This window comes from Bos indicus x Bos taurus, chromosome 7, assembly GCF_003369695.1.
Source record: "Bos indicus x Bos taurus breed Angus x Brahman F1 hybrid chromosome 7, Bos_hybrid_MaternalHap_v2.0, whole genome shotgun sequence".
In the NCBI taxonomy this organism is placed as follows: domain Eukaryota; kingdom Metazoa; phylum Chordata; class Mammalia; order Artiodactyla; family Bovidae; genus Bos; species Bos indicus x Bos taurus.
Window position 1 is genome coordinate 12,906,557 of NC_040082.1, and position 72,089 is coordinate 12,978,645.

The following is a 72,089-nucleotide window of genomic DNA, read 5'->3' on the forward strand; positions in this document are numbered from 1 at the left end:
AGGGCTAAGTGTGTCTGAAGTATACCACATGCTCTATAGAACATGCCACAAATCTCTCTTCCTAAAAGTGTTGGCAGCATCCTACAATCAGACATTTCTTATATATGTAGCCAATATGGAGGGACAACCATCACAACCATCTTCCAATTCTTTATTTGATGCCAGTGAATTTCTTTTTCCTAGCCCCTTCATTCACTTTTCAACCCAACCCTCTATTTGACTCCAGTCTAACCCTCTAGTTGGAAAACCTTGCTTCTTAGATCATCATGAAATCTCAAGATGAATTCTCAACCTCTTGCTGGCTCCATCTATGGCCTACAAGAGATATACACCCAACCTTCCCACCTATTTTTTTGTCTAATAGTATTAGAAGTTCTCCACTGAACCCCATTTCTTCCATCTGGTACCTCTTCTCCTGCCTAATTAGGGATTTATCCTGCCAGTTACTACCTCTTTCTACAACATTTTCTAGCCGTTCCATGTCAAGGCTTAAATACAACTGCCTGAGAGAGGACTTTCCTTATTGTAAACCCAGAGTAACCCAGCTGGCACTGTCTATAACAACACCCTGTTTTATTGTTTTTTATGGCAGTTATCATCACCTAGTATCTCTTATTTACCTGTTATTTGTTGACTTCTTGTGACTTCCTTGAAAGCAGCGACTTTGTCTCTTGTTTATTTCTAAAGTCTTAATACTTAGCATAATGCTTGGAACATAGTAAGAGTTCAGTAAATATTGTTAAATAAAACAATAAGTATATCCTCCAATATCTTCATTTCTACATACTCTTTCCTTCTAGCTTATAAATATGTGTATTACTTTCCCATCTTAAAAACAACAAAAGCAAACAAGTGAAAGACAAAAAAAACTTTTCTTAATTCTGACAGCAATTGCCTGACCCAGGGATTGGCAATATGTGGCTCACCAGCAGAACACTTTTTTTAAATAAAGCTTTATTAGGAAGAGCCATGAACATCCATGTATGTATTGGCTATGGCTGCTTTCTGCCCTACAATGGTAGAGCTGTATCTTTGCCATAGAGACCGTATGCCCACAAGCCTAAATTATCTGGCTTTTTCAGAAAACGTTTGCCTACCTCAGGACCTAGCACCTATTTTTATATTTAGCATTCTCCAAAGTAGTAGAGTGCCACAATTTCTTGCATTCTTGTAAGTCTCATTTCCTCTTTCTCTTTCTTTTAGTCTGATTCCATATTCATACTATACTACATTGCTTCTCTAAGATTAAAAATGGTGCCCTAATTGCAAAATCCAGTAGATGCTTTCCAGTCTTTATATTCTGGAGCTACTGCTCTTGGCTTCTGTGACACTCACCCACTTCTTTCTTTCCCCTCTTCTCTGACTGTATCTTTGCTCTTTCCTTTAGCCTGCCCCTTTAGAATCTGTGTATTGCCAGATTCGCTCCTTAGCTAAAAGTTCTCAATTTGCATACTTTTCCTGCTGCTGCTGCTAAGTCGCTTCAGTCGTGTCCACCAGGCTGCCCCGTCCCTGGGATTCTCCAGGCAAAAACACTGGAGTGGGTTGCCATTTCCTTCTCCAATGCATGAAAGTGAAAAGTCAAAGTGAAGTCACTCAGTCGTGTCCAACTCTTAGTGACCCCATGGACTGCAGCCCACCACCAGGCTCCTCTGGCATACTTTTCCTACATAAATTCATTCAATCTGATTGGTTTCAGTCCCACTGCTAAAGTTCAGTTCAGTTCAGTTCAGTCACTCAGTTATGTCCAAGTCTTTGCAACTCCATGGACCACTGCATGCCAGGCCTCCCTATCCATCACCAATACCTGGAGCATACTAAAACTCATGTCCATCAAGTTGGTGATGCCATCCAACCATCTCATCCTCTGTTGCCCCATTCTCCTCTCGCCTTCAATCTTTCCCAGCATCAGGGTCTTTTCAAATGAATCAGCTCTTTGCATCAGGTGGCCAAAGTATTGGAGTTTCAGCTTCAACATCAGTACTTCCATTGAACACCCAGGACTGATCTCCTTTAGGATGGACTGATTGTATCTCCTTGCAGTCCAAGGGACTCTCAAAAGTCTTCTCTAACACCACAGTTCAAAAGCATCAATTCTTCAGTGCTCAGCTTTCTTTACAGTCCAACTTTTGCATCCATACACGACCACTGGAAAAACCATAGCCTTGACTAGACGGACCTTTGTTGGCAAAGTAATGTCTCTGCTTTTTAATATGCTGTCTGGGTTGGTCATAACTTTCCTTCCAAGGAGTAAGCGTCTTTTAATTTCATTGCTGCAGTCACCATCTGCAGTGATTTTGGAGCCCCCCAAAATAAAGTCAGCCTCTGTTTCCACTGTTTCCCCATCTATTTGCCATGAAGTGATGGGGCCGGATGCCATGATCTTACTTTTCTGAATGTTGAGCTTTAAGCCAACTTTTTCACTCTCCTCTTTCCCTTTCATCAAGAGGCTCTTTAGTTCTTCTCTTTCTGCTGTAAGGTGGTGGCATCTGCATACACACATACCATTTCTTGACTTTGGCAGCAGCTTCCTGCCTAGTCTCCCTGCATTCAACCATACCTCATTAAAGCCACCTTCTACCCAGATGCCAAGTGTCGGTTTAAGGCAGTGCTTTCCAGACTTTATTGAGCATCAGATACAGACTGCTAAACCCCATTTCTGTAGTTTTCACCTAGTCAGTCTCCTGTGGGACGAGAGTATCTGCATTTCTTTCTTCCCAGGTGCTGCTGATACTGCTGTTGTAAACAGCATATTGAAAGGCACTGGCTTAAAAATGTTTCTATTGCCCCCCTTCTTCCTTGATACGATGCAGTGGTTTCCCACAACCTCCAGAGAAGACCTGACTTTCCTAGTATGTCACATTACGCTCGCCAAGATCTTACATTTTCTGCTTCACCAGGATTCCTTCTCTCATTCTTTGACTTCCACTTGATTCTCCTGAAACCTCAAACATTTGTGTATTTCAGCAAGTGTCCTGACATTTCAACCCTCTGAGCTCTGGCTCATACCTGTGATATCCATAGCCATTCTGCCCATCTTTCTTCTCACTCTTTAAAGAGGTATTTCAAGTGCTTGTTCCCTTTCCAAGCTTCTGCAATAGTCTGCACACGTTCCTCTCACCACACAGTTTCTCTGTCCACTCTGCATCCTCAGTAGTATCTTAACAACAGTTATTTGTGTTCATCTTGTCTCTCTCAAATTGTGAGCCCCTCACAGAGGGCTTAGAATGTATGATTCTTTCAATCCCTTTCTCTCCCTCTCTCATCACAAAAATGTAGGCTCGCTTTGATGTATCAACCTAGGAAATATATTTCACACTGAGGGTTAGAACATGGAAATTAGTGTTTCCATACATTACTGATCACACCATAAATTGACTGCATCCTTTCAGAAAGCAACTTGGCAGAAGCCATGGAGAGCCAAAAAAATAAGAAAAACGCTTCATGTTCTTGGACTTAGTCATTCCACTTCTGGGAATCTAGTCTAAGAAAATAATTCAAAATATGCATAGAGATGCAAGTCACACATCGCTTAAAAGAGCAAAACAATGGAAAACACAGAGTGTTTAACACTAGAGAATGATTAAGTAATATGATTCTGATGAAATATTGCACATTTAAATAATTTTTAAAGCACATATGGCAAGCATAAGATTATTTTTATTACAATGTTAAGTAAAACATAAAGATACCAAATGTTAATATAAATTATAATTCCAATTATGTAGCAAGATTTTTTTTTAAAGCCTTGAAGAAAATGCACTCTAAGTTAGGGTAATACACTTATGATATGACTGTATATAGTGGTTTTATTTTAGAATAAACAAAATTTGAAAACTTATTTTAAATATCCATGGTCTTTCACGTTATGCAGTTTTCTTTTTAAAATGAAAAAGATGTGTCAGTTTTAGTTATACAGAAAGGCTCAACTGGGATTTTAATACATATCTTTACTTGTATCTTTTGTCTAAATTACTGCAGGATACAATTTTAAAAACTGAAGAATATTAAGAGCCATAGTGTTGAACACTGACAAAATGTAGCCAAAGATTCATGCACCAATCAAAGGTAAAATGACTTTTGTGAGACGCTGAATATAACATGAAGACACCAAGTTGCACACCACAGCAGGAGCCACCAGGGCATTAGATGGATAAATGCACTCAAACATCATGTCCAACACGTGGAGTTAGTACAGCATGGTGGTTAGAGTTCTCACCGTAGCACTTTAATCTAGATTTCAGCCCTACATAGTCCCTTACTAATTAAGTAACTGTGGGAAAGCTTTTGGCTTCTTGAAGTCTGTTTTCCCGTCTGTATGGTAAGGATAGTAACACTTGCTTATGGTGGACACTGTGGATTGCTTGCCCACGGCCATCCTACTGCGTGTGGTCTGCCTCCCCCAACACTGCCGAGCTTACACGCTCCCTCTCTCTTTTACACACACATTCATTTTCCATCAGAGTCTGTCTCTTACTCTAGAGGCTCCCAATATCAGATCCTTACTTTCTCAGCCCTCCTTTAGCCAGATTAAGGTTTTATGATCCAGTTCTGGTCCCTCGAACTGAGGCAAATGTCATATTATCTTCTGGGAAAGAGTCCACCCCTCCCACCAAATATATTCATGGACAAAAACACTGCCTTTCTTTGCTTAGGGTGGTCAGTTTCAAGTGTGAGGTCTGCAATTGTCTCAGTCATCTGACAGTGAGAGAGGGAACACTGCACAGAGTATAACAGAACAAAAAGATGGACAACTTGAACCTCTGATAACATCACCACCCCGGAGAACTTTTTTATCTGGAATAACACATATAGTCAATGTTTAAATCAGTTTTAAATGTGGCTATTCTAGTATTTGCTTTTAAATCAGTTTTGGTTGGCTATTCTAAAACTTGCGGTTGGAACGACTACACAATTTTATATTAAATGAAATAAGGTGGGTGATGTGCTTAGTAAGGAAGCAAAGCACAGTGGTCAAGGGTAGAGGCTCTGAAGTCAGACTGAGTGTTTTCTGGTGCTAGTCATACAACACTGAAAAACTTCTTAAACTCTCTGTCACTCAATTTCCCTATCTGTAATATGGAGATATTAATAGCACCTACATCATAGGGTTTGAGTGGGGAATAAATGAAATATATACAGCACCTATGAAAATATCTGGCAACTATAAAAATTCCTATATTAGGAATTAAATGTAGTGAACCAGGGTCTCCCACATTGCAGGTGGATTCTTTACCAGCTGAGCTACCAGGGAAGCCCAGCAGTATAACAAGAGTTCAGTAAATAAAATATCACTCTTATAGATGATTGGTTATGAATGACCTTAAAGACCATGCAGACATTTCATAAACAAGCTGTAGTGACCAATCTCAGGTTAGATAATCAAGTCACCTAAGTTTTAATTCATGGCACTTTCTCTTATGCTGTACTGTCATTATCTTTTCAACAATCCTGAAACACTGTTTATTGTGTTTTAATTATCATAAATTTTATTGTTTTAATATGTGATGCAGAAGTAGATTCAATGGATAGATATTAAAATGCTTTTGCATTTAATTTGGGTAATTTAGACTCTTTTATTAGACAAGTTATATTCCTAACAAGTTTATGTAAGTAATATTTTTTAAAATAATGGGTTACTGAATGATATTTTTTTACTTTATAAAGGGTTCAGAATAAATTTAGTATAAACTTTTCAAGCAGGACATGATGCAAATTTTGGAAGAATTTTCTGAAGCTCTCTCTCCTTAGGTGTCATATGATATATGATTGCTTACCCACAGCCATCCTTTCATCCTCTCCGGTGCTATAAATATCTGCAGAATCTAGATTTGAAAAAAGTAACAAAACCATTATCATAACTCATGTGATAGCTTCTGCTCCTCTTTGGAAGTGTATATACCACTCAAAATGAAAGGGAAGCATTAGTTGTCAGTCCCTCTGACTGTGAGAGGGAGACTCCATCGTGTGAGTGTCTGGTAGGGAATCCACAGTTTACCTGAGTTCTTTCTGATGTAATCTACAGCTAGTTTCTAAAAATCAACAGTCTCTTACTCTTAGCATCTAAAAGAATGCGTGATAATATTCCATAAATGATTGGTAAATAAATGCATAAACCAATCACTTATTAAGCAAATTTATATATTGGGAAGGTAGAAAAAGTTCTTGATCTCACATTTTAATTGGTACAAGTCACGGTAAGTGCAACGAAGACAAACAAACAAACCAAAAAAAAACAACAATATGGAGGCATGTTCGAGAATTACTGAGTAGAGTAGCTGGCAACTTTAGATGGGGTAATCAGAGAAAAGTTCCTGATCAAATCAGGTAATCTGATCTGAGACCTAAAAGATGAGAGGGGCTACACTGCACTTTTCCAGTTGGGGGAGGCTCTGCGGTAATCTAGGAAACAATATGTTCGAAAGCCTGAAAGCAGAAGTTAAGTTGGCGTGGTCAAACACATAACAAAGCAAATCAAAATGGAAAGAAGACTGAAATGTTTGAAGTACCATTAATAAAGAGGGGAATAGTAGACAATGAGGTGGGTGAGGCTGGCAAGAGTCATGTCATACAGATCTTGATACAACATGGAAAGAACTTTGGACTTTAAGAAAAGTTGGAAAACGTTGGAATCTTATTCATGTAACCAATGAATAAAGATATACAAGGTGCTAAATCCTTATCATTTAGGCACTGTTCTCATATTTTACATTGATTAACCTACTTAATGCTGACAGCCGCCTTTTGAGAAAACTGGTGCACGAATATATTACATAATTTTCCCAAAGACATACAGTGAATGAAGCAGAGTGCCAGGATTTGAAGCTGGGAAGTCTGGCTTCATCGTTCTTGCTGACTCCCTTAAACTTACAGCGTCCTTTATATGTCAGTGTGAACGCAACACAATAAGGACGTTGGAGATCAGAATTTGTTTCTTCTCCCCAAAGGTAAAGTACTATCTTACCTTTAATTCAAGGTAAGATTTAATTCAATTCAGGCTAACGAAAGCTCACCGATGTCATACTCAGCACATGATGCTGGCTAAAGTTCTGGGGTGTATAAATGAAGAATATAATGGTTTTATCTCTCAAAGAACTCACAGTCTAACCAAAAACTGACAAATAGCATATGATATACATATACATATATGTATATATATATATATATGATATACGAATGACAAATGATATACATAAATATCTATAATGTTAGCAAGTTTCTGTGGTATTTAATATGAGTGTTCTTTAATATTCACTCACCTTCTCTATTTTAGGCCCACTTGCGTTAAGTTGGATCATACCACTAATTTTGCCCATGAGTTCTGAACATGTCACTTCTGGACTAAGGCATCAAGAGCCCTGTACAATCCACCAGTTTATTCTTCCCTGTTGTGGTGACTGGGGAAGTTTCATGTTGCTAGGGCAGGGACACAATTTGAAAGCAGCCTAGTCAGAAAAGAAATAACTACCCTAGGGAGTTAACCAGACTCACATCAGATTTTTTTTTTTTTTTTTGTAAGCAAGAAATAAACGTTGGGATAACTGCTGAGATTTCAGGCCCTGTTTATTACCACAGCAAGGCAGAGACTATCCTGTGTTTTCTGCTTTAAAAAAGTGTATGTGATAAATTCTGAGGCACAAGAGGAAAATAAGAAACAACAATTCTTACTGGTAAATTGAAGATGTTTCCATAGAAGAAGTAACATTTTAATTGTTTATAAAAGATGAAAAGGACGTCAGTGGCCAGAAAGATTAGGGGGGAGAGGAGGATATCATAGAAGCATAAACCAAAAGAATAATGAAAGTTAAAAAAACCTATGAAAGTAAAAAGAAATAATTTGAAAGATAGAAAATAAAGCCACATTTCTAAAATGTTCAGTAATTAGTAGTAAAATGGTGGGCAGTACAAGGCTAAACATAGAGAGATGTGATGAAAAGATTGATTAGGGCTTATTTTGACCATGCTAAAGATTTTGACTGTGTGGGTGACAACAAACTGGAAAATTTTTAAACAAATGGGAATCCCAGACCATCTTACCAGTCTCCTGAGAAGCCTGTATGCAGAACAAGAAGCGACATTTAGAACCAGACATAGAACAACAGACTAGTTCAAAACTGGGAAAGGAGTACATCAAGGCTGTATAACGTCATCCTGCTTATTTAACTTATATGCAGAGTACAATATGTGAAATGCTGGGCTGGATGAATCACAAGCTGGAATCAAGACTGCCAGGAGAAATATCAACAACCTCCGATATGAAGATGATACCACTTTAATGACACAGAGTGAAGAGGAACTAAAGAGTTTCCTGATGAGGGTAAAAGAAGAGACTAAAAAGCTGGCTTAAAATTCAACATTCAAAAAACCAAGATCACGGGATCTGGTCCCATCACTTCATGGCAAAGAGATGAGGAAAAAGTAGAAGCAGTGACAGACTTTATTTTCTTGGGCTCCAAAAGCACTGCTGACGGTGACTGCAGCCACAAAATTAAAAGACACTTGCTTCTTGGAAGAAAAGCTATGACAAACCTAGACAGCACATTAAAAAACAGAGACATCACTTTGCTGACAAACGTCCATCTAGTCAAAGCTATGGTTTTTCCAGTAGTCATGTGTGAATGTGAGAACTGGACCATAAAGAAGGCTGAGCACTTAAGAATTGATTCTTTCAAATTGTGGTGTTGGAGAAGACTCTTGAGAGTCCCTTGGACTTCAGTATCAAACTAGTCATTCCTAAAGGAAATCAGTCCAAAATATACATTGAAAGGACTCATGCTGAAGCTGAAACTCCAATACTTAGGCCACCTGATGCAAAGAGCTGACTCATTGGAAAAGACTTTAATGCTGGGAAAGATTGAGGGCAAGAGGAGAAGGGGTCAACAGGGGATGAGATCACTGGATGGCATCAATGACTCAATGGACATGAGTTTAAGCAAACTCCAGGATATAGCGAAGGACAGGGAAGCCTGGAGTGCTGCTGTTCACAGGGTCACAAAGAATTGGACAAAACTTAGCAACTGAATAACAATGTTGATAAATGTAAGCTCCTTAAACTTGATTTTGTACTATCTGAGAGAGCCATTGAAAACTTTTCATAGAGGAGACATTTTCTGACAACCAGTAAAAGACATGTTTTGAATAGATAACATTAATTTTGATATAGTCTCCACCCTGTGTTGGTGGCAAAGTACAATCAGAGACATTGCATTGTTTTGAAATGATTTGTTTAGGTGACCTTAAGTGTAAAGGTCACTTTACATTTAAGCAAATACTTTCAGAATATTTGTTTCATATCGAGGCAACCTCACAGTTGCATTTGCTCTAAATCTTCATTTTTTGTCCAGTAGCTAAGACTTGGAGAAGGTGTTGAGAAGGAAGAAATAGATGGGAAGGACTCATGGGAGTATGAGTTGGGCTCTGAGATTGCATTCAGCCTGTGCCTAGGAAGACAACTCAGGCAGCAATAAGTAAGTAAGTGTTAGTCACTCAGTTGTGCCCGACTCTTTGTGACCCCATGGACTGCAGCCCACCAGGCTCCTCTGTCCATGAGATTTTCCAGGCAAGGATACTGGAGTGGGTTGCCATTTCCTTCTCCAGGGGATCTTCCCAACCCAGGGATTGAATCTGGGTCTTCTGCACTGCAGGCAGATTCTTTTTTTTTTTTTTTTTAAGCATTTTTTAACAATAAAGCATTTTTAAAAAATATAAATTTATTTATTTTAATTGGAGGCTAATTACTTTACAAGATTGTATTGATTTTGCCATACATCAACATGAATCTGCCACGAGTGTATACACAGGCAGATTCTTTACCGACTGAGCTACAAGGGAAACTCCAATAATCGTCCAGGAGAGAAAATAGGGTATCTCTTGGGAGGCTTAACTTGGGGAGAGACTGAATGGGTCAAGAGACCTTAGATGTGTCCAGATGTCTATTCAGCTACTAAATGAATGATGCATATGTCATTTGGAAGATTGGAGAAGTAGCATTTTGAAGAGTCATAAAGGATCAGATGGCCTGCCTCAGCCTGGGTCTGTAGAATGCCTGATGGAGCCCCTGAAACTGAATGAGAAAACAGCTTTGTTGTTGACCATCATGCTTAATGTCTCCACTGAATTCTCTCCCGTCACATGAAAGATCCTAAGACAGAAATGAACCCTTTGAAAAATAGTATTGGTTCTGTTGACAATAGAATGGGAAGAGTAAAAGTAAGGAATAGATAGTTACTTGTTTTATAATACTTGCAAATTCTAATGTGAAAAATATCATTAAAATGGAATAAATATTATATTATTTTTCAAGTATATATAAGAGTTAGTATTATGAATAAACTATAAATCATTAAAATAATACTGGATATTTACTAACTTTTTGACATTATTGTAATTATCATTTGATGATAAAAATATAATGATCAGCATGATTAGAGCCTGAAAAATTTTTGATGTTAAAGTGAGAACCCTATCCATGGAAAAGTTGAGAACCATCTGTTCTGTTAAGAAATACTTACACCATAGGTGTAAGTATACATTCTTAACAAACAGTGTTAAGGATATGTCTGGGATAACCTGAAATTAATAGCAATTCATCAGCTGACTCTGAATGTAAGTGAAAGTCATGGAGATAGTCTTGCTTTGACATAGTCCATAATTTACATACCTAGATAAGACAAACTGCTACCAGAAATTTTGAGGAAGCTCCCAGAACATTGTTCTCATAATTTTTGAAGATTCCAGTGCTGTGTGTGTGTGTGAGCATGCACGCACACACACGCGTGCACACGTACTGGGAGCTTAGTGGTGGCAGGAGGAAGAGGAAGGATGGACAAATATTGCAATGCCCTTAGCACGTGACTCTCGGTGAAACTGGGGAGTTTGCCAGCTGTTTACATTATTTTCAGATAAGTTCTTCATCTGAGATGTATAGCTACTGTGCTTCATTTTGCTTGTGAAAGCAACTGTTACAAACCATATTGAAAATAAAATGGTTATTTTTACCCTACATAAGGACTTTGATCCTTTGTGAGAAATTTGTTTACTGAAAAAATAGAATAATTTTGTTGAAAGCATTTTGTTGAACTTAAGTAACAGAGGTGATACCTTTTATTGTTATTTCACTGAAAAGTCAAGGAGGGTTTAAGTAAATGTTTTCCTAATAAATTGTATGGGGAATCTGTAACTGCTCAGTGGAAAAATCTAAAATAAGCAATTAGCAAAGGCACTGTTTGTTACGAATGACATTTCCCTGGAAGCCAGCTGTTGCCATCAGCAAGAAGGTTTTCTTACTCTTTGTGTCCCCTTACTCCTGACTTGGAAATCAGTTAACACCAAGTAGCTGCTGATTTCATTTTGCAAAGCGTTTTTTGTTAACATCTCCAGATATTATATAAGGCTTTCCATTGGCATCAAAATTTAATTAAGTGTAGTCAGTTTGCCTTTGCTTTGACTTTGATTATTTGAATTTCAACTGCCTTTAGGGAGAAAAATACGGAAGTATATTACTCACCATTTCACATCTGTTGCAGTTTAAAAGACTCAGTTGCCAAGAATTTTATGAAGCATCACTTAGTAATGATTCAGGAAATGATTAGTCAATGCATCTTATGCTCAAAGTGGAGGGCACCCTCTGTTGTCCATCTTGGTGTGATATTTCCTTTGTGTTGCTTAAACCACAGAACCAAGCTATGAATTTGACATTTCTCCTTAAATGGACACTGACCCATATACATAAAAGAATCCTTCAATATTCTACTGAGAGTGTTAAAGTAGGGTGGTCTAAGAAAATTGGCTTCATTCTCATCTTCCATCAGTTAACTGGGATTTCCAAAGTCACTTGATATCTCTTTCCAAATGAGAAATATTAACAATTTAATGGTAATGGAAAATGAGAAAGTTGACAATTGCACAATGTACATTTGCAAAGGTTTAATATTGCAGTTGTTATTTAAATCTGAAGTACAAATGAAGTTTCCAACATCTTTGTCTGTGTGTTTTACAATTTTGAGATTCAATCATTATTAACATTTTATATAAGGCCATAGAGCCGAAAGCTATGTTTAGGATTTTGACTAAAAAAGACACCTCAAGAAGTCTGCTTCTTTAACTTTTTCCTTACACACTCTTATGACCTTATTACCTCTTCTAAGTATTTCTTTCTTGTTCTCTGAAATTTGCAATGGATCTTTCCTTTATTATTATTTATACATGGTTTGATTCTTGATTTCTAATGATTTGTACCTTCAGTTCAGTTCAGTTCAGTTCAGTCGCTCAGTCGTGTCCGACTCTTTGTGACCCCATGAATTGCAGCACGCCAGGCCTCCCTGTCCATCACCAACTCCCGGAGTTCACTCAGACTCAAGTCCATCGAGTCAGTGATGCCATCCAGCCATCTCATCCTCTTTTGTCCCCTTCTCCTCCTGCCCTCAACCCCTCCCAGCATCACAGTCTTTTCCAATGAGTCAACTCTTCACATGAGGTGGCCAAAGTACTAGAGTTTCAGCTTTAGCATCATTCCTTCCAAAGAAATCCCAGGGCTGATTTCCTTTAGGATGGACTGGTTGGATCTCCTTGCAGTCCAAGGGCCTCTCAAGAGTCTTCTCCAACACCACAGTTCAAAAGCATCAATTCTTTGGTGCTCAGCTTTCTTCACAGTCCAACTCTCATATCCATACATGACCACTGGAAAAACCATAGCCTTGACTAGATGGACCTTTGTTGGCAAAGTAATGTCTCTGCTTTTCAATATGCTATCTAGGTTGGTCATAACTTTCCTTCCAAGGAGTAAAGAAAGAAAGTGAAAGTGAAGTAGCACAGTCATGTGTGACTCTTTGCGACCCCGTGGACTCTAGCCTACCAGGCTCTTCTGTCCATGAGATTCTCCAGGCAAGAATACTGGAGTGGGTTGCCATTTCCTTCTCCGGGGAATCTTCCCGACCCAGGGATTGAACCCAGGTCTCCCACATTGGAGGCAGACGCTTTAACCTCTGATCCACCAGGGAAGCCAAGGAGTAATTGTCTCCAAGGAGTAAGTGTCTTTTTTAATTTGTACCTTGCTGCTGCTGCTTGGAGAAGGCAATGGCACCCCACTCCAGTGCTCTTGCCTGGAGGGTCCCATGGATGGAGGAGCCTGGTGGGCTGCAGTCCATGGGGTCTCGAAGAGTCGGGCATGACTGAGCGACTTCACTTTCACTTTTCACTTTCCTGCATTGGAGAAGGAAATGGCAACCCACTCCAGTGTTCTTGCCTGGAGAATCCCAGGGACGGGGGAGCCTGGTGGGCTGCCCTCTATGGGGTCGCACAGAGTCGTACATGACTGAAGCAACTTAGCACTTTTAGCAGTCGTTTCAGTCGTGAATAGTATAGTAATTATTTGAAAATATGATAGGGAATGTTTGTAAGACTAAAACAAAGATCTGATGACTGTTCTCATGGTGTGGTAGTTGAAACAATGAAAATAAATGAGTTGCATGCTAAGAGAATGGCACCCCACTCCAGTGCTCTTGCCTGGAGAATCCCAGGGACGGGGGAGCCTAGTGGGCTGCCCTCTAGGGATCGCACAGAGTCGAACACTACTGAAGCAACTGCTAAAACTGCTAAGTTGCTTCAGTCATGTACGACTCTTTTTGTGAGATCTTTTTCTGGTTTTGGTATTACGGTGATGGTAGCCTCAGAGGATGAATTAAGAAGGGTTCCTTCCTCTGCAATTTTTTGAATAATTTCAGAAGGGTAAATGTTAACTCTTTTATAAATGTTTGGTAGCATTCACCTGTGACGGCGTGTGGTCCCGGGCTTTTGTTTATCTGGAGTTTTTAAATTACTGATTCAATTTCAGCAGCAATGTTGGTCTGTTCATATTTCCTGTAGTTGTTGTTCAGCTGCTATCACGTGCAGCCTGGCAACTGCAGCACGCCTGGCTCCCCTATCCTTCACTATTTCCCGGGGTTTGCTCAGACTCACGTCCATTGTGTTGATGATTCCATCCAATCATCTCATATTCCGTTGCCCCCTTCTCCTTCTGCCCTTAATCTTTCCCAGCACCAGGGTTTGTTCTAACGAGTCAGCTTTTTGCATTAGCTGGCCAAAGTACTGGAACTTCTGCTTCAGCATCAGTCCTTCCAATGAATAGTCAGGGTTGATTTCCTTTAGGATTGACGGTTTGATCTCTACTCTTCCTGATTGAGTCTTGGGAGATTGTGCATTTCTAGGAATTTCTTCTAGGTTGTCCATTTTATTGGCATATAGTTTTTCATAGTAGTCTCTTATGATCCTTTGTATTTCTGTGGTGTGGGTTGTAATTTCTCCTTTTTCATATCTGATTTTAATGATTTGAATCCTCTCTCTTTATTGATGTGTCTGGATAAAGATTTATCAATTTCATCTCTTCAAAGAAACAGCTCTTCATTTTATTGATCTTATCTATTCTTTTTTTAGTCTCTATTTTATTTATTTCTGCTCTGATCTTTATGATTTCTTTCCTTCTACTAACTTTGAGTTTTATTTGTTCTTTTTCCCTAGTTGCTTTTTGTGTCAGGTTTAGGTATGAGGTTTTTTCCCCCCAATTTCTGAGGTAGAAAATTGGGAAATTATAAAGAAACGAGGTTATAAAAAATACAAAAATTTTGTATTGCTACTGTCTTTGTCTTTACCGATGAGCTTTTTTCCTCTTGTAATTTCCATGTTTCTCATTGTATCCTTTCTTTTCCACTTCAAGAGGTTTCTTTAACATTCTTGGAAAGCTAGTGCTAAATTCTGTTGGCTTTTGCTCGTCTGTGGAGCTTTTCACCTCTCCATCAAGTCTAAGAGCCTTGCTGCGTAGAGTATTCTTGGTTGTAGGTTCTTCTCTTTCAGCACTTGAAATACATTATGCCATTCCCTCCTAGCCTACATCATTTTTCTGAAAAGTCAGCTGATATCCTCATGAGAGCTTCCTTGTATATAGCTCATCACTTTCCTCAGTTTTTCGGTTTTGTTTTATTTTATTTATTTATTTATTTTGCCTCATCATGCAGTATGCTGGATATTAGTTTCCTGACCAGGGATCAAACCCAGGCTCCTGCTAGGGAGAGTGTGGAGTCTACAGACTCGACCACCAGGGAAGTCCCACCGCTTACTGCTTTTAATATTCTTTCCTTATCTTTAATTTTTGCCGTTTTAATTACAATGTGTATTTGTGTATTCCTCTCTGGGTTAATCCTGTTGGGGACTCTCTGATTCCTGGGCTTGGGTGTCTGATTCTTTTCCCAGGTTAGAGAAATTTTCAGCTATTATGTCTTTAAATATGTTCTTAGCCCCTTTCTCTCTTTTCCTCTGGAATCCCTAGAATGCACATATTTGTGCACTTGATGTCAGAATTCTGTTACACTATCCTCATTTCTTTTCCTTTTTTCTGTTCAGTGTCAATCATCTCCACTACTACATGTTTCAGCTCACGTTCCATTACTCTGCATCATTTAGTCCACTTTTGATTCCTTCTAGTCTAGTTTTCATTTCAGTTGTCGTATTCTTCATCTCTGTTTGGTTGCTCCTTATATTTTATGACGCCTGGTAAAAACCTTCAACTTCTCTCTTTCTGCATCTATTCTTCTCTTGAGTTCTTTGATCATTTTTGCAATCATTACCCTGATCTCTTTCTTGAGTATATTGCCTATCTCCACTTCACTTAGTTCTTCTGAGGTTTTATCTTGTGCCTCTGTTTGCAGCATATGCCTCTGTCACCTCCCTTTGCCTAAGTATTTTAATTTCTATATATGGTGGGTTAATACATTTCCCAACCTTGGAGAAGTGGCCTTTTGAAGGAGATGTCCAGTATATCCTGCAGCATACTCCAGGATATGTGGAGTGATATGCTCTAGGAGTTCCCCTTCCCTGCTTGTGTGTGCTACATAGGCCCTTCTATTGTGGTGGCCTGACTACTATGGGTGGTCTGGTAGGCTTGGTTGGCCCTAGGTCCACTTGACTGGTACACTTTGGCTTGTCTGGAGGCTGCTGGCTAATGGTTGGAAGGTCTAGACAGGAGGCGGCTGGCTGCAGAACCCCAGGGACTCCCAGGGATAGTGCTGGCTCACTGGTATGCAGAGTCAGGGTCCAGGAGACTCTGGGGCTGGTGCCTGCCTTTTGGTGAGTGAAACCAGGTTCCTGGGCCAGGGCTAGTTCACTGGAAGGCAGAAATGGGTTTTGGAGCCTGGTTTCAGGGCCCAGGGTCCCAGAGCTGGTCTTGGACTGTTGCTGGGCACAGACTCCTGGGTGTAGGGTGTCCAAAGCTTATATTGGCCTCCTAATGGGTGGGGTGAGAGTCCAGCCAGTGCCAGGGCTGGTACTAGCCTGCTTGTGGTGGGCTGTGTCTGAAGGCTGTGGGGCTGCAGTTGTCCTGCAGCTGGTGTCTCCTTACTGGTGAGTGAGACTGGTCTTGAAGCCAGCTCAGACTTGCTGGTGGGTGGGTCTAGGACCCAGCCAATACTGGACTGGTGCTGGCCTGCTGGTGGGTGGGCTGAGTCTGCAGGCTGCGGGTATTCTGGAATTTTTAATTTCCATCCTTCTATATCACATGCGTAATTATATTAGGGTAAAATTTTTAATGCTATCACCATCAGTATTATTTATAAAATTAATAAGGTTTTCATTTGCTCTTCTCATTTTCCTTATCCTTTTGAAAAGTAATTGGCCTATATCTACATTGTCAGAGCATATAGTACAGCACACTATAATCTCTCACTCTGAACCTCAGTCAGGGTTAGTATTAGTTCAACAATTAATTATGTATTTAAGTTCACCACCAGATCTAAGGAAAAAGCACATCTATTTTGTTAAGTGTTCCTCCTCATGTGTCAGTATGCTCATGAAACAATGCAAGAAGGGTGCTGGCTTCACCAGTTAGATATGCTTATGCTCCCAGGCATGGTTTGGGTGGACTCCCGAAGTTGGTGATGGACAGGGAGGCCTGGCGTGCTCTGGTTCATGGGGTCGCAAAGTCTGACATGACTGAGCAACTGAACTGAACTGATGCTCCCAGGATAAGAATTGGGGACAGATTGTCTACATCAAATGGGATAAATTCAAGAAAATCCTTTTCTCAATTTCTAGAAATGTGCCTCATTCCCTGGGGAAAAATACTGAATCATGTGTAGATCAGAAAATATCTGTTCATCTAGAGAGAACTAATCTTTAATCTATTTATTACTTAATTGCTCCTGTTTTACCTTTATGAAGCACTGAAACATTTTTAAAAGCCACTTTAAGTATTTGTGAAGAAAACAGAAAATCAAGCAGTGAGTGTATTTGCAATAGATAACTAGTGGGAAGTTGCTGTAACACAGGCAGCTCAACCTGGTTCTCTGTGACAACCTAGAGGGGGTGGGATGGGGTGAGGGTGTGGGAGGGAGTTTCAAGAGGGAGTGGAATATGTATACTTATGGCTGACTGTATACATTGTAAAGCAATTATCCTCCGATTAGAAATAAAAGAAGTGAATGTGTTAACAGTAAGCCCATCCTATCAATTTGTTAAAACATTTAACAATACTAGTCAACTAGTCTTATGTATTATGCAAAGTGGACATGTATATAAATGGCAGTTTTGGAGGTTTATTTAAGTAAAAATATTTTAAATTATTAGAATTAGCTTCCATATGTTCAGGTATGACTGAAAAGATCATTGGTAAACAATAAAGTACAATGCACCGAATATTGTTAGAGATGACATTGTAAAAAGCTCTGCTGGATTCTTTTGAATTTGCTTTTAAAACATCAGCATGTATAAAAATAAAACAAAAATGAAAGTGAAAATAATCATGTAAATAGAAATTTAGGATGTGAGCTTTGCTATCAAGTAGATTTGAGTTTCAATGATGCGAAAAGCAGATGTTTAGTAATAATTCTTCAATGAATGAGAGAATAAATCGATCATTCAGTCATTTAATAAATCCAAGTTCTATTACATATAGAGCATGCAACATTGGACATGTTATTCGTAATAAAAGCAGAAAAGCTTTTATATGACAGGGACTAGGTCACAGAACTGAAGACAACCGGCATGTTGTATGCAAACATCAAAAAAAAGAGTCTTAAACATAAGAATTGGTCAATAAATGTTTCTTTGTCTTTTTCTTAAAGACATTTGGGCTGATTTTAGCAATATACTGTCAAAAATCCTGTCAAAGAATACGCGATTTTAAATAAAGGTATTTATTTATGCATCACCACAGAATTGGGTTTTCAACCAGACAAAAGTATTAACTCTATTCAACACTTAACCTGGAAAATAGCTTGAAGTTTACCAGACCATAAAGTTGCTTGGATAATTTTAAAACTCTGAGTGGATATCTAGGAAGGCCATTTTTGAGTATCTTGAAATGAAAGATAACCTGGAACTTTTCAAGGAGACTTATCAGAAAATTCACCAGAGTAAAGAAAACTCTTTTTCATTAGATTGGTTTTCTCATTTGAAATGAACATATCGCTGAACCAATTTAATTAATGTGTTTTTCTGGAGCTCAGCATTTTTACTTTTTGTATTAAGTGAAATCAGGTCAGTAGAGAAGATTAGTAATGGCAAGTGAATTTTTGGATAGAAAGTGAAGAACATGTTCTAATGCCTTTTCACCACCCATCATAACCATCTTCTCATCTTGATCCACATCTCAATTAATGGGAATAGAAGCTATCCACTTAGCTCATCCTGAAACCTTGCATTCATTGCTTTCTCCTGTTACTCCTTTACCTGTTGCGTCAAATAACTTCTGAAATCACATAAGTTTTATTTGGGTAATGAGTCTTAAGTTTATCTTTACTGTCACTCATTTACATTCTTTTTCACTCATTCACAAATATTTATTGAGGGTTTACTATGTCTTGGACCAAGTGTGAGACATTCATTGTCCCTAATCAGAAAAATTGTGCTAACATCGTAGTTGGTTCTTCACTTCCCACTTCAGCCTATGATCATGAAAGGCTTACGTGCTAAGTCACTTCAGTTGTGTCTGACTCTTTGCGACCCCACGGACTGTAGCCTGCCAGGCCCCTCTGCCCTTGGGGATTCTCCAGGCAAGAATACTGGAGCGGGTATGATCATGAAATAGCTTTGTTCAAAACCCCCTTGTGGTTTCTTTCTTTTCATAAAGTATGATCATATGCTTCAGCTTATCTTTTTAGCTATTTAAAATGCATCCTGGGCTTCCTTGGTAGTCCAGTGGTTGTGAGTACAGCTGCCAGGGCAGGGTACATGAGTTTGATCCCTGCTTCAGGAGATTCCCACGTGCCATAGGGCAACTAAGCCTGTGTGCCACAACTTCTGAGCTTGTACTCTAGAGGTCATGTTCTGCAACAAGAGAAGCCCCTGCTCACCATAAATAGAGTGTCTATGTGCAGAAATGAAGAGGCAGTGCAGCTAAAAATAAATAAATCTTAAAAAATAAATACGTAAATAAATAAAATGCGCCCCTAATATCGTTTCTAAAACACTTCTCCTATCTCTTCCTATTCATTTAATTGAGATGGACAGCATGTGGTTGGTTTCCCAATTCCCAATCACGCCACACATATATTTTCAGATCTCCATGCATGTATAGCTTGCACACCCTTCCTAGAGCACTGTTTTAAGGATTCTTGTTCGTTTTCTTTTTCTTTTAAGCATGGGATTCTGAACTCATCTTCCAAATCTCAGCCAAAATTTTGCTTCTCTGGGAAGCCCTTCCTAAACATCCAGTCAAAATTTATTCCTCCTTCCATATTCTATTATTGATCTTCTAATTTGATTCTGAGCCCCTCTATATCAGGAGCCACATCTTTGTCATGATATTAAATTAATATCCAATATTTAAAAGCTATGAGTTGTATAAGCAAATGAGATAAGCTTCCTGCTTATATCACTGAGTGGCCAACTAAATTTTATTTTAGTTTACTGATTTGAATCTGTATACCTTAAAGTTGAGCACAGTGACATGGCTCCAAAATGTTGAATTTCAAATTTAAAAACATATGAGTAACTGCCCATTCTCTACCTCCTGCTAGGTCACTTCAGTCGTGTCCAACTCTGTGACCCCATAGACGGCAGCCCACCAGGCTCCTCTGTCCCTGGGATTCTCCAGGCAAGAACACTGGAGTGGGTTGCCATTTCCTTCTGCAATGCATGAAAGTGAAAAGTGAAAGTGAAGTCGCTCAGTTGTGTCCGACTCTTCGAGACCCCATGGACTGCAGCCTTCCAGGCTCCTCCGTCCATGGAATTTTCCAGGCAAGAGTACTGGAGTGGGGTGCCATTGCCTTCTCTACCTCCAGTTTACCCAATAAAATACAGCTTCACAGTCTAGGCACTGAGTTCTGCACATACACATCAGGGGGAAAATATGTAAATATGGTGTGTGTGTGTATAGAAAGAGAGAGAGAGAGAGAGAGAGAAGGTCATTAAAGACTTAAACTTTAAGTTCCATTAGGGCACAAACATATTTGCACATCACATCAAGTAAAATGTTTGCAGTATAATAGAAAATGAGTATTTGTTGATAAAAAAAAATTTCATCCAAAGACTGAATTTTTTTTTTCCAGTCTAACTCTGGAGCAACCCAATATTTTATCCTAAAAATTCTTTAATTGACATTCTTTTTGGTTATAGTTAGATAAATTCTTGAGTACTTGTTCTTTTGGGAGTAGGGTCACATTTAAGGCACATGTGATTAATCTCATTTGTGTGTAATCTTGCAACCCAAGGGTGTCTAAAGGTTGAAGCAATTCATAAGCATCTGGTACCTCTGGCATTGGTTGCCTTCTTGGTACTGCTCTAACATAGCAGCTTGCAAATCATCTAGACTCACCTATGTCCTCAAATGTTGCAATTATATTCTATCATTCTGACTTGATCTAAAGAAACGTTGCCTTTAGACTATGAGAGTAGTCTTCATGGTACATAAAAAGTTTATTTTTTTCTTCTAAACACTGCATAAAGGTAGAGAAATATTTTACTGTGAAAGTAAACTTTTGGTTTTAAATAGAGCTTGGTGAAAATAAGGTTCTTCCGACTCCTACATATTCTACTGGCCTGCTCTATTCATGAACATTTTCAAAATGTGCTGCTCTCAATTTTTAATTCATTGTGCTACATATTTAGTCTCTCATACAATGGAATTTAGGAGGGCTGCTTAACTGGAGTCTCAATAAAAAGTAACTGTATTCTTAATTTTTTCTACTTTTCTTCAGTTTATGTCCTTCACCAAGCTTGTGTGTATGTGAGATTATCTGTATAAATTTTACTTGTAAGCTGTTACCTTATTTTGGGGAAGATTTAAGATGTTTAAGGAGATTGTATTTTGGGTATAAACATGTATAGATACGCATTAATTTCATATCCATTTCACATTTATTTCAGTCCTTGTCATTGGCTAAATGGCTTACATAGAGATAAAAATACGTCAAATATATGAAGTTCCATATATGTGCAAGATTTCTCTTCCTTTTCTACCAGATAAAGCACAACTAGTCAATAAACCAAAACCCCTTTTTATTGATTGAGATCGGAAGATTAGCAGTAACCCTGAAGAGGGAATAAACTGTTCTCTGGTCTTGATAGCCTTGTAAGAATATCATTAACATGTCTTTTGTGTGGATAGTTTACTGACATATCAGTAGAGTCCTTCAGGGAGAAGATTAGCAAAATTAAGCTTTATTCTCCCATCACCATCTTAAAAATACATTTTGTTTTAATTAGTTGATGGAAATGGACTTAGATAATCAGAAGCTAAGAAACAAGCAAATAGTATCACAACTTCCAAAGGGCTAGCACTAAGTTAATGCTGAATTGACACATTTTCTTCAAAAATCTATTGTTAGAGTTTGTAAATATTTAGCTAGTCAAGAATCTCAGTTTCTTCTGGTGGGATGAATTTGATTTCATTCTTGAGATTGAACTAATCTTTGCAAGTAAAATTATAGCCAAAAGTCTTTGAGGGCTGAGGCTCTGGGCTATAATAATTATTTTTCTTATTTGATAGCAGAATCTCAACATGATGGCTATATTCAGTTTTAACACAGAAAGGATTTAAAGTTGACAACCAGTAAAAAAGTGAATTTGCTAGGGAACTCAGCCTGAAGCCACAATTTCTTAGAAAGACTACAACTTCTATTTAGATGGTTTGCTTACTTGATATGGCTTGTGAGGAGGCCCATCAGAATCACAGGGGTTATTTTTCTGTATCACTTTCCCACTGTCAAACCACTCCTTGTCACTAACCACTCCTTGTCAGTTGTGTTTGACTATTTGCAACCCCATGGTCTGTCCTGGTATTCTCCAGGAAAGAATACTGGAATGGGTTGCCACTTCCTTTTCTGGGGGATCTTCCCAACCGAGGGACTGAACTCCGGTCTCCTTCATTGCAGACAGATTCTTTACCATCTGAGCTACAGGGAGTTCCCAAGTCACTAATACTAGATCTCAATTAATGTGCATTGGATTGGTTGACTAAAGTCCACCACTATTCAACATTTTGCCTGGAATCAAATGCAAATGTATTCTTATAGTGTGTATTCCCTATTTTCCTTATTACAGAACTTATTACATACACTATATTAGTGTGTTAAAAGTGAAAGTCGCTCAAGCGTGTATGACTTTTTGTGAGCTGGTGGACTATACAGTGGAGAAGGCAATGGCACCCCACTCCAGTACTCTTGCCTGGAAAATCCCATGGATGGAGGAGCCTGGTGGGCTACAGTCCATGGGGTCGCTAAGAGTCGGACACGACTGAGCGACTTCACTTTCACTCTTCGCTTTCATGCACTGGAGAAGGAAATGGCAACCCACTCCAGTGTTCTTGCCTTGAGAATCCCAGGGACAGGGAAGCCTGGTTGGGCTGCTGTCTATGGGGTCGCACAGAGTTGGACACGACTGAAGCGACTTAGCAGCAGCAGCAGCAGGACTATACAGTCCATGGAATTCTCTAGGCCAGAACACTGGAGTGGGTTAGTTCCCTTCTCCAGGGGATCTTTCCAACCTGGAGATTGAACCCATGTAGCCTGCATTGCAGGCAGATTCTTGACCAGCTGATCCACAGAGAAGCCTGTATTAGTGTGTTAATGCCTGTAAATTTCTAGTTCCCCCTCACTTTGATAGTGTGAGTCAGGAACATGTATTTCAATCCTTATTACAGATTCAGAGCTATCCAAGTGCCTGTCACATGGAATAATGCTCCCAAATTTTGGTGAATAAAACAATGATCTTAGAGAACATGATCTTAGAGGTATTTTCCAAGGTCATTAGACTAAGAATGTATTTCAACTTATTTAACATTTCCTTACGTATCAATGGCATGTAGCATTTTCAGAACTGGAATTTCTCCTGGCTATAGTCATTTCTTTTAAATTAGGATTTGAAAGAAAGCTTTGAAGCTAGTCACTGACTGCTTTCCCTACCATGTTTGGTGTTAAGAAAGGCAACTGGGTCTTCTTTGTTTGTTTGATTTCTTTTGAGGTGTGCATGAAAGTTTGTGATGGAGCAATTTCTGAGTATGGTCTTAGTTACCAACTTTTAGCTTTTAAGTAGGTTGCACACATCCGAAAGCCACCGTTTGATCAAAATGTTGTGTTTAATTCCTTGAACTAGCTATGATGTTATCCACATATTTAGGTTGACATTTATGTGCAAAGAAATAAAGTATAGAGATATCTAGAAAATTACTGTGTGTGAACTCAAAGGAAAAGGAAACTTTTCTAAATCTTTGGAATAGAACATTCATTTAACAATGATAATAACAGTAGTTGCTATTTACTAAAAGTTCGTTATGTAGCAGCTGCTTCATATAGTTTATGTTACTTAATCCTCAGAAGAATGCAATAAATTTCATATTATTAATATCAATAATTTTAACAACGATAAAACTAGAGCTGAGAAAGGTTAAATAATGTTTCCAAGGCAACACAATTTATGAATCATGAGTGAAATTTAAAATCATATTTGATTCTCGAACTTGTATTTTCAATCACTATATTATCCTGCACTTAATTCCAGGGAATTAAATATTAACTTTTAAAAAGATGCTGAAATGAAATATAACAAATCAATTAAACCAAGGTTTAACTAGGGTTATCCAAGGGTTAACTAATAAAATTATATTTGTGCTATGGTTTCTTAAAAAAATTCCAAGCATTATATGAAATAAATAAATGATAAACATGGCCATCTTTAGCACCAGTTATACAGTTTCTCGTGGAAAATTAATTGCACACCTTTTTCTTCCCTACAATATTTAACTTTTTTTTTTTTTTTTAATCCATTTGCCAAGCTCTGGTTTGGAGCCTGGAATATTAAACTGTCATCTCGCAACCAAAAAAGGACAAGAGTAAAGTGAAAATGGATCTCATCCCAAATAACTAAAAGTTTTTTTGGCATTGTTTAATATTTGGAGGGAAATAAGTGAGCTGTAATATAACAAAGCAGAAAGCTCCTTGCTGTCATGTTTTAACTATTGCTTTTAATCTCAGAATTAAACATAACAGAACAAAGCACATTTCCTGCAATCCACAATGAAGAAATATTCAGCCTCACAGTACCATTTTTGGAATCAAGCACACTATCCTTAAGTCTACTCATTTTCCTTTCTAAGTCCCAAAGCAGGAGACCTCACATACACAGTTTTTTTTTCCCCCTCAGAGCAGTCATTTTGATTCTTAAAAGAACGTTTCCTTTGCTTTGGAGGGCTCTAGATGCCTTCGGTATTTGGCAAAACTAATACAATTATGTAAAGTTTAAAAATAAAATAAAATTAGGAAAAAAAATAAATAAATATTACAGAATGAAGAAGCTTATAAGGTCTATTATATTTTGGAGAGTAATGTTTTAAAAGATAGAATTTGGAGCAATGTTTCAAAAAGATGGGATTCAGAGAGTTGTAAATAAATATAATCTACATAGACTATGCTTTGCAACCTACTGTAAAGAGATTTTTTTCCCACTCCTTTAACTGAATTTTTTAAAAGAAATTGCTGCTGGATAGGAAACTCTGCTATTTTTGTTGTGTTTTCTTACTTTTTTCTCTTTAGTTTGTATTTCAAGGGACATTTGCATGAAAACAGCCCTATTCAACTGAAGTTTTATGTGCTCCTATTCCTGCTGGATTGACCACCAGTCATAATTAGTGATGAGAGAGCTTCAAAGGCTGTAATTCCCCATCCTTTATCTCAGGTTCCTTTCCCTTTATTTCATAAATTCCCTTCCCCCAAACTCAGTGACAGTCCTCCCTTTTACTGACCCTAGGAAAGCTTCAGCTCCCTTTCCCCTTCCTTTGACCTTTGGTCAATAAACTCCCACTCCAATTTTGTGAACTTTTCACTTGCAACTGCTAGACAGCCCTTACTGCCTGGTATCCCCGGTAGCTACCGTTTCTAAAGGTGCCTTACTGTAAAAACACATGCTCCCCAGAGTAATGGCAGTTCTGTTTTCATTTCACAACGGCACCAGTTAACTCCTAATCATCCTTGAAGAATCCATGTATCTCCTCTTCAAAAAGCTTTCTTGGCCTTTTTGATCTGACAGGTATCCTTGCCTTGTACTACCATAGCATCCTGTACTACCACTGTCCTAACACTCCTTGGATTGTTGTGATTGTTTAATTGTCTATAAACTCCATGGAAGTGGGGACATTCGTTTTGTCCATATCCTCTACCTCCTAATATAGTTTCACACTTAATAGGTGCTCATTAAACATTTATGAATGAGTGTTGCTCAGCTACTCTGTGTGTAACACTGTTGGGCTTTGTTGGGTGAGTCCACTACAGGCAGAGAAGGTGGTGCAATCTTTGCAAGGAGTTATTTGCATTTTTGGAGTGAATTAGTCTGGGATATCCATGTGCCCCACAACCAGTTGAGGAGGTGTGCAGGTGGAGAGGTGGGGGTGGGTATCTTTGAAGAATAAACATCAAGAATAAAGGCACAGAGGTAGGCAAATGAGAAAGAACATATGAGAGAGTCTGAGGTGGCTTCTAGGCCCAATCAATACCACACTATTTCCACCTTCCCTGCCAGTCCCAGGCTATGGGAGTCTTCAAGTTTTGTCTCAAATGACTTTTATTTTATAATGCTTTTCATGTTCCCTAGAAAGCTATATTCTTCAGGTCCCTTTAGAATTTTGTATTTTTAAAAATGAAACTATTTTGAATTGTAGTTATTTGTGTGCACATAATAATATCTCGGAGAAGGAAATGGCAACCCACTCCAGTACTCATGCCTAGAAAATCCCATGGATGGAGGAGACTGGTGTCCATGGAGTCATAAAGAGTTGGACATGACTGAGAGACTTCACTTCAATAATATCTCACCTGCTCAACCACATACTCTATGAGGGGAGGGTGTATTCTTTACTTATCCCTGAATCTTCTACCTAACATAGAAATTAACACATAGTAAGTACACAGTTTTATTATTTTTATCATTATTATTTAACTCTTTAGGGTGAAATTGAAAGTGAAAGTCGCTCAGTCATGTCTGACTCTTTGCAACCCCATGGATTGTATAGTCCATGGAATTCTCAGGCCAGAGTACTGGAGTGGATAGCCATTCCCTTTTCTAGGAGATCTTCCCAACCCAGGGATCAAACCCAGGCCTCCTCCATTGCAGGCAGATTCTTTACCATCTGACCCACCAGGAAAGCCCAAGAATACTGGAGTGGGTAGCCTATCCCTTCTCCAGGGGACCTTCCCAACCCAGGAAATGAACTGGAGTCTCCTGCATTGCAGGCAGATTCTTTATCAGCTGAGCTACCAGGGAAGCCCTCTTTAGGGTGAGTATCTTTATTAATGATACATGGCATACAAGAAATGAAGAAAGCTCCATTGTTTGAGTGCTGTCTACATAACATCCTAATCTTGAACTATTTGGTTTTACAGACTAACATATCTAGCTATTGGTGGTTTTTCTGTAGGGCTTGAAGGCTTGCATATGAAGTTTAGATATGGCAAAAAGCAAAGTGATATTTTTCATTACTTTAAAATCCACAACAAAATAGTTAAATTTTGACTATCAAGGTAGAGGGGAAAACTATCATTTAAATTAGAAATTAAAAACTTTAATCATAGACATAAATTTGTATTTCTTCTTGTTTTGCTATTTCTGCCAATTGGCAGGAGCTGAGGTAATCATGAAGTAGACTTGAAATATTGAAAGCACCAGTTCCAACCCACTGCTGGGCAAAAATCCAGACAAAATTATACTTTGAAAAGATACATGGATCCCTGTGTTCATAGCAGCACTATTTAAAATAGCCAAGATATGGAAACAACCTCAGTGTCCATCACCAGAAAAATGGATAAAGATGTGGTGCATATATACAAAGGAATATTATACTGCCATTAGATAGAATGAAAGAATGCCATTTGCAGCAACATGGATAGACCTAGAGATTATTCCATTAAGTGAAGCAAATCACGAAAAGAAAGACAAATACCATATGATATCACTTATGTGGGATCTAAAATGTGTTAGTCGCTCAGTCATATCCGAATCTTTGGGACTCCGTGGACTGTAGCCTGACAAGCTCTTCTGTCCATGGGATCCTCCAGGCAAGAATACTAGAGTGGGTTGCCATCCCCTTCTCCAGAGGATTTTCCCAGCCCAGGGATTGAACCCGGGTCTCCTGCACTGCAGGGGATTCTTTACTGTCTGAGCCACCAGAGAAGCCCAGAATCTAAAATATGACACAAATGAATTTATCTACAAAACAGAAAGAGAGACTCACAGACATAGAGAACAGACTTGTGGTTGCTAAGAGGGTAGCAGTGGAGGGATGCATTACGAGTTTAGGATTAGCAGATGCAAACTATTATATATAGAATAAACAACAAGATCCTATTATATAGCACAGGGAACTATACTCAGTATTCTATAATATAATATAATATGAAAAAGACAATACATATATAACTGAATCACTTTGCTCTACAATAGAAATCGACACAATCTTATAAATCAACTCTACTCCAATGAAATAAATTAAAATAAAAGAGAAAGCACCAGTTATTCTTGACATAGTATTTCTAACTGTGCCTTTGGCTCTATGCTGGCCAGTGTCCTACCCTGCAGATGAAAGAGAAGCTCAAGAATCCAGGAGATTTCTGTTTCTGTTTATTTGCTGTGTGACCTTGGGTAGGGCAGTGTTTTAAGCAGATATTACTTCCAAATTGTTTTAAACAATGCAGTTTAATTAAATGGCTAAGATCCCTTCTAATATCACATTTCTAGGATTTTCTGAAATTGTAAGAAAACCAAGGAAAGAGATCATTGACATACAGCTTATTTTTTTTCACATGCAGTTGAGCTAGTCTTACTGCAGAGACACCTATTATTGCTGAGCTTTCTACAACATCAAAAGCAAGAAAATTCATAGGCATTATTTGCCTCTAACCTTCTGTTTTATTCCACTAGGTAAGATTTTGCCAAAGTCTGGAGATTGCATATATTGCCCAGAAATGGCAATAGAGGTGAGAGTCAAAAGTCTCAGGAAGCTCTTTCAAAAAGCCAATAGATTCAGTTGTAATTTTCAGCATATTTTAAAAACTCGAAGTTAATCCCTTATTTAACTAATAATCATATCCTTTTACTAGAAGGAGAGTCTAAACGATTTGTTTGGATTTCTAATACTTTCATTTATTTCTTCATTTCTAAACTTGCTTACTGATATTAATTTGGGGGAGTGGAGTGGCAATATGAAATGATTTTGCTCTAAAACTTGTAAGACATCCTTTCAGATAACTGAAGACACCAAAGAAGGCTACAAGGCTATACAAATAGAAATAAAAATCCACTATGAATCTTCTGCTTAGAGAAAAACATTTAAGCACTGAAGCAGAGTGAACCAGTAGAGGGGCATATAAAGAAAGAAATGGCAGGAGAGACGGGTTAGTGGTTAGTATTCTTTTCCTAAAATTTTGAAAATCTACAGATTGAACTTTTATTTTGCAAAGTAGTTGATCTTATTGAGTTTTTAAAATAAAGTATCACATGTTAAATAATTTTAAAATTTAGAGATTTTTGAAAATTTCAAATTTGAATTTTGTTAAGTGGAACTGAATTTTAAATATATATTTAAAGCCATGTGTTATTACTGATACAGAAAGAATGTTAATTTTTTATATCAGAGATTAAATACTTAAATCACACTTACTAATTTAAATTCATATTTACATCAATTTGTATAGAACTCTTAACTCGTAAACTACTCTATTTCCATGTTTAAAAGAAAAACTTCCATCTAGTAACTCTTATCTATTGTTAATTTTCTCCATAAACTTCCAGAAAGTGTATTTTCCGACACCTACGTAAAACTATCCAGTTAATCACAATATGATTCTAATAGACAATTCTCCAAAGTTTAGCTTCATTTTTTTTTACATAAGAGTTTGCTCTATAAATATTTAACGCAAAATTAGTCAAAGTTGTTAAAATTTGTTATATAATTTTACTTAAATCCAAGAATGGCTTTTCTCTTATATAATTTTCTAGTATGTGTTGATAAAATAAGATATATACAAGAAGCAAAAAACAACTTTGGCATCAGAGTTCTTAATTCTGAACTTTGACTTAAGACATGATTAATCTTAACTCTTAGCTATCCATCCTGAAATGACTCAAAGTCACATCCTCGGAGAGTACATTTCTTCTTGAGAAACCTTGGGATAAAAAAGAATTTATGATATTACAGCAAGAAGTTACATATGCAAGAAATCAAGGTAAGATCAAGTGGAAGAGTGTACACCAGAGTCTGAGATGCATGAAAACTTCTAGAGAGTATCTTTTTGAGTAGAAATTTCTTTGGGGGCAGAAGACTTCAAGGCCTGAAAGACACAGGCTTCATTTCTACCAGGTCAAGAGAACTAATCACAGTTGGGAAAAAGACATTCTTATTTTCAACCACAAAATTGCTCTTCATTCCTGCAGAACAACAAGGAAAGTGAAGCTGGAAGCAAGCCAGATGCTTTTCTGGTTTTTCTTTGGGTGTGAATTTGTTCACATAGCTCTCAGTTCAGAACATAATGTTATGTTCTGGCAACACCACGGTGTATTGTTAGGGGATGTGATGTCACATGGAGGAACACATTTCACAAAAGGAATTTCAGTTGCTGAAGTGCAACTAGACACCATGTGTGTGCACAATAAACACACACACACACACATACACACAATTTATGTATATGCCATGAATTTCACATCTACTCAAAGAGTTGAAAAAACGTCATTTTCAAAAGCCATCAAAGCTAGAATGCTAAATAGCTTCACTTTTTATTTAGAGGTGGAATTTCTTTGAGACCTGATTACCTCTAGAATAGGAGAGAAGGGTATGGACATTCCTTCAAATGAGTAATCTGAATAATGGATTAGTCCCTGTAAATTTTTCTTCCTACTATATTATTCAGATTACTCATTTGAAGGAAAGTCTATATTTGCAACAAGGCTTGCATTTCTGAGCTCAGAGTATGACATACACTATTTTGTCAAAAGTAATTGAAACATGAAGCAAAGTCCTATTTTTTAATGCCTGTTGCATTTGTTCATGTTTTATTAATGTCTCCTGACTTACAGATAACAGAGACTCTGCAGCATACTTAACATGGTTGCCTGTGGGGCAATTTGCTCTTCTTGCACTTTCAGAGAGTTGAGGGCTGGAGGAAGTGAAGCTGAGTGCAAAGCAATAAAACTTAACACCCTGACATGAAGTGGCTGAACTCCTTTGTGGCATTCTGATGCATTTCATGCCTATTGGCTTATTCTTTCCAGCTGAGTTACAAATTATTGCCGGGATGGACATTTTTAAGTCTTTCATAATTTTTCATGGGCTAGTGGTAAAGAACCCACCTGCCAATGCAGGAGACAGAAGAGATGTGGGTTCAATCCCTGGGTCAGGAAGATCTCCTAGAGGAGGAAATGGCAACACACTCCAGTATTCTTGCCTGGAGAATCCCATGGACAGAGGAGCCTGGCAGGCTACAGACTGGACTCTTTTGTAGCATCCTGATGCCACTTCATGCCTATTGGCTTGTTCTTTCCAGCTGAGTTGCAAATTATTCCTGGGATGGACATTTGTATGTCTTTCATAGTTTTTCATAACACTCAGAATATGTATGCACATAGCAGGCATTAGAGTATATTCTTAATAATTAAGGGCATCACTTCAGTGTTGAAAATAGTATATGTTATATTCCAACAGGCATGGAAAGCTGGACATTCTTTTGGCTGTTTGACTGTCTCCTGCTAAGAAAGTTTCAGAGAATTCATGGGCCTGACGTACAGCCTATGGTTCTGAGCCATGAGGTGGGTTGAATTACCTTTGGACGGTCAGCTCTAAAACTCGGGTAGCATCCTAAGCAGTGCTAAGTAACAATCTGATCTTCTCAACCCCTAAAAAGTAAGAAATACAAAAAGGAAATGGCACTTTCATTTTGAAACACATTTTTAACAATACTTCATGAAATATCTTGAAGAAAATAAAAATCATGTTCCCATTTTGAAACCAAAGGGACTGCTGATTGACTTTGATAATTGGGCATGTCTTTAGCTCTGGGCATTTCCTCAAGTTATCTTCACTTTAGTCTCTCCCCTTTCTCTGACCTGGGTTAGCAGAGGTTACAACAGTGTAGGGAAGGCATTTACCTGGGCAACAGGCTGAATGGAGGAGAAAAGAAAAAAATGTAATTTCTACATGGGAATGTGGTGAGGGGCTTGAGAAGATTATTCATAAGTGGCATTGAGGAAATATTTTCAGTGAATCTTAACAATATCTTTGAGAAGCACAGCAAAAAAGTAGACAGTCTTCTGTTTTTTAATGTGAAAGTCACTCAGTCGTGTTCAACTCTTTGTGACCCCATGGACAATACAGTCCATGGAATTCTCCAGGCCAGAATACTGGAGTGGGTAGCCTTTCCCTTCTCCAGGGGATCTTCCCAACCCAGGGATTGAATCCAGGTCTCCCGCATTGCAGGCAGATTCTTCTTTATCAGCTGAGCCACAAGGGAAGCCTGATTTTTTAATGAAAGTTCAGGATATTTATTCTGAGGTGATTCATAAACTTCATCACTCCACAAAATCCCTTTTGATATTTTCTTTATGTTTGTAGTGTCACCAGTTTTTAGAATAAAATGTCATAAAATACTAACTTTGCAGTTCCTCAGTTGAATATTTTGGCTATTGTTCTTTTGGAATATAACCTGAAAAATCCCACAGAATCTCACTTGGTTGAATAGTACAGTTAAAGATAATTAAGGAATATAACAAATCAGTTGTTTTTATCCATCGGTATGGGCACCTCAACTGGTAGATATAATCGATTCATCAACTAACTGGAGTGCCTGTCTTCTGCACACCTGGAACTGTTATTCTGAACGGCTTTTATTTTGTATTTTAAATTTATTTTATTATTTATTTGGCTGTGTTGTGTCTCAGTTGCAGCATGAGAGGTCTTTTAGTTGCGGCATGTGAACGGTTAGTTGCTGCTTGTGGGATTTAGTCTCTGACCAGGCATCGAACCTGGGCCCCCTGCATTGGAAGCAAAGAGTCTTAGTGACAGGACCACCAGAGAAGTCCTTGTAAAGCTTTTAAATCTCCTTTTTGTCATATATTAGTGGAAAGGAAAATCAAAGGAGTGTCATTTCTAGAAGGCATTGGGGCTATAGCTTTGCTAATTTGTTATGTTGATTTAGGACAAATTAGTGCAAATTAATTTACTGCTCCCTCTTCCAAAAACTGATACCAGGTTGAATTTATATAGGATTCCTTTTATATCTTGGGGCCAGCATACTTTAGATGCTAAAAGAAGATCTAAGTTCCCTGGGGATATCTGGGGGACAGTTCTGAAAGTGATGGTTTGTGGACTTCCTAGAAGAAATTTTGGCATTGCTATATATACCAGTAACTTTTAAAATTTAGTGTGGATCATAATGAACTGAAGAACTTGTTAAAACACAGATCACCTCAATGCCAGAGTTTCTGATTCAGAAGATGAAATGCAAATAATTTGTATTTTAGCAGGTTCCCATGCAATACTGCTGGTTTGGGGACCCCACAGTGTAAGAACTTCTAGTCTAGAATATATCCTAGACCCACTAGAAATCCCCCAAACCTACTGGCAAAGCTGCAAAAGTTAAAGAATGATGGAGTTAAACAGGATGGAGAGAAACAGACATTTTGGGTTGATTGGTCAGGCCACACACAGAAACGGAGGAAACTACGAAATCTAGAGACGTTTTTCTTTGCTACTGGGATTTATCTCTGCTTAGCTCCATAAAAGAAGCAAATTGACATTTATATGATGGCAAACTGTAAGGTACCTGCTGCCAGCACGAGCAGTTCAGACTACCCACTGTTATTTTTAAATGTTTCAGACATCCTGGGAGCAAGTGCAAAAAAGCAGACTCATGATCTAAACAATATGAGGAACAGATAGTACACTTCAAACAAGACATTCCTTTCTACTAAAGCAGGTTCGAAGACACAGTACAAAGCAGAAGCAACTATTTTATAAAGAAAAAAAATACATAAAGGGCCTTTTTACAAATATTTCCAGACCTAAATATCCTTACCACTGTTTACCAGTGCAGTTGAAATGCGGGTTATTTCATTTAGGAACATTTCTTACTCATCAAGGAAAGGTAAGAAAAAGTGGGTACAACATGTGGGTTTCATAAAATGTACTTTTGTTCAAAACATGTAAATGATTTGTTCCCATCCCCTCAGACCTTTAACAAACAAGGGTGATGGTCATTGTGCCCAAGGTAAGGTACACATACAAACATTTTGATTGTACTTTCTGGATACCAGAAGTCCGAAAAGAGAAGTCTGATTTACAGTCAACAGTTTCCACAAGTGACCCTTGGCAGAAAGGGGCTGCTTTTTCAGCTGGCGCTGTTGTTGAAGTTCAGGAATAGCTCATCTGTCTCTATTTCAGGCGTCTGGCAAATGGAGAACTGTTTCAGCATTCTCCATCCCTCTAAACACTTTCAGATGACTTCCACATTCTGGAGCATCTGCTGGTTATCTCGTTTCTCTCATTTTGGGTTATTTTCCCTCTTGTGTTTTGAAAAGACTCCCTAACTTTTATTTTCTAAGTACGCTATTGTTGCTGTTGTCATTTTGGGAGAAATCTACAGATGTGTTTGGTACTACTCCAATAATCTGAAACCAGAAATGGTAATTAAAAAAAAAAAAGAAACAAAAAATAAATAAATACAAGTCCAGCTGAATCACAATTATAAAATATGTTCAGGAAATGATTCATGGGCTGAAAGTAAACAGTCATCAATAATTTTAGGATCTTTTTTTGAAAGTTCTTATAAACAACACAGTACTCAAATTCTGTGCACATGTGGTTACTCTGTGATGCATATATATATAATATAAACATTATTCATAACTTGTTATTATAAATGAATCCACTTATTCTTATCCTTACTGTTGCTTTGCCAGGTACTGTGTTCTGCTCTATGCTTGTAAAATATCAAAACAGCCAAATATGCTTCCTGAGGGAATTTTTCTTCATTTGCATAAAACACAGACAACATATAACTCTTAATATATTTATTCCAGCTTCTTCATTTGCTTTATAGAGCACATGAATGATGTTTTGCATATATTGAGGGTTTTCTTACTCCAGTTAATCAAATATACGGGGCACTTATACTTGAATATTAATGTATTTATTTAAAAGCAGGGTGACTAGTGCCATTAAAATTGTAATTTGAATTGGTTAGTGTCCAGTGAACATTGCTTGATACATACTGTTAATTAGACAACAAGGATGAGTATTCTATTTGCAATCATTTCCTTCAAAAACAGAAAGAACAATGGGCATGTGATTTCACTAATAGTCTTGTTTTCTTAATTTTTTGAGATCTTAAAATCAAGCAAAGATGAAAAAAAGCATTAAAAGATCACAACATACAATATTAAAGACATACCACTAGATGTATCTGTTCCATTATTTCTGAAAGAAGCAAAATATTTACAAATTTAGCCACAGTCTACTACAACTACTCCCTGCTATTCTATTACTTGTTCTCCCTTCTCAAAGACAACTTTGCCCTCATGAAAGAGTCCAGAGAAGGATGACTTGAGAAAGTAGCACTGACATATATTTACACTACCATGTGTAAAATAGCTAGCTAGTGGGGGCTGCTGTATAGCACAGAGAGCTCAATATGGTATTTTGTGATAACATAGAGGGGTGGGCGGAGAAGGCGATGGCAATCCACTCCAGTACTTTTGCCTGGAAAATCCCATGGATGGAGGAGCCTGGTAGGCTGCAGTCCAAGGGGTCGCTAGAGTCGGACACGACTGAGAGACTTCACTTTCACTTTTCACTTTCATGCACTGGAGAAGGAAATGGCAACCCACTCCAGTGTTCTTGCCTGGAGAATCCCAGGGACGGGGAAGCCTGGTGGGCTGCTGTCTATGGGGTCACTCAGAGTCGGACATGACTGAAGCGACTTAACAGCAGCAGCAGCAGCAGCAGAGAGGTGGGGCTTCCCTGGTGGCTCAGACAGCAAAGTAAAGTGTCTGACTTGCATTGCGGAAGACAGGGTTCGATCCCTCGGTTGGGAAGATCCCCTGGAGAAAGAAATGGCAACCCACTCCAGTACTCTTGCCCGGAAAATCCCATGAACAGAGGAGCCTAGTAAACTACAGTCCATGGGGTCGCAAAGAGTCCGACACAACTGAGTGACTTCACTTTTTCTTTAGAGGGGTGGGATTGGGCGAGGGTGGGAGGGGGACTTAAGACCGAGGGGATTTGTATACTTATAGCTGATTCATGTTGTTGTACAACAGAAATTAAAACAATGCTGTAAAACAATTATCGCTCAGTTTAAAAAAAAAAAAAAAAGGGAGGGGGGGGGGGCAGATAGAAATCCCTGGCTCCCTCCACCATGTGAAGATAAAGTGAGAAGTTTGGGACCCAAAAGAGGGTTCTCACAGAATCGTGGTGGTATCCTGTTCTTGAACTTCCAGACTCCAGAACTATGAGAAATAAAGTTCTCTATTTATAAGTCACCAACTCTGTGGTATTTTGTCATAGTAGCCTCAACAGATTAAGACACGTAGCTTTTTTTATCTTTGCAATCGTTAGCAGAATCTAAGACAATGATGACCAAAGGAACATCTTTCTCAGCTTTCCTTGTGATCGGCCACCGGATGCAGAGATTAATTAAGAGTTGGATTGTTGCTTGGACACAGATCAGAGGACAAAGGATGAAGTCCAGTGACATGAGGGTGTTGTCAGGGAAACAAAACCATTATGTTCTTTGTGCAAATTAGGCAAAGATGAATTTTAACTGCACTTTGAGAAAACATTTTTGCCATCTTCAGAAGAGGGGTTGGGTTAACATATTGACATCATCTCCTGCTTAGAGAAATATTGATTTCTGCCCTTTGTTTCACAAGATGCCTACATTGATGGCAACCTCTATCTCTGTATAAGACAGAAATCTAAAAGACTAAAGAGAGGTCAATTGTCCTTGCCATGTTTCAGAGAAAGAACAGATTATATTTATTTGTTGCTGCCAAATATTGTCTATAGCAAAAATATCACACAGCTTACACCTAGCCTAACAAAAAAGAGCTCCTATGTTTCTTAATATTCTGTCTTAGTCATTACTGTTATCTCATGAGTATTTTTAAGGTATTAATACTTCTGCTAAATATGATATACTAGTTTCAGTTCACCCAGTGGAACCCCTCACACAGAGGCTGAATTATCTGGAGGTTTTTGTGACCGTAACTGCTTGGCCAATAGACTTTCAGTCTCCCAATATCTCAATATCTGCCTGACTGTTGAAAGTTGCATGAATGATGAAAAAAAAAAAAAAAGAAGTTTATAGCAATATATTAGGAATAAAAAGAAAATGCCTCATAACACAAATATTACTAGCAATGCTCTGCATTGTCATTTTTGGAAAATCAAAACAAAAAATATATGCTTTATTATCTCTTCTATGATTAAAAAATACAGTTAAACGATTTCTTTAGACTACTCATTTATGTTACCTGTAAAGAAAATTACTTTAAATTTTATTTATATGTATTTATATAGTCCTGTATTGTGCTCTAACATCCCAAACAGCAAGAAAATAGCTTGTCAATGGGCTATAAGTGCACAGCCAATTTACATTAGAAAAATGACATTGTGACTATTTGATGACAATTCTAAGTCTATAATTTACTGGCATATTCTAAAGATGTATTTATCAGTATCAGTATCAGTTCAGTCGCTCAGTTGTGTCCAACTCTTGGTGACACCATGAACTGCAGCACGCCAGGCCTCTTAGTCCATCACCAACTCCCAGAGTTTCCCAAACTCATGTCCACTGAGTCGGTGATGCCCCAACCATCTCATCCTCTATCGTCCCCTTATTCTCCTGCCTTCAATCTTTCCCAACATAAGGGTCTTTTCAAATGAGTGAGCTCTTTGCATCAGGTGTCCAAAATATTGGAGTTTCAGCTTCAACATCCATCCTTCCAATGAACACCCAGGACTGATCTCCTTTAGGAAGGACTGGTTGGACCTCCTTGCAGTCCAAGGGACTCTCAAGAGTCTTCTCCAACACCACAGTTCAAAAGCATCAATTCTTTAGTGCTCAGCTTTCTTTATAGTCCAACTCTAACATCCATACATGACTACTGGAAAAACCATAGCTTTGACTAGACGGACCTTAGGTGACAAAGTAATGTCTTTCCTTTTTAATATGCTGTCTAGGTTGGTCATAACTTTCCTTCCAAGAAGTAAGCGTCTTTTAATTTCACGGCTGCAATCACCATCTACAGTGATTTTGGAGCCCTCCAAAATAGAGTCAGCCACTGTTTCCACTGTTTCCTCATCTATCTGCCATGAAGTGATGGGACCAGATGCCATGATCTTAGTTTTCTGAATGTTGACCTTTAAACCAGCTTTTTCACTCTCCTCTTTCACTTTCAAGAGGCTTTTTAGTTCCTATTCACTTTCTGCCATAAGGGTGGTGTCATCTGCATATCTGAGGTTATTGATATTTCTCCCAGCAATCTTGATTCCAGCTTGTGTTTCCTCCAGCCCAGCATTTCCCACGATGTACTCTACATAGAAGTTAAATAAGCAGGGTGACAATATACAGCCTTGACGTACTCCTTTTCCTATTTGGAACCAGTCTGTTGTTTCATGTCCAGTTCCAACTGTTGCTTCCTGACCTGCATACAGGTTTCTTAAGAGGCTGGTCAGGTGGTCTGGTATTCCCATCTCTTTCAGAATTTTCCACAGTTCATTGTGATCCATACAGTCAAAGGCTTTGACATAGTCAATAAAGCAGAAATAGATGCTTTTCTGCAACTCTTTTGCTTTTTAGATGATCCAGTGGATGTTGGCAATTTGATCTCTTGTTTCTCTGCCTTTTCTAAAATTAGCTTGAACATCTGGAAGTTCATGGTTCACGTATTGCTGAAGCCTGGCTTGGAGAATTTTGAGCATTACTTTACTAGTTTGTGAGATGAGTGCAATTGTGTGGTAGTTTGAGTATTCTTTGGCATTCCCTTTGTTTGGGATTGGAATGAACGCTGACCTTTTCCAGTCCTGTGGCCACTGCTGAATTTGCCAAATTTGCTGGCATATTGAGTGCAGCACTTTCACAGCATCATCTTTTAGGGTTTGAAATAGCTCAACTGGAATTCCATCACCTCCACTAGCTTTGTTCATAGCAATACTTCCTAAGGCCCACTTGACTTCACATTCCCGGATGTCTTGCTCTAGGTGAGTGATCACACCATCGTGATTATCTGGGTTGTGAAGATCTTTTTTGTATAGTTCTTTGTGTATTCTTGCCACCTCTTCTTAATATCTTCTGCTTCTGTTAGGTCCATACCATTTTTGTCCTTTATCGAGCCCATCTTTGCATGAAATGTTCCCTTGGTATCTCTAATTTTCTTAAAGAGATCTCTAGTCTTTCCCACTCTGTTGTTTTCCTCTATTTCTTTGCATTGATCACTGAGGAAGGCTTTCTTATCTCTTCTTGCTATTCTTTGGAACTCTGCATTCAGATGCTTATATCTTTCCTTTTTCCTTTGCTTTTCGCTTCTCTTCTTTTCACAGCTATTTGTAAGGCCTCCCCAGACAGCCATTTTGCTTTTTTGCATTTCTTTTCCATGGGGATGGTCTTGATCCCTATCTCCTGTACAATGTCATGAACCTCATTCCATAGTTCATTAGGTACTCTATCTATCAGCTCTAGGCCCTTAAATCTATTTCTCACTTTCACTATATAATCATAAGGGATTTGATTTAGTTCATACCTGAATGGTCTAGTGATTTTCCCCACTTTCTTAAACTTCAGTCTGAATTTGGCAATAAGGAGTTCATGATCTGAGCCACAGTCAGCTTCTGGTCTTGTTTTTGCTGACTGTATAGAACTTCTCCATCTTTGACTGCAAAGAATATAATCAATCCAATTTCAGTGTTGACCATCTGGTGATGTCCATGTGTAGTCTTCTCCTGCGTTGTTGGAAGAGAGTGTTTGCTATGACCAGTGTGTTCTCTTGGCCAAAATCTGTTTTCCTTTGCCCTGCTTCATTCTGTACTCCAAGGCCAAATTTGCTAGTTACTCCAGGTGTTTCTTGACTTCCTACTTTTGCATTCCAATCCCCTGTAATGCAAAGGACATCTTTTTTGGGTGTTGGTATTTATGTTTATCAATTAGAGAGACTTAAACAGAGCTATGTCTTTGAATGCATAACAAGAATCTTCAAAAAGAGTAGTGAAGCAGTATGTTTTAAATCTGCTGATGAAGAAACTTGCCTTTTCATCTTATGATTCTTTTTCCTGAACTGTATTGAGTCCATGTTACTATGTATGCTTAAAAGATTACATGGAGGTGTGATGCTACTGGGAAAATATTTTTACAAGGCTGTAAACTTTGGTATCAGACTTTTTTGCATAGTTTGTGATTGAGAACTTCAGTATATTGCATTTGGGTCTTGAAGTTTTATTTCTTGAGCCTCCTTTTGCTTGGCTCGATGAAAGGTCACCTTTTCCCTGATCTCTATTCTCATGATAGCTTCAGGACATGCTAAATCTAATATTCATAAACACCTGTAGGTGAACTTGAAAAACTCATAAAGACACCCTTGTGTTTTTATCATTTGTTTTTAATTATGTCTATGTAAAACTGAGAGAGAACCCCAAATTCCCAAAGAACTACAAAAAACCCCAAAGAACTACAGTTCTTGATGGAATATGCTGCCCATGTAGATTACTGTCTCCTAGTATTTTAGTGAGTATGAAGGTCTGATTATGCCATAAGAATCTCCAGTATTGTTGGTGATACCAGGAATATCAGTTTGCTTGTGAATGTAACCCCTTGCATATAACATTTTACATGATTACTCTTATTCCAAATATAAAACATGGAAGAATCTTTATGAGCTTGGGTGATTCAAAGAATTCAGAGATTGAGAGCCAAGAATAAATATTCACATACTTTGCAGTTTTACCTAGTACTAGGTTTAGGCTCATGGATGAGTGGATATTATGTAAAGCTCTTCAGTCTACCTTTGAATTCTTAGAATATATTTACCATATTGCATTCAGTTTTGGTAATAGCTGTCCTAAGGGATTTTCCTTGCTTCCTTTGGAATTTCTCAGACGCTAATTCAATTTTAACACACTATTTTATCTGGCCTTAATCTTTTAAGCAAATCTTTTAGCATAGGAGTGGGGTCGCCTTAAATACAGATACATATTAGAATCAGTGGAGGTTTGAAAAACAACAGCAACAACTCCAGTTTTCCATTTTAGCTCAATGAAATCAGAATTGCTTAAAGGAAAGACTGTGCATTGTATTTTAAAAAAAATCAGATAATTCTAAAATTCAGCTAGGCTTGATAGCTCCTGAGTTAGCATTGAAGCTTCCTTATGTCATTTATACATCGTAATTACCATTATACCTTATATATTCTATGTTATATACTCCTTGGAAGAAAAGTTATGACCAACCTAGATAGCATATTCAAAAGCAGAGACATTACTTTGCCAACAAAGGTCAGTCTAGTCAAGGCTATGGTTTTTGCAGTGGTCATGTATGGATGTGAGAGTTGGACTGTGAAGAAGGCTGAGCGCCGAAGAATTGATGCTTTTGAACTATGGTGTTGGAGAAGACTCTTGAGAGTCCCTTGGACTGCAAGGAGATCCAACCAGTCCATTCTGAAGGAGATCAGCCCTGGAATTTCTTTGGAAGGAATGATGCTAAAGCTGAAACTCCAGTATTTTGGCCACCTCATGCGAAGAGTTGACTCCTTGGAAAAGACTCTGATGCTGGGAGGGATTGGGGGCAGGAGGAGAAGGGGATGACAGAGGATGAGATGGCTGGATGGCATCACTGACTCGATGGACGTGAGTCTGAGTGAACTCTGGGAGTTGGTGATGGACAGGGAGCCCTGGCGTGCTGCAATTCATGGGGTCGCAAAGAGTCAGACATGACTGAGTGACTGAACTGAACTGATATACAAGTATATTAAATGTTTACAAATCTGACTGTATCAGTATTGAAAAAAAACCTTAAGAACATGGAATAAAGCTTACTTTATTTTGTATTTGCCCTAGTGTCTGGGTCTCAACGTGAGCTTGAATGAGAGAAGGAATTACAATGCAGGACATATTTACCCATTTATAAGATTTATGTCAGGTAATAATCAATAATTGCTATTTAAATGAATAAATGGAAGTGAAAAAAGAGTGAATTTTTGCTCTTACGTGACTTTGATAAAGACCTCATGGACAGTATTAATAAATACTGGGTAATAGTTCCATGTTTTGTGTATGTACTTAGTTGTCTTTGTAATATCTTCATTCTTAGGTTAAAAATTAAGCTTCTTGAAAGAAACAAAGAAACAAATATCTGAGTATTATTCTGAATTTATTGCTTTTATAATTTCTCAGAATTCCTAGTATTAAGGACTGTTGAATACATATTACTGGATTGTCTGAATGGGCTAAAATAAAAGTTTGATTTGCCCATATTTTAGAAAAATTATTTTTTATATACATTTCTTTTCACACAAGTGAAATAATAATAATACTCCCCACCACCCCCCAACATAAATAATCAATGAGCAAATTCCTCCATTATCCTGACTTGGGTAAAAATATTTTTCTAAACTATTAATGTCAGTCAAGACATCTAGAAGTAATATGAATGCAGCTATTTAGCACAATTCTTGCTCAATAATTCAAACATTACCAATTTGAATTCTCTACTGAATTCCACTTATCTTCTTCATGTGGGCAGTAAGACTTTGAAAGGGAGCTGGGTCTGCTTTACTCTGATATCACACATATTTGAGATTCAAATGACTGTGCAGTAAAAAGTGAACATTATGCATTGTCCTTACAGAGCTTCACTCTTTGAGGAACACAAAGAGCTTTAATACGTGATCTTGTTAATCTTCACAATATCCCTTCTAGGAAGTAACATGACATTTTAATGTAAGAAAATCCAGGTGCAGTGTAGAAAATGCCAACCTGACTTACTGGAAGAAATTTTTTTAAGGTTTGAAATCTCTTTTAAGATTTTTTGTTTGTTTGTTTATATATTTCAGACTTTAGGCTTTTCAGTGCTGTGTTTGGTGCCTGGTAAGCTTGAGATGATCCAGATGGTATTTCCAACCCAAAGGACATTTTTTAACAGAGACTTGGATATATACATACATATATATATATATATATGTATTTTTTATTTTCTTCAAATTAGTGTATCCATATGGTTTGACTTGGTGAAAGGTGACCAATTTGGGGGATTTTAAATAATTAATTTCAGCTGCTTTAACAAATAAGTGGTTTTTCAATACATAGACACCAGTATAATTTGTAATGACAGTGAAAATAATCATAATGGGTAATAATTTATCTGTTCCTTAAACAATTTTTATCATTTTATTTTTTATTTGCCCTCAGTTTAATTATATTCTAATCCGCTATCAATATTACTACTTGGATGTTCTTTTCAAATGCTTGAATACTTTTAGGGTGGCCTTGTACACCAGAATGGCATAATAGAGGTCCTCACCACGACTGACTTCACCTGGTTTTTCTGCCACTTGCAAACCTACACCCAAATGCATCATTTTCCTCAGATATAGTCACTATTACCTGCACACATCATCATATCAAATTCTCAGGACTGTTTCCTCTCCCTAAAATGTACATCCATCTTTTCTTCATCTAGCTAAGTTCTACTTGGCATTCAACATTCAGATCAAGAAACATCTTCACCATAATCATTGAATATGCTATAGATGTTGATCCAGTTTTTCTCATTCCAATAGATAACTGGCTTCCTGAGGAAAGAAACAATAACTATTTATGTTTAAATATCAGTATTTAACATAGTAACTGACATATATTAGAGATGCTAATAAAAGGGTCTATTAAAAGAATAGTTTTCTTCTTACAGTGTATATGCTTAAATATCTAAGAGCATAGCTAATAGCAGCCATTTAATTCTCATATTAGCAAATTAATACTTAAACCAAATAACAGATAATATATTTAGACTTATTCTCTTCATGACGGTAAACATTTTATATGGTGAAAGTTGTTTGTTAACTAGGCAATATAGAGGTGTTGTGCCATAATAGACTTTCTCACTGAATGCAACTGATATTTACTAAAATTGAACATTTTAGAGTCCTTACAATTTAATTCTATGTAGATTTTCTAGTAGAATCTTGGTTCTTTTCAGAAGCTGTCCTGCGGCCACCTACATTTGAAGGTCGGAAGTATGCTCTTCAAATAGGAACCTTCTGTAATATTCTTGAAAGGATGAAATCCTTCCTCCCCAGTTGGTCTAATATCAAATCATGTTCATCTGCCCTTCCTTGGAAACATGAAAACAGCTTATAAAACATTTAAGGGTGAGAAATCATTCTTGCAGTGTGCTGCTTGAGAGACTTGAAGCCATCTAATCTCAATCTGGGTGCTATCTGGGAATCAAGCTGTGCCACCGGGATGCATACACACTGTTTTGGCTCTCGAATCCTTGCTATTTGAACTCTGGCACGATGCCTTAGGTTTACAATAATAGGCATTATGGAAAACAGTTGTGTAGAACCTGCCGTTGTCTCCAGTGCCAAAGGATCTTTTCCAAACATCATGTATTATATGAGGGGATTTCAAATGTGACTGCTCAGGAAAACCTCTTGGACAGCTTGCTAAAATACAGATTCCAGTAACCCACTTCAGACCTACTAAATCAGAATCTCTGGGAATAGTACTTGTGTGTGCTCAGTTGCTTCAGTCGTATCCGACTCTGTGCAACTCCATGGACTGTAGCCTGCCAGGCTCCTCTTGTCTATGGGAGTTTTCAGGCAAAAATACTAGAGTGGGTTGCTATGCCCTCTTCCAGGGGCTTTTCCCGACACAGGGATCAAACTTGCATCTCCTGCATTGCACGCAGATTCTTCACATGCTGAGCCACCAGGGATGCCCTGGGAATAGCCATTGATATGAGTATTAAAAATTTTTTTTTTATTTTGAAATAATTTTAGGTTCACATATAAGCTTCAAAAATAGTTTTTTGAAGGCACCAATAGTAAACAAGAGAGTTTCCATGTTCTAGTTCCTCATCTTCATCCAATAATAGTATCTTAACTCTAACATCTAACACAATGACCCAAACCAGGAAATTGACGACCGTATGACACAATTAACTTATAGACCTTAATTTGGATGTCAGATGCTTTTACATGCATTTTCGGTGTATTAGTTTCATGAAATCTTATCACATTTATAAAGCTGAGTAACTGCCAACCCAATCAACATGCAGAACTGTTCCAGCAACCCCCAGAACTCTCTTGTCCTTATGTCCACACTCTACTCCCAGTCCTAACTTTAGTAACCACTAATCTGTTCTCTATAGTTTTGTCATGAAAGCCATAGAAGTTGAATCATATAGTGAAAGTATTGGCTTTTTCTAATCAGTAAAATGCTCTTGAGATTCATTCCCAGGTTCTGTGTCTGTCAACTTTTCTTTTTATTGCTGACTAGAATTCAGATGCACCATAGTTAATCTATTCCTCTGTCAAAGTACATGTGGGTTATTTCCAATTTGGGACTATTACAAATAAAGCAGCTATAAATATTTGTACACAGGTATTTGTGTGAACATAAATTTTCATTTCTCTAAGGTAAATTCAGTCCACATTTCAGTTTTGTCAAATGACTCTATACTTTTCTTTATAGAGTTGTCCCCTTATATTTTCCTTCTTGAACAAAAATTTCTTCATTCAGGAATTAATTACCTCCTGATTTCCAAGCCTCCTCTTGTAGAACTACCTCTTCTTCTAAGTTTGTTACATTAAACATATGTTGCACTGCTATTATTCAGGAACTTCTTTTCCTTATGGTCTTGCATTGAATGCTTTTTTTTTTTTTTGGAATTGTGCTTTTCTTTGTGGCTTATGCTCTTTTTACAATGTACTTCATAAGAAAGGATTCTTAAGTATTAAAAGTGTAATTATACATGTCAAGAAAAACTACTTCTACACTGCCACTTGATTGCTCTTTTGTTTAAATTTATCTTGAAAATACTTTTTTCCTCCAAATTTTGAATACGTTACTCCACTGTCTTTTAATGTTCATTGTGATTCCTAAATTCTTTGTATGCAACTGCTTGTGTGTGTGCTTTTAAATTCTTCCTATGTTGGTGTCATAAAATTTCACAGAATATCTTATACACAGGAACCTGGAAAATTCCATGGACAGATGAGCCTGGCAGGTTACAGTCCATGGAGTCTTAGTGACTAAACAACAACAAAAGCACTTAGCCTTTTCAGTGTGGAATCTAATGTCTTCATGTTTTAGGAAATTTTCCTAAATGCTCTATGTATTATTTTTAGAAAAAATAATCATCACCTCCATTTTTGTTTGTTCATTTATTTTTCTCTTTCAAGAACTTCCATTGGTTGGATATTGAATCTCTAAAATGGTCCTCTTATTTGCTTATATTTTCTTTCCTTATTTCCATCTATTTGGATTCTTGTTTAGCTTTCTTAAAAGCACACTTGATTTCTAGAGAGTGATTTCTAATTTTAGATCTACCATAAAATTTTTCAAAAGCTCTCTCTTTTATTCTTTCTTATTTCTAATTCTTAATGAACACAACATATTGTCTTATCTCAGGATATTAATTGCAAGGTTCTTAAATTTTCTTCTGCTTCCTATGTTGTCTTAGTCTCTTCTCTTCTTACTTTGATATCTTTTCTTATTCCATCTTGCATATGGAGATTTTGGTCACGTCTCTGGTGAGCCCAGTCTCCCTGTTCATAGTTAAGTGTGAGGAAACAAACAGTAACCTTGAACCTGTAGATGATGCTTGTGGGCATCTCTGTAATCAAAACCAGCTTTTCTTCACAGAGGTATCCCCAAATAAACATATCTATGGTTTTCATTTTTGTTTTAAATCGGGATCAGTTCAGTTTTTCCAGTAACACCACTAGTCTCTTGCATCAGGGTTGTGCCTGGCTGCCAGGGTTCTGGTTCAAGTGGCACAGGGGAAAAAAGGGCCAGAGTCCTACTCTTCAATTACACCTCACTTAATCACTCCTTCCTTTTCTGCTAAAAATCCCTTTTCTTCCTCTCACCTTTTGGTAAGGCTCCAGACTTTGGAGACAAGGGGGATAGTGGTGAGGGTAAGTAGTTCATGAGGGGTGAGGGAAAAAACAGAAGTCCAATAATTTTTTTTTTTTTACAGGACTTTCACGCCTGTTTTCAGCCCTGACCCTTATTCATCCTCAGTATATTTGATAGGTGTGAATCCTGAGCCTTCTGTGGTTTCAACCAGCTTATTCTCACTGGTATTTCTGAAGCTTTTAAAATTTGCTATCAGTTTCCTGACCTTCTTCTGGCCTTCAAAACATTGTTGAAATTTCTTGTCCAATATGTTTCCATTGTTTTGTCCATTTTCTTTTTAAAATTTATTTACTGTCATGTTAAAGCTGTTTGAGGGGAAAGATAAATGTCTGTAGTCAATCTGCCATGTTTAACTTGATGGATAGCTATGCTGCTGGCACTGCGATGCTTTGCACCATGGTCATTGCATTTAAGTCTTGGTTCCATTTCTAGGATAGTATAGAACTATGTTCCATTCATCTCTAAATATTTTGTTCGCATAATCCCATATATTCCTCAAAGCAATTAACCAGTAACTAAGATAAAGCCAGGATCTTAATTTTTACAGTTTTTTGCCTTTCTCTGTCTTTAGCTCTTATTTTTATTTTCATTCCCCTCTTTTCTTTTTCTTTATGTTCCTCCTGTAAAATACTATATAGAATTTCAATTAAAATTTCCTCATATCAAATTTGGGAAAAGATAAGTGATGAATAATGGAAAATAAAACAGTTAAGACAGCTAGGTAAATTTTTGATACTGATTAAAAGTAGTTGGATTTAAGACAAAGACTAATGTACTTTTAACTTCCATCTTGAGTCAGTTAATGAAAATTTTCTTTCTTCTCCTCCTCCTTAATCAATATGAAGGCCAGTGGGGTTTACCATCATGGCTAGAATGGAGAAGAGAGGTAAAAAACACACGGGCCTCTCTTCTCTGCATTTATACTCAGACCTTGAGGAAGTTCCTTTATCCAAAGTAGTCTAATTCTAAGAAAACTGGAGCTAATTATACATTAATGCTAATTTATATATTCATAAAAATGTAGAGACTATTATTACTTATTATAGTCATATGTCTGAATGAATAAGTACTGGGTATGGTCCAAAGTTACTCTCTTATCTTCTGGAGATTTTGTTAAAATATTGTTTTTGGTAGTGCTGGTAAGTATCTAAAACTCATCCCAGGTTTTATTTCCTTCAAATTGGAAATAAAAATGATTTTATACCACTCTTCTGCTTAAAAACCCTAAAGAACATTTTAGTTTACCTAGAATAAAATTCTAAGTGTATATAAAAGCTCTGTATGTGTGCGTGCTAAGTGGCTTTGACTGCCTGAGTCTAGTTATTCAGATTGTAGCTCAAATGTCTCCTTCAGAGAGACTGTCCTGAACTGCATATTCAAAACAGCCTCACTGCCTGCTGTCACTCTCCATTTTCCCATCCAATTGTAATTCTTCACAAAGTCATTATTATCTGATATTTTTGTGCTTGTTTCTTCTCCCTCCTCTTTATTTACATTTTATGGTCACTCTCTTTAGTTGTTAAAAAGCAAGGTTTTTGCCAATCTATTTTACTTTAAAATTCTTGAGCATTTGCAAAGTGCTTGGTATTTATTAAGCAACCAATAAATATAAACAATAAATTAAAGAAATACATCAGTTCAGTTCAATCGCTCAGTCGTATCCGACTCTTTGCGACCCCATGAATTGCAGCACGCCAGGCCTCCCTGTCCATCACCAACTCCCAGAGTTCACTCAAACTCACGTCCATCGAGTCAGTGATGCCATTCAGCCGTCTCATCCTCTGTCGTCCCCTTCTCCTCCTGCCCCCAATCCCTCCCAGCATCACAGTCTTTTCCAGTGAGTCAACTCTTCGCATGAGGTGGCCAAAGTATTGGAGTTTCAGCTTTAGCATCACTCCTTCCAAAGAACACCCGGGGCTGATCTCCTTCAGAATGAACTGGTTGGATCTCCTTGTAGTCCAAGGGACTCTCAAGAGTCTCTTCCAACACCACAGTTCAAAAACGTCAATTCTTCAGTGCTCAGCTTTCTTCACAGACCAACTCTCATGTCCATACATGACCACTGGAAAAACCATAGCCTTGACTAGACGGACCTTTGTTGGCAAAGTAACGTCTCTGCTTTTGAATATGCTATCTAGGTTGATCATAACTTTCCTTCCAAGGAATAAGTGTCTTTTAATTTCATGGCTGCAATCACCATCTGCAGTGATTTTGGAGCCCCCAAAATAAAGTCTGACACTGTTTCCACTGTTTCCCCATCTATTTGCCATGAAATGAGGAGACTGGATGCCATGATCTTCGTTTTCTAAATGTTGAGCTTTAAGCCAACTTTTTCACTCTCCTCTTTCACTTTCATCAAGAGGCTCTTTAGTTCCTCTTCACTTTCTGCCATAAGGGTGGTGTCATCTGCATATCTGAGGTTATTGATATTTCTCCCAGCAATCTTGATTCCAGCTTGTGCTTCTTCCAGCCCAGTGTTTCTCATGATGTACTCTGCATAGAAGTTAAATAAGCAGGGTGACAATATACAGCCTTGACATACTCCTTTTCCTATTTGGAACCAGTCTGTTGTTCCACGTCCAGTTCTAATTTTGCTTCCTGACCTGCATACAGGTTTCTCAAGAGGCGAGTCAGGTGGTCTGGTATCCCCATCTCTTTCAGAATTTTCCACAGTTTATTGTGATCCACACAGTCAAAGGCTTTGGCATAGTCAATACAAAAACTTAGATTAATTGGTTAGTCAATCTAGGTGAATTACTGGAGGAAACTGCTAAAAGTAGAACCAGTGAAATATTACTAGAATTAACATGTATTTCTTTAAGATGATAGATGAGGGGGATCTAAGTTTTTAAAACATGGAATAAAATAACAAATCTTATGCTATTTATAATATGCTGAACATGCACCATTCTAATAGGCCTTGTTTGGAAAAACTTGATAAGGATTCTGGTCACCAATTTCAGTATGTAGAGTTTTTCTCTCTCCACACACCCAATCAGGTCTCTGACACCAGCTGGATGTCCTACAATTCAACTCAATTCTGATACTGTCTACCTGGCTGTAGCTTCAGATTCAGAGGTTATGAACTCAATTCCACAAGACTGCTTCCCCTGCTAACTCCTAGCAAGCCCAGGTTGTCCTGTGCTTTTGACCAACCAACTACAGATTGGAGGTTCTAACCCCTTCAACTTTGAATTCGATTAATTTGCTACAGTGGCTCACAGAACTTAGGAAAACACTTTGTTTACTAGATCAATCACTGGTTAACTGTGAAAGGATATAACTCAAGAACAGCCAGTTGAAAGAGACACATAGGACAAAGCATGGGGAAAGATCTTGGAGTTTTCATACGTCTTCATGTGTACCATTCTCCCCAAATCCCCATGTGTTAACTAACCTAGAAGCTCTGTGAGCTCTGTTCTTTAGGGTTTTTATGGTGCTTTCATTACCTAGGGCTCTGTGTGTATGTGCACAAGCACATGCTCAGTTGCTCAATTGTGTCCCCTAGGTATGATTGATTAACTCATTGACTACTGATGATTGAACTCAATCTCCAAGGCCTCTCCCTTCCCCAGAGGCTAGTGGGTGGGACTGAAAATTCCAATCCTCTAATCACACAGTTGGATCATCCAAAAAGCAAGAGAGCTCCAGAAAAACATCTACTTCTGCTTTATTGACTACGTGGAAGCCTTTGACTGTATGGATCACAACAAATCGTGGAAAATTCTTAAAGAGGAGGGAATACAAGACCACCTGACCTGCCTCCTGAGAAATCTGTATGCAGGTGAAGACACAACAGTTAGAACTGGACGTGGAACAACAGACTGGGAAAGGAGTATGTCAAGGATGTATATTGTCACTCTGCTTATTTAACCTATATGCAGAGTACCAGCGAAATGCTGGGCTGGATGAAGCACAAGCTGGAGTCAAGATTGCTGGGAGAAATATCAATAACCTCAGATATGTAGATGACACCACCCTTATGGCAGAAAAGCGAAGAAGAAATAAAGAGCTTCTTGATGAAAGTGAACGAGGAGAGTGAAAAAGGTGGCTTAAAACTCAACATTCAGAAAACTAAGATCATGGCATCCGGTCCCATCACTTCATGGCAAATAGATGGAGAAACAATGGAAACAGTGAAAGGCTTTATTTTGGGGGCTCTAAAATCACTTCAGATGGTGACTTCAGCCATGAAATTAAAAGACGCTTGCTCCTTGGAAGAAAAGCTATGACCAACCTATACAACATATTAAAAAGCAGAGACATTACTTTGCCAACAAAGGTCTGTCTAGTCAAAGCTATGGTTTTTCCACTAGTCATATATGGATGTGAGAGTTGGACTGTAAAGAAAGCTGAGCGCTGAAGAATTGATGCTTTTGAACTGTGACCGGAGAAGACTCTTGAGAGTCCCTTGGACTACAGGGAGATCCAACCAGTCCATCCTAAAGGAAATCAGTCCTGACTATTCATTGAAAGGACTGTTGCTGAAGCTGAAACTCCAATACTTAGGCCATCTGATGTAAAGAACTGACTCCTTGAAAAAGACCCTGATGCTGGGAAAGATTGAAGGCAGGAGGAGAAAGGGACGACAGAGGATAAGATGGTTGGATGGCATCACTGACTCGATGGACATGAGTTTGAGTAAGCTCCAGGAGTTGGTGATGGACAGGGAAGCCTGGCGTGCTGTGGTTCATGGGTTTGCAAAGGGTCAGACATGACTGAATTACTGAACTGAACTGAATCCGACAGTTGGTTCTCCTGGCAACCAGCCCCCAAACTTGAGATGCTTTCCAAAAAGTCGCTTCATTAACATAAAAAGGAACCCTCACTGCCCTTACCACTAAAGAAATTCCAAGAGTTTTAGGACCCATATGCAAGAAATGACCAGAAGACCAAGTATATATTTCTTATTGTAAACCATAATATCACATTTGAGAACCTGATGCATAAGTTGAAGATAACTAGATGAATGCTCCTGATGACCTGGGTTATGCATACCTTCTGAACTCACAGAGCTTCCAGGGGTGGCTTACGTTTCCCTTGAGAATTCTTCAAAGGCCTCTCCCTAGCAATGCAATAATTATCCCCTTAAGGAAATCTCCTCTCTTAGCTGCCAGTCTGATAATAGGGGTTGAATCTCAGTATTTCCCAGGTGGGGACATCCATCCAGTTCAGCCATTCAGTCATGTCTGACTCTTTGTGACCCCATGGACTTTAGGATGCCAGGCTTCCCTGTCCATCACCAAATCCTGGAGCTTGCTCAAACTCATGTCCATTGAGTCAGTGATGCCATCCAATCACTTCATCCTCTGTCATCTCCTTCTCCTCCTGCCTTCAGTCTTTCCCAGCATCATGGTCTTTTCCAGTGAGTCAGTTCTTCACATCAGGTGGCATGAGTATTGGAGTTTCAGCCTCAGCATCAGTCTTCCAATGAATATTCAGGACTGATTTCCTTTAGGATGGAGTTGTTGGATCTCCATCCTGTTCAAGGGACTCTCAAGAGTATTCTCCAATGCTATAGTTCAAAAGCATCAATTCTTCATTGCTCAGCTCTCTTTATAGTCCAACTCTCACATCCATACATGACTACTGAAAAAACCATAGCCTTGACTAGACATGCTTGGTCTTAAGGAGGGTAGAGAGTATACACCAAGAAAGAGGTGAAAAGTAGCTTGCATGTTCGAGAGAGTCACAGAGCTCTATAAGACCTGTGAAGAAGATCCCCTAGGATTAGGCTCTAATGTTGTTTAAGGGGGCCAGAATAAAGACAGGATAAGCAAAAATGTATTTGCCTGGAATACTTTCTAAGGATGTGTGATTTTAAAAACTCCCTTGCAAGGACTGCAGGAATGGGGCAGACTCACTGCTGAGGAGGTTGTTCAGTCAACAGAAAACAAAAATCTATGCTGAGTGAAGTAGAAATTCCAGTAGTGATTGAACTCAGGTAAAGGTATGTGGTATGAAGTATATGGGAGACGGCAATGGCACCCCACTCCAGTACTCTTGCCTGGAAAATCTCATGGATGGAGGAACTTGGTGGGCTGCAGTCCATGGGGTCTGGAAGAGTTGGACATGACTGAGCGACTTCACTTTCACTTTTCACTTTCATGCATTGGAGAAGGAAATGGCAACCCACTCCAGTGTTCTTGCCTGGAGAATCCCAGGGATGGGGGAGCCTGGTGGGCTGCCATCTATGGGGTCGCACAGAGTCGGATACGACTGAAACGACTTAGCAGCAGCAGCAGCAGCAGGAGCAGCATGAGGTATATGATAGAGGAAGAAATAGAGTCTCAGGAAAGTGGGCGTACTGGAAGCGATATACTGTGTAAGATCAGAAGACCCACTAGATGATACGTCCCATCACTAAGGCCATGAGGAATGTACTGGTGAGAGGGAAAGGTCGGAGCTTCTGAAGGCGGGTGCTGATAGCAGGAGAAGCTCGCCGACCTGGACTCTGATAGCCAGATGGCTTGTGAGGAACCAAAGTAATAGACACCAGGGGGCACTGCTTACAGCCATAAACCAGGAGGTCACAATTCCTGTAAGAGCCAGAAAGATCAGTCAGAAAAGATTTTCAGGGAAGGTTAATAGAAGATGGTGTCTATAAAGCAAAATGGATGGGAGGCCAACAGGAGTGCTGTTTAGTATCCACAACCAGAAGATGATAAGAACGGAAGAACAGGAAATTGAGAGCAGTCACTTCGGTAAACAATCATAATTCCTTGTTCAGTTTCTGGGTCTGAGCTGATTTTCAAATACAGATTTTATTAGCAGAAGAGGTGTTCAGACCCCTAAGAGGAGAGATCTGTAATTCTAAAACAAGTGTACAGTATATTACATGTTATCCCCAAAAGGGCCCAGGGTCACTTACTTCAGTGCCCTTACACTGGGGAAAGAAGAATGCCTGGACATTTTGAAAACTATTGTGCACAGAATTTGAACTAATGTCCACACTTAGAGACTGAAAGCTTATTATGGCCCCCATGTGAAAGCAGAAGTAAAAGAGGCCAAGTAATAAAAGGAGCCCTAACTAAAGTCAAACTTATAATGGCTACTGGGTCCATGGTAGAACCAGTGACTAGTATTTCTCTAGTCTTAGATATATATTAGGGTTTGATATTCTTGGGCTGGATAACACTCACACTGAATTCTTGACTTGTATAATAAGAGTTATTATAGTGAAGAAGCTAAGACCAAGTAGAAACTTCTGATACTATTCTGTCCTACCCTGACCAAGATACTAAATTTTAAGAAACCATCACATCCTGGGGCCATGGTGATGATTAGGGCTTCAATTATGGACCTGAAGATCATGGAGATAGTGGTGTCTATTATATCACTATTTAATTTTCAAGGATGCATTATTTCCTGCTGGTGTCTGTCAGTCAAATTAAATAGCAAATATTATTCAGTTTATCTTATTGTAGACTGTCACAAGCTAGACCAAACAGCTTTCATATAGATGGAATCATTCAGTATCTAGATTTTGTGTCTAGCTTCTTTCACTTGGGCTTCAATGGGCTTACCGTGGGCTTCCCTGGTGGCTCAGAGGTTAAAGCATCTGCCTGGAATGCGGGAGACCCGGGTTCGATCCCTGGATTGGGAAGATCCCCTGGAGAAGGAAATGGCAACCCACTCCAGTACTCTTGCCTGGAGAATCCCATGGAGGAAGGAGCCAGGTAGGCTACAGTCTATGGGGTCCCAAAGAGTTGGACACGACTGAGCGACTTCACTGTCACTTTCTTTCACTTAACCCAGTGTTTTCAAGGTTTATCTATGTTGTATAATGCATAAGTACTTCATCTCTTTTTATTGTCAAGAAATATTCCATTGTGTAGATATTCACATTTTTTATCCATTGTTTTTAACTATTTAGCACATGATGGACATTTGGGTTGTTTCCACTCTTTAGTTATTATGAATAATACTGCTATGAAAAAACTACATGTTAATGTGACCACGTGTTTTCAGTTCTCTCCTGTGCATGCTAAATCGCTTCTGTTATGTCTAACTCTTTGCAACCCAGTGGACTGTAGCCTGCCAGCCTCCTCTGTCCATGGGATTCTCCAGGCAAGAATACTGGAGTGGGTGTCATGCTCTTCTCCCAGGGATCTTCCCGACCCACAGATTAAACCTGTGTTTCTTGTGTCTCCTGCACTGGCAGGCAGGTTCTTTATCACTAGTACAAACTAGGTATGCATTAACATATCTAGGAGTGGAATTGCTGGCTTATATGATACCTTTGTGTTTAATCTTTTGAGCAATGCCAAACTTCTTTCCAAAGCAACCGAACCATTTACATTCCTACCAGCAGTATATGGGGGCTCTAATGTCTTTGCATCCTTGTCAACAGTTGCTATTATCTGTCCATTTTATTATAGCCATCCTTCTATGTATGAAATGATATATCAGTATGGCTTAGACTTACATTTCTCTAGTAACTAAGGATGTTGAGAATCTTTTTAGTTTTTATTGGGCATTTGTATCTTTTGAAAATGTCTATTTAAATCATTTGCTCATTTTAAAATTGGATTATTTGTCTTTACATGTCTTATTATTCTTGAGTTGTAAGGGATTGCTACCAAACAAGGGCTCAATGTCCAACACCCGTAGAAGCTAACACTATGACACAAACTTATGAGAAGAGAAACGATGTTTTCTTAAGGCTGACCATCAAGGAGACCGGAGACAGAACTCAACTCTGACTTCTCCATCTGCAGTTCAATCAAACTTTCATGAGTTAGGAGAGAATGGGTTGGAATGCTGAAGCACTAGCAGGGCAGGTTTCCATTAGATGGCTTTGAACTTGACTATTTATGGTAAGGTAGGGTAAAGGAGGGGCTGCCCTGGTGTCTCAAACAGTAAAGAATCTGCCTGCAATGGAGGAAACTTGGGTTCTTTTGATCCCTGGGTAGGGAAGGAGGAAGGAAGAAAGGAATGGCTATCCACCCCAGAACTTGTGCCTCGAGAATCCCATGGACACAAGAGCCTGGAGAGCTACCGTGGGGTCACAAATAGTCGGACATGACTGAGTAACTAACACTTCACTTTGCTTCATGGTCAAGGAGACTTCACCATTAGATTTTCTGGGACAACAGACACTTTGCTTCTGAAAGTGTTCTGGTGTTCAGGTTTCATAATGTCCTGGTCCTTTTGTTCCATGGAAGGGAGATACTTTGATTCCAAGCATTAATATTATCTGAGGTTGAAATTTTCTTCTTTATACAAGTATTGGTTGCATGACTTGCAGTTTTGTCCTGTTGTTTCTGAAAAACAAAAACACAAAAACCACTCAGTATCTTGTTATCCACACAACAGGACTATATTTGGCTGGTCCTGAGACTATTCATTCTTTTTATATTCTATATTCTAAGCTCTCATCAGATAAATGATTTGCAAATATTTTACCTCATTCTGCTGGTTATCTTTTCATTTTCTTAATAGTGTCCTTGAAGCACAGCAGTTGTTTTCTATCTTGGCTGAAGTTAAATTCCAAAGAATTCCTATTTTTTCTTTGATTACTTGTGCTTTTGGTGTTTTATATAAGAAATCATTGCCTAAACCAGGGTCACAGAGATTTACACCTCCATATTCTTCTCACAGTTCTATAGTATAAGCTTTACAGTAGGTCTTTAAAACATGCTTAATTAATTTTGTGTATGTTGTGAGGGAAGGGTCCACCTTAATTATTTTGCATGTGGATGTTCAGTTACCTGGCACCATTTATTGAAAAGGAGTATTTTTTTCTATTGAATCACCTTGACACCCTTGCCAACTTGCTGTGATTGTTACTGAGGAGAAGAGTATACTTAGACTTAATCCTATTTCCCTCCCTGATTATTGTTGGTCATATTATCAACATTTGTTGCCCTTACTAAATGTTTTATTTCATTAATAAAAGTGCTATAGCTTTTAGTCTTAGTTTTATATTTAAATAGCTTCAAATTGCCCACAAAAACTCTTACCCTAGCTTCTCTAATTCTGGAGTTCTCCATTTTGCATCATTTTGCTTAACTGATTTTTTCTCAAGTAGTGTCCCCTCCACATTCAAGAGAGCCGCACAACTTTAGCTCCCTCAGTATTAAAGATAATATGTGCCTGTTCCTTTACATTTGAATGGCAACTTGACCTGGCATATATTATTGCAGGGGTCAGCAAACTTTTTCTGTAAAGAGCCAGATAGTAAATGCTTATAGCTTTGAGAGCTTTATGATCTTGGTTGTTCCTAGTTCTGCTCAGTTCACTTCAGTTCAGTCATTCAGTCAAGTCCAACTCTTTGTGACCCCACGGACTGCAGCACACCAGGCTTCTCTGTCCATCACCAACTCCCAGAGCTTACTCAAACTCATGTCCATTGAGTCGGTGATGCCATCCAACCATCTCATCCTCTGTCATCCCCTTCTCTTCCTGCCTTCAATCTTTCCCAGCATCAGGGTCTTTTCTAGTAAGTCAGCTCTTCGCATCAACTGGCCAAAGTATTGGAGCTTCAGCTTCAGCATCATTCCTTCCAATGAATATTCAGGACTGATTTCCATTAGGATTATCTGGTTGGATCTCCTTGCAGTCCAAGGGACTCTCAAGAGTCTTCTCCAACACCACAGTTCAAAAGCATCAATTCTTTGGTGCTCAGTTTTCTTCACAGTCCAACTCACATCCATACATGACCACTAGAAAAACCATAGGTTTACTAGACGGACCTTTGTTGGCAGAGTAACGTTTCTGCTTTTTAATATGCTGTCTAGGTTGGTCATAGCTTTTCTTCCAAGGAGCAAGCGTCTTTTAATTTCATGGCTTCAGTCACCACCTGCAGTGATTTTGGAGCCCCCCAAGATAAAATCTGTCACTCTTTTCATTGTTTCCCCATCTATTTGCCATCGAGTGATGAGACTGGATGCCATGATCTTCGTTTTCTGAATGTTGAGTTTTAAGTCAACTTTTTCACTCTCCTCTTTCACTTTCTTCAAGAGGTTCTTTAGTTCTTCTTCGCTTTTCTGCCATAAGGGTGGTGTCATCTGTGTATCTGAGGTTATCGATATTTCTCCCAGCAATCTTGATTCCAGCTTGTGCTTCTTCCAGCCCAGCGTTTCTCATGATGTATTCTGCATATAAGTTAAATAAGCAGGGTGACAATATACAGCCTTGACATACTCCTTTTTCTATTTGGAACCAGTCTGTTGTTCCATGTCCAGTTCTAATTGTTGCTTCCTGACCTGCATATATGTTTCTCAAAGGGCAGGTCAGGTGGTCTGGTATTCCCATCTCTTTCAGAATTTTCCACAAATTATTGTGATCCACACAGTCAAAGGCTTTGACATAGTCAATAAAGCAGAAATAGATGTTTTTCTGGAACTCTCTTGCTTTTCCCATGATCCAGCAATTTGATCTCTGGTTCCTCTGCCTTTTCTAAAACCATCTTGAACATCTGGAAGTTCATGGTTCACATATTGCTGAAGCCTGGCTTGGAGGATTTTGAGCATTACTTTACTAGCATATGAGATGACTCTACACATGGACATCACCAGATGGTCAACACCAAAATCAGACTGATTATATTCTTTGCATCCAAAGATGGAGAAGCTCTATACAGTCAGCAAAAACATGACCAGGAGCTGACTGTGGCTCAGATATGAACTCCTTATTGCCAAATTCAGACTTAAAGAAAGTATCAAATATGAAACGAGTCTCCAGTCCAGGTTCGATGCACAATACTGGATGCTTGGGGCTGGTGCACTGGGATGACCCAGAGGGATGGTACAGGGAGGGAGGAGGGAGGAGGGTTCAGGGTGGGGAACACATGTATACCTGGGGAAGATTCATGTTGATATATGGTAAAACCAATACAATATTGTAAAGTTAAAAAATTAAATTAAAAAAAAAGAAAAAAAAATGACCTTAAACACATAAATCATATATATATATATATATATATATATATATATATATATGCAAAGAAAGTAAGGAAAACCACTAGACCATTCAGGTATGACCTAAATCAGATCCCTTATGATTATACACTGGAAGTGAGAAATAGATTTAAGGGCCTAGAGCTGATAGATAGAGTGCCTGATGAACTATGGATGGAGATTCATGACGTTGTACAGGAGACAGGGATCAAGGCCATCCCCATGGAAAAGAAATGCAAAAAAGCAAAATGGCTGTCTGGGGAGGCCTTACAAATAGCTGTGAAAAGAAGAGAAGTGAAAAGCAAAGGAAAAAAGGAAAAATATAAGCATCTGAATGCAGACTTCCAAAGAATAGCAAGGAGAGATAAGAAAGCCTTCCTCAGCGATCAATGCAAAGAAATAGAGGAAAACAACGGAATGGGAAAGACTAGAGATTTCTTCAAGAAAATTAGAGATACCAAGGGAACATTTCATGCAAAGATGGGCTCTGTAAAGGACAGAAATGATATGGACCTAACAGGAGCAGAAGATATCAAGAAGAGGTGGCAAGATTACACAGAAGAACTGTACAAAAAAGATCTTCATGACCCAGATAATCATGATGGTGTGATCACTCACCTAGAGCCAGACATCCTGGAATGTGAAGTCAAGTGGGCCTTAGAAAGCATCACTACGAACAAAGCTAGTGGAGGTGATGGAATTCCAGTTGAGCTATATCAAATCCTAAAAGATGATGCTGTGAAAGTGCTGCACTCAATATGCCAGCAAAATTGGCAAATTCAGCAGTGGCCAGAGGACTGGAAAAGGTCAGTTTTCATTCCAATCCCAAAGAAAGGCAATGCCAAAGAATGCTCAAACTACCACACAATTGGACTCATCTCACATGCTTGTCAAGTAATGCTCAAATTTCTTTCTTTATTGGAGAAATGCAAATCAAAACTCCAATGAGGTCAGAAGGGCCGTTATAAAAAAAAAATCTACCAAAAAATTCTGAGACAGTGTGGAGAAGAGGGAACCCTCCTGCACTGTTGGTGGGGATGGAAATTGCTACAGCCACTATGCAGAGCATATAGAAATTCCTTTAAAAAATAGGATAAAACTACCATATGGCCCAACAATCCCACTACTGGGCATATGCCCTGAGAAAACCATAACTGAAAAAGACACATGTACCCCAATGTTCAGAGTAGCACTATGTGCAATAGCTGGGGCATGGAAACACCCTAGATATCCATCAGCAGATGAATGGATAAAGAAGTTGTAGTACGTATATGCAATGGACTATTATTCAGCCATAAAAGGAATGCATCTGGATCAATTCTAGTGAGGTGGATGAACCTAGAGCCTGTTTAACTGAGTGAAAAGTCAGGAAGAGAAAAGCAAATTTCGTATATTAACACATATATACAGAATCTAGGAAAATGGATACCAATGAACCAATTTGCAGGGCAGGAATAGAGATGTAGACATAGAGAACAGACTTTGGATATAGCAGGGAAATGGGGGGGGCGGGGTGGGGATGAACTGAGACAGGAGCATTAACATATATACACTACCATGTGTAAAACAGATAATGGGAAGCTGCTGTATGAACACAGGGAGCTCAACCCCATGCTCTGTGACAACTTAGAGGGGTGGGATGGGGTGAGGGAGAAGGTTCAGGGTGGAGGGGACATGTGTGTACTTGTGGCTAATTTGTGTCGTTGTATGGCAGAAGTCAACACAATATTGTAAAGCAATGTCCTCCAATTAAAAATTTTAAAAAAAAGGTCTCTTCCTTAATAAACAAACACTTAATACATATATGACAAAACAAAGAGAGAGGACAGACGATAGGGAAGTCAGGAGAAAGGGAGGAGATAAGAGGTGATGGAGAAATAGTACAGAGAAATCAGACTGCAGCAGGACACACAAAATTTGATAGAATGCCCAGCAGGTACTTTGCAGAGATGAGAACAAGAGAAGCTTTCAACTATGTGAAGATCTGGGCAAAATATTCCAGTAATGAGACCAAGCATGTACAAAGTCTCTTTGGTGTGATTTAGTAAATAGAGAAATGAAGTGTTACTGAATAAATTGATTCAGTGGGAGAGTGTGAAGGCTTGAGGTGGGCAAGGAAAGTGTGAGAACTGTTAAAACATTGGGATTTCATTGTAAATGCTATGGCAGGACACTGGAGAGTTTTAAGTGGGGCAAATATATGATCTAATTTTTAAAGCAATCATTCTGATTGTATTTGGAGAGATTTATCAGAAAAAAGTATCAGAAGGAGGTATTTTGAAAGTTATTGCCATAATTCAGGGAGGAATTGATGGAGCCCAGTAGGGAGATGGCAGAGGCTTTGGTGAAAAGTGTATTGATAAAAGATAAATTTGGAAGTAGAGCCAGCAGGCATTATTGATGGACTGGATTAAATGGATAAAGAAGAGAACAGAATAAATGGTGACTGCTTGGTGATTGCCTTGAGAAATTTGATGGTGCCTTTAATTGAGATTTGGAAGACTGAGGGAATAATAGTCTTTCTTAGAGTCAGGGACTATCCCTTACATGCCTACTTGATAGGGAGAAGATATATGAGATGAAGAAGGTAGTGATATAGAAGTCTTGAATTTGGGATGAAATCAGGGATGGAGATAAAAATTTGGAGATCATTATATGATTAAAGGTCATAGAAAAGATAAGAGCTCCGGAATGAACTCTGGGCCATCCCAACATTTACAGCAAAATAAAGTAAGAAGATGGTAGCTGTGCTGCTAGTGATAGAGAAGACAAAGTAGAAGGAGGACTAATCAGAAAAGAAAAAGGAGAAGACACTTCAGTGAGGTATGAGAAAGATGAGGAGAGCAATAGTATCATAAAGTTAGAGAAGAAAATTTCTAAAAAGAGGTAAACAGACAAGTATAAAAAATTTGGTAATGATTTCTTCTCAACTCTTTAAATGAGTAAAATTAGCTACTAGGTCATGGCTATATATGGTACATCATGTACAGATATACCATGGCTACATCTGATTATACATCTTTCCCCAGTTAGTAGAGGAAGGAGTCTGGCCAGTGAGGTTACATAGAACTAGGAGAGGAAATAGAAAGTTTCTCAGGGAAAATGTGGGCTGTTAAAACCTGCAGAGCCAGCAGAACTGAAACCATTGCCAGAGACTAGAGTCTGAGAAGTCAGAAAGGGGCATCTGGATGGTTATCAAAGAGAAGATGCCAGAATCAGATATCAAAGCTGGGTTGTGGAGCCAGGAAGGCAGAAACTACAGACTGGAACAAGCATGAGCAAGTTGAGAGTAGATGGGAGGTTGTGGAACTTCTTCACAGATTGGAATTTTTTTCTTTTATAATGTAACAGCCCAGGTGTAGCAATGCTGGGTCAAGAACTCAGGGGAGATTTCAGATCCATAAACTATATGATCTCTTCTCCAGCTGGAATGGACTAAGGCTTCTTGTGTACTGTTGAGGAGAAAGCCCTGGCATGTTCTGATGAATCCTTGAAAAGCGGTGATCAGGAAAGTAGAAAATGATCCCCCACAATCGAGGCCGGCTTCACGTGTGTGCAATTTATGCAACTGCATGGAATCCTGGCCTTAGAAAGGCCCTGTGCTTGCTGTAATGCTCTGATGTTATCATTTTGAAATTCTTAATGTTTTTTTTTTTTTTTTTTTTCACCAGCTGCCCCATATTTTTAGTTTGCACTGGGCCTTGCAAGTTATGTAGCTTGTCCTGCACATAATTGCTTTTCTGGCCACATATTTAATTTTTTTTTTTTCTGACTGTGGGGTCAGTTTGAGAGGGTGCTCTTTCCACCACAAGGTTGGGTTAATATATTCCATCTGGTTTTAAGTTTGTATTAATATCTCAAAGTTAGTAGATAAGAGAATATGAAAGCCAAGGGATATGAACAATGGCTGTCAGAGTAGATCTTAAACTGGGAGCCATAATTATTGCTAGGGTGTCTGGATGGCACATGGAAGAAGGAGATTTCCTTGGTGAACAGTGCAGTGAGAACAGATAGGAGATAAGGTACAGAATGAAGGCAGCATGTTGGTGAGAGGCCCACCACAACCCAGATGATAGCGAATCATGGAGGAAAGGCAGATCTCTGCCAAAGTTGACTATGGTGATGTCTGAGAAGTAAGTAGTGACGGCAAGATGTTTTGTTGGTCTTTTTGCCTTCACATTTGTCCTTGGCCAGGTTGGCAGGCAGCCACAGTATTTGGCAGATGTTATAAATAGAAGATAGGATCCTCATGTCTCTAATGACCAGAAACTCCTGCTTCCTCATGAGGGAGGTGTCCAGGGCTGCAGTCAAGATCCCAACCATGCAGACCCAGTGTGCAGGTAGGATGGTTTCCACTCCAAAGTTGGAACAATTAAGTTCATCTTTGATGGGCTTCCCTTGTGGCTCAGCTGGTAAAGAATCCGCCTGCAGTATGGGAGACCTGGGTTCGATCCCTGGGTTGGGAAGATCCCCTGGAGAAGGGAAAGGCTACCCACTCCAGTATTCTGGCCTGGAGAATTCTTTGGTCTGTGTAGTCCATTGGGTGGCAAAGAGTTGGACACGACTGAGCGACGTTCACTCACTTTGATGTCCTAGGTTGGATCAGAGTAGGCTAAATCAGGGTAAAGCAGATATGGATACCAGTTAATAACACATTTTTCTAAAGACTTTGTAAGTGACATGAGAAATTGAGCATCTAAGGTGCTCACTTAAGGAAAACTCAGGAGCCACTAGACATCCTTGAGAGTTTGGGCTTTTAAATTCAGAACTACTAGTCTCTTGCATTGAAATGGCATCATTTAGGGGCTTTAAGCAGTTCAGATGATTGTTATGCTCAGAGAAGAAATGTAGCTTATGGGTGCCTCTGGTGATGATGATGTCATGGATTTCTAGTAAGGACACCCTGAGGACCAGGGAAAATTCAGAAAACCATAATGGACAGGCATCATGGTCCCTGAGTCTGTCTTCATAAGGACTGTTGTATGGGGAACAGGTCTTTCTGAAGACAGGTGTTTTCAGCAGAGGTTTCAATTTATCATGGTTTATCATGAGTGAGTGGAGTCACCAGGCGCTTCTTTCTTACCCCTAAAGATGAAGAGATGTTGTGCTGTGGGATTCAGGAGAAGACCCTGACAGATTCTGAAGGAAACAAGAATTTTCTTCAGTTGAGGTAGTGGTGATCACACTGGGCATCCACATTTGAAGGGTGTCTCCTGCCACAGAACAGTCACAGCAGTCTGCACGTATCTCCACGCTGAGCTTTAGATTCTTTCACTCACTGTGCCCTGAGTCCTTTCCTAAGTTGGGCCTATTAGAGCCGTGCCATTGAAAATGCCCTTTGCCTACCAACCTCACTCCCTGACAGTTAGCTGCATCCCTCAAGGCTGTCACACACTTTCAGTTCTGGAAATTTTATGAGGTTCCCTTGAAGACAGGTCTTTTTTTGTAAAAATGGATCTCTCTACCATCTGTCTTCCATGAATAACTGGATCTCTAAATGTTATAATAAAATGTCTTTACTTCTAAACAAAATAATGAAGACCACAGTGACTAGGCTAAGTGTAACTCATAAATTAGCTCTGATTCTCTGAGACTAGAGAAGGCTTTTGGGGGAAGTATACATATTTTGTATGGACTTTCATATTCCAAGTACTTTCATCTTCCAAGTATTTTTCCATTCCAAGTCACTCTCTCTGACTTTAGTTTCTGAAACCTCATTTGAAATTTCATTTCATGGTCAATTCAGCATGTAATGAATAATTCATGGAAGGATTGGAGTGCATAACTTGGGCCATGGGAGACATGGATGCATTCTGTTCTCCTTAATTGATCCCTATTTGTAGAGATGGGTGAATAATCCTAATTCTCTTCAGGGATAGAACCACTGTATGATCTGCTAAAATCCATGGGTTGTTACAGATACAGTGGGGTTTATGTTCCCTGGGGTCTTCCACTGGGAGGTCAAAAGATGACTTGCTGCAAGAGCCTCTTCCACTTTTGTCCCTTGACAGAGGATCTGTGCCACAGTTGATGCTCTGCTCTCTGCCCAGCCCACCTTCAACTGGTAGTAGTGGTTTAGTCTCTAAGTCAGGTCCAACTCTTGCAAGCCCATGGACCGTAGCCTCAGTCCATGGGATTTTCCAGGCAGGATACTGGAGTGGGTTGCCATTTCCATCTCCAGCAGATCTTCCTGACCCAGGGATTGAACTCAGGTCTGCTGCACCACAGGTGGATGCTTTACCAATTGAGTTAAGAGGGAAGCCCTTCCTCCACCTGAGGAGGGTCAGATCATCTTGAGGAGGAATAGCCTACTTGTCCAGGTAGTTAATCATGGAGAAGGGGTATCCTTTTTTAAGTGTGGAGAACAGGGCTGCAAAAACTTCTAGATGTGCAATCCACCATGAAATACTTAGAAAAATACTGAAAGATCTTTCTTTCTTTTAGAAGTGTATTCATGTCCTTTCATTGCTGTAATCGATTATAAATTATTTGAGGGCTTAAAACACACATTTATTCTGTTACAATTTAGGGCAAAAGTTCAAAATCAATTTCACTGGACAAAGTCAAGGGATCAGCAGGAGTGGTTTCTTTTTGAGGTTATGTGGGAGAATTCATTTACTTGACTTCTATAGCTACTAGAGCTTGCCAGTATACCTTGATCTGTGGCCACCTTCTCCTGTCTCTGAAACCAGCAATGTAGCTTTTTCAAATCTCTTGTTGATCCATGCTACTGTCATTACTTTGCCAACAAAGGTTCATCTAGTCAAGGCTATGGTTTTTCCTGTGGTCATGTATGGATGTGAGAGTTGGACTGTGAAGAAGGCTGAGCGCTGAAGAATTGATGCTTGTGAACTGTGGTGTTGGAGAAGACTCTTGAGAGTCCCTTGGACTGCAAGGAGATCCAACCAGTCCATTCTGAAGGAGATCAGCCCTGGGTGTTCTTTGGAAGGAATGATGCTGAAACTGAAACTCCAGTACTTTGGCCACCTCATTCGAAGAGCTGACTCATTGGAAAAGACTCTGATGCTGGGAGGGATTGGGGGCAAGAGGAGAAGGGGACGACAGAGGATGAGATGGCTGGATGGCATCACTGACTTGATGGACGTGAGTCTGGGTGAACTCCGGGAGTTGGTGATGGACAGGGAGGCCTGGCGTGCTGCGATTCATGGGGTTGCAAAGAGTCGGACATGACTGAGCGACTGATCTGATCTCTGATCTGACTGTCATCATATTACTGTCTTCTCACACTGACAACTTCTGTGTCTCTTTTATAAGGACCCTTGTAATTCAGAAAATTCAGTTCAGTCCCTCAGTCATGTCTGACTCCTTGAAACTCCATGGATGGCAGCACACCAGTCTTCCCTGTCCATCACCAACTCCTGGAGCTTGCTCAAACTCATGTCCAGCAAGTCAGTGATGCCATCCAACCATCTCATTCTCTGTCATCCCCTTCTCCTCCCACATTCAATCTTTCCCAGCATCAGTATCTTTTTAAATGAATTGATTTTTTGCATTAGGTGGTCTAAGTATTGGAGTTTTAGCTTCAGCATCAGTCCTTCCAATGAATATTCAGAACTGATTTCCATTAGGATTGACTGGTTTCATCTCCTACAGTTAATGGAATCTCAAGAGTCTTCTCAAACACCATGGTTCAAAAGCATCAATTTTTCAGCACTCAGCTTTCTTTATAGCCCAACTGTCACATCCATAGATGACTACTGGAAAAACCATAGCTTTGACTAGATGGACCTTTGTCAGCAAAGTAATGTCTCTGCTTTTTAATCTGCTGTATAGGTTGGTCATAGCATTTCTTTCAAGGAGCAAGCGTCTTTTAATTTCATGGCTGCAGTCACCATCTGCAGTGATTTTGGAGCCCCCCCCCCAAAAAAAAGTCTCTCACTGTTTCCATTGTTTCCCCATCTATTTGCCATGAAGTGATGGGACCAGATGCCATGATCTTAGTTTTCTGAATGTTGAGCTTTAAGTCAGCTTTTTCACTCCCTTCTTACACTTTCATCACGAGGCTCTTTAGTTCTTCTTCACTTTCTGCCATAAGGGTGGTGTCATCTGCATATCTGAAGTTATTGATATTTTTCCCAGAAATCTTGATTCCAGCTTGTGCTTCATCCAGCCTGACATTTCACATGATGTACTCTGCATGTAAGTTAAATAAGCAGAGTGTCAATATACAGCCTTGACATACTCCTTTCCCGATTTGGAACCAGTCTGTTCCATGTCCTAGTTCTAACTGTGGCTTCTTGACCTGCACACAGATTTCTCAGGAGGCAGGTCAGGTGGCCTGGTACTCCCATCTCTTTCAGAATTTTCTACAGTTTGTTGTGATCCACACAGTCAAAGGCTTTGGTATAGTCAATAAAGCAGAAGTAGATGCTTTTCTGTAATTATCTTGCTTTTTGACAATCCACAGATGTTTGCACTTTGATCTCTAGTTCCTCTGCCTTTTCTAAATCCAACTTGAAGATCTGGAAGTTCATGATTCACTTACTGTTGAAGCCTGGCTTGGAGAATTTTGAGCATTAATTTGCTAGCGTGTGAGATGAGTGCAATTGTGTGGTAGTTCGAGCATTCTTTGGCATTGCCTTTCTTAGGGATTGGAATGAAAATTGACCTTTTCCAGTCCTGTGGCCACTGCTGAGTTTTCCAAATTTGCTGGTATATTGAGTGCAACACTTTACAGCATCATCTCTTAGGATTTGAAATAGCTCATCTGAAAGTCCATCACCTCCACTAGCTTTGTTTATAGTGATGCTTCCTAAGGCCCATTTAACTTTGCATCCTGGAATGTGATAATGTGTCCAGTGATCACATCATCACGGTTATCTACATAATGAAGATCTTTTTTGTATAGGTCTTCCATGTATTCTTGCCACCTCTTCTTAATATCTTCTGCTTCTGTTAGGTCCATACCATTTCTGTCTTTTATCGAGCCCATCTTTGCATGAAATGTTCCCTTGGTATCTCTAATTTTCTTGAAGTGATCTCTAGTCTTTCCCATTGTATTGTTTTCCTCTATTTCTTTGCATTGATCACTGAGGAAGGCTTTATTATCTCTCCTTGATATTCTTTGGAAGTCTGCATTCAAATGGGTATATCTTTCCTTTTCTCCTTTGCCTTTTGCTTCTCTTCTTTTCACAGCTATTTGTAAGGCCTCCTCAGACAACCATTTTGCCTTTTTGCATTTTTTTTTCTTGTGATTACACTGGGCCAATTCAGATAATCCAGAATTATTTTCCCATCTCAAGATCTTTAATTTGGTCCCATCTGTAAAGTTCCTTTTGCAGGAACTTTGAGTGTAAAGTAACATTCCCAAATTTCAGGAATTAGAAGGTGACAAATCTGGTAGGGGACATATTTTAGTCTACCACAATAAAGTAGAAATTTTGAACCATGAAGTTGGTGGGTCTGTTTGTGACATAGCTTTTACAAAATATTTGAGGAAAAGTTCTTATTTTGGCAGAAATATTTTGTAAAAACATTTCAGTATAAAACTATCCAATTTTTCCAATGCCAAGCCAACAAACAGTTTACAGTTTAATCACAGACTGTTTTGCAAACATGTGATTTAAAACAGTCAATTACTTTGGATATATTTTGGATTTTGCTGTTCAGTGTTATTGCAATAAATTAATATTCTCATAGTTGTCATGTGCCATTTAAGAGTTTTACTTTAGCTCAGCACTCATTAGAATTTCCTAGTAAACATACAAAATAACTCTATCTTGAAATATTTTCAAATTATAATTAACTCATGTATACACAGAGTTATACATGAGTATAAGACTGAAGCGACTTAGCAGCAGCAGCAGCATGTATACATAAAACCCCTGTAAGCAGGGATAGGATTTCTGAGTACCTCCCTTTGTTTCTCTTTCTGTCTTTGTCTCTTCCTCTGTCTGTCTCTGTCTGAGTCTGTCTCTCTGTTTCTCTCTCTACTTCTTGGAGACCTCACTGGAGGCCAGCTGACCTGTAAGAAACCTCATGTATGGATATATTTGATGAGAAACTGACATCCTCACCCAAGAGTCAGCAAAGATCTGAAATCTGTGAATGGCTATGTGAGTAAATTGGAAGCAGATCCTCCCCAGCTGATGGGTTAGATAACTGTGGACCTGGAAACACCTTGATTGTATCCTCAGGAGAGGCCATAATATAGACCCACATAGCTAAACTGCCCCCCGATTCCCAACCCCCAGAAACTGTGAGATAAATGTTTGTTGTTATCAATCACTAGTTGGAGGGGGGGTGGTAATTTGCTACACACCAATAGGTAACTGGGGCTTCCCCAGTGGCTCAGTGGTAAAGAATGCAGGAAACACAAGAGATGCAGGTTTGATCCCTGGGTCAGGAAGACCCCCTGGAGGAGGAAATGGCAACATCTCCTGTATTCTTGCTTGGAAAATTCCATGGACAGAGGACGTGGCAGACTACAGTTCTTGGGGTCACAAAGAGTTGGATACGACTGAGTACTCATGTACTAATGGATCAACTAATGTACCAGCTTTGAGCATCTTATACTCTCAAAAAAAAAAAAAAAAAGTAAATTACTCAAGACTGTACAGTTGATACTTGAACAATGCAGGTGTTAGGAGCGCCAACCCTCCACAAAGTCTAAAATCCACATATAACTTGTTGATGAAAATAATCAATAAGCAATCTATAATAGGAATAGAAAAGAATTTTATTTGAGCCAAACTGAAGACTATGCCCAGGAAGCACAGATTCAAGAAGCAGTTGAATTGTGTTCTGCTGAACTACAAGATGGGGGCGGGAGGCTTTTACTTTATAAAGACCAAACTCACAAAATTATGTTAGGTATACAAAAACCAATTGTGAAATGGTCTGAGGCAGAGTGTGGTTCAGTCAGGGATGTTGGAAGCTGGAGTGGACAGAATTATTTCCCAGGTGGTGGGTCTCAAACTGAACCACATCTTCAGACCACAGATTGAATGAGCAATTCATGAGTTCCTAGCAGCCCAGAAAAAAGAAGCCATGCCAGCACCGCCTCCAGAGCCTGAAAGCCAGGACCCTGCTGCTCCATCCCAGGACGCTTCCTAAGAATATGTCTGACATGTTTTGGAAGGTCCGTTGAAGTAATGGTGAAGAACTGGATTCAGTTACATAAGAGTACAACTTCAGAATGAAGACAGGCCGAAGTCCTCACTGACTTCAGAATTCAATGTTGACTGTGGGGCGGTGTCCAGATAGAATAGGGAGCAAGTGGAACTATAGAAAAGTGGACCATGTGGGCCCCCATATTGTGCTGCCATCCAGCTAGCTTGTCCAGGGGGGTGACACCCAGTAGACACTACAGACATATTAAGAAACACTACATCACTTTGGGCTTTGTGCTGAAGCGAACCTTTGTACTTGAACTTAGAGACTGAGCATGGATTTTAGGGTTTGTGCTTGAGGATAATCAGAAGCTACAGTGAAGGAACATAACCAGCCCTAAAGATGCAGTTTCAAAGAATTGACAGTAAAGGTTAGCCAGGGGTGGTAGGGTTTTAACAGTGCTTATTTGATACTATCAGTTTCTGAGAGTTGCAAATCAGAGTTTACAAGCCACTAGCATCGGGCACGACTGAGCGACTTCACTTTCACTTTTCACTTTCATGCATTGGAGAAGGAAATGGCAACCCACTCCAGTGTTCTTGCCTGGAGAATCCCAGGGACGGGGGAGCCTGGTGGGCTGTCGTCTCTGGGGTCGAACAGAGTCGGACACGACTGAAGTGACTTAGCAGTAGCAGGGTTGGAGCTGGCAAGAAGTAAGTATGCTTATTAAGACAGTACTGTTTGCCATTTGAAATGACAGCATAGTTACAGGGGAGACCGTGGGACCATAAGGTTTTGAGAACAGTGGGTGGTATCTGAGTCTGATAGGTTTCAGAAAAGGTATATCTAAGTGATACAGGAATGTGTCTGAAATCACATTCACAATGGCCATCTGCCTCCATTTTGGATGTCTGAATCACGGGCACTCCATTTTGACGTTTTAAATACATCCTCTTCTTCCATGGTTAAAGCAGATATCAATGCAAGTTTGACAGTTCGCATAACAGGCTGTTCTAGGTAGCATACATTTTAAGCTAAATTTTATATAAGTGACTTCTCCATACTTCAATATGTGAAAATTTCTCTCATCAAACTTATAGTCAGCCCTCCATCATATTCATGGTCCTTCCATATCCATGATTCCTCACCAGCAAATTCAACCAAACACAGATCATGTAGTACCGTAGTATTTACTACTGAAATAGTAGTAATTTCAGTACTACTATTGAAAGTACTTTCCCATGCAGTTCATACCTGTGTTGTTCAAGGGTCAACTGTACTTCCAACTAAGTATTGGATTTGGTGTATAGTCTTGCCTCAGTGTCCTTGGGAAATTGCTTCAAGGACCCCCACAGATATCAAAATGTGTGAATGTTCAAGTTCCTTACATATGATAACATGGGGTAGTCCAGTTGGCCTGCCATATTGGGGTGCTGCATCAGCAAATTCAACCAAACTTGGACAGAATTCTGAGGGTGCAGAACCCACGGACACAGAGAGTTGACTGTCCTTTATGGAAGTCAGTAAAAGCAGAGTTGAGGGAAAGGGAGAGTTAAGCATGAACAAAACTCTGCTTATTCTCAAAGCTTAAAAAGACTGAATATGTCTATGACATTGATGGGGTAGATGTGTTGAGAATATATTTGCACAGAAACATTAATAGCCTCCTTGCTCCATCAGCCAAGCCTTTCTGTCAGAAAAGGAGGGAACACAGCTTGGTGCGTCTCTTAGATGGACTGCTTGGCCAGAAAAAAATAGAACTGTGGAGCAGAAGGCCTTGAGAAAAACAAAAACAAAGTGCTTCTAGGCAAGTTTTGTCAACGTTTCTGGGAGGTGACATATTAACCATTAGGCAGCATGGCCTCTTGCTCCCAGGCTGTGACTCTGCCATAGGGGAGAAGGGCCTCTCTGGCCAACTGGAGCACCTCAAATACTTCAGATTCCGGGAGGCATCCGTGTGAAATGGCCCTGCCTTCCCTGCTGGTGGGGAGGGGCGCTCGTAAGTCATCTGGGACCAGATGTCAGGACCAGAGCAAGAAGGGAGGAACTGGCAGAAGCAACATGGGAGCTTGAGAACTGAGATGTCTGTTTACAATCACCTGGAAGGAAGGGTGGAAATTCCACAGTCAGGAGAGGAAGCCAAAGTGGAGAAATAATATACTGCCATTATGATGCTTTCTTAGTCTACAGGCTGGTGTGGCCTATGAAACAGGAAGTTTATTCTTCGGGCTTCTTTGGATAATTAGTAATCCTAGCATAGGATTACTTGCACACATCTGTTTGCAGCATGGATTAATTCCTACTCAAAGATTAGAGACTAACTTCCAAGGGTTTAGTGGCAGGGCCATGAAGAGAATATTGCACACGGTCAGAGATGATTTATATAGCTCCAAGCCTGGGCATGGCACTAGAGAACTGGGTTCAAGACATTGCTGCAGGTAGCTGGAAAGGCTGTTCGGTCTCTA